General features: G+C 37.1%; 1 protein-coding gene across 2 annotated transcripts; it reads left to right on the top strand.

Moving 5' to 3' along the window:
• The first annotated feature begins 14,382 nt into the window (after positions 1-14,382).
• On the top strand, positions 14,383-55,222 carry LOC131166275 (uncharacterized). 2 transcript variants are annotated; one of them, XM_058124677.1, is made up of 13 exons: positions 14,383-14,802; positions 15,875-15,966; positions 16,080-16,099; positions 23,758-23,926; positions 24,054-24,149; positions 24,245-24,360; positions 24,458-24,538; positions 36,781-36,904; positions 38,480-38,529; positions 40,320-40,410; positions 53,685-53,720; positions 54,056-54,153; positions 54,858-55,222. In XM_058124677.1, exons 1-13 carry the CDS (start codon positions 14,480-14,482, stop codon positions 54,972-54,974), a joined length of 1,413 nt encoding a protein of 470 aa, XP_057980660.1. In that variant the 5' UTR covers positions 14,383-14,479; the 3' UTR covers positions 54,975-55,222. The 2 variants fall into 2 exon arrangements, with proteins under 2 accessions (XP_057980660.1, XP_057980658.1); XM_058124675.1 differs by having other exon boundaries at positions 23,686-23,926.
• Positions 55,223-72,089: the final 16,867 nt, after the last annotated feature.

The following is a 72,089-nucleotide window of genomic DNA, read 5'->3' as shown; positions in this document are numbered from 1 at the left end:
CTTGAATATAACCTCTAAATCCAAAACTCCTTGGATTATTGATTATGGTGCTTCTGACCACATTACTGATGTCAATCATCTTTTCTCATCATGCTCACCATATGCTAGAAATTTGAAAGTTAAAATTGCAGATGGATCATTCTTATCTGTCGCATGCAAAGGGAATATCCCACTCTCTCACTCCATCACACTAAAGTCCGTTCTTCATGTTCCTAATTTATCCTACAACTTACTATCAATTAGCCACTTGACTAAGAATTCTAATTGTTCTTCTAAATTTCTTCCCTTTCATTGTGTTTTTCAGGACCTATCATTGGGGAAGACGATTGGCAATGCTAAGGAGTGTAAGAGACTCTACTACTTCGAGGAGACAAATGTGAGTGAACAATGTAAAATTGTTATTTGTGATTCTGCATCTGTCTCTAGGGATAGTGGAATTTTGTTATGGCATTCTAAGATAGGCCATCTAAATTTTCAATTCCTAAAGGGACTTGCAGAATAGCCCTAAGATTCGGTTGTGGTGCATACGAATAACAAAAAAAATAATCAGATCATGCAATCCCTAATTACATAATTAGGATTATACCTGTGAGATCTGTCTGCTTGGATCCCGAATCTGCAAGTACGAAAACGAGCTCTTAAAGATGACTAGGAATCTTCTATTGTATTCCTTGAATACGCCTTGCTCTTGACATAGTGGGCTCGCAAACGGCTGCTAGGGTTTTCTTCTCTCACGAAAACATCTGCCTCTACGAGAGTTTTTTCGTCTCTCTTAGCTGCTAAATAGAGCGCGTGTATATGGCTACAGCAGGGACATTTGGGCAAATATGACTAGGGCTTCCCACGTAATTAAGAATTACGAATTCAACCTAAATTCATCCTTAATTACGTTAATTATAATTCATACCACTAAAGAATTATAATTGCACTCCTTGTCATATTCGAAATTAAATTTCGGGATCCTATTATTAAATGCTTATTTATCTCTCCACGTAAAGATTGCAGATACCTGTCTATTAAATTAAATTACTGACAATTTAATTAATTGACATATTAATTCCCTGAGACCTTCCACTTAACTTATTTGATGTGCTGGATTCAAAATCCACCTACAGCGCTTGACACAATCAAAACTTATAAGCTTCCTCAAGGGGGTATCATCAATCCCAATACCGGGACGTGGTTTCGATCAATAATTAATGTTCACCATACACATAATGTCATCACCCAATTTACTGAGTATTTTGACCCATAAAGAATCTCACTCTTCTATGAATCAAAGTAATAAACACTATATGCACGTGTCCGATAATCATATCAAGATTAAGAGCATAAGCATTCATAATAACCATGAGGTATTAATTGTTTTATATAGTTAGCATAAAAAAAATTACCTTAAGACAGTCGTGTTTAATACACACAAAGTGTACTAGCACAAGGAGTTGGAACTGTACCATTTCCAATAGTCAAGATAGACCTATTAAAATTTCGCGCTATAGTCCTACCAATGGTGTGTCCAATTTCGTTTAAGATTGTGAACAATAAACTTATATTCCATAAAAACTAATTGTTGACCTAATAGGTCACACCCAGTTTTGATTATGACAAATACTCTTGGTACTAATGATTGTACTGAGATTTGTATGCAGGTTCACCTTGTGCACACTTTAGGACTAAAAGACATATTATGATGGCGTGCGGTGTTCGTGCCAAAGAATGAAGATCTATGTGTTGTATTTTGTATTCAATGATTTATTTCTTCATTTTGCGATGTATTTTATTATGAACTGAGCATTCATATAACCTGTAATAATTTGCATGATGCATGGTAGGTAGGTATGCTCAAAACGACCATAGTTGGACTTTAGGTACCTACACTGAGAACACAAGTCCCATACATCACTTATCATAATCAGGGGAATCAAAGTAAAGCTAAAATGAACTTAATGGGGAAAGTTGAGAGGGTTCAGGCGACCGAACCTATGCCGTGTAAAGTGGCTCAGGCGACTGAATAAGTTAACATGTTGACTTGGTCTTCAGGCACCCGAACCGATTTTGAACGTATCTTCCTCGAGCACTCGAAAGCTTGTTAGAGCACTTTTCAACTACTCGGACGACCAACCATTTGCGTTCAAAAGAGGCGTCGGACGACCGAATTGCCTAGTTCGGTTAACCGAATTATGAGTCGGGCACCCGAACTATCAAACAATTACTACTGACTTTGTTTCGGCCAACCGACTCATCCTTCAGGTACCCGAACCCCTAAATGTTGAATTTTTGACTGTGTCTATTCAGGCACCAGAACCTCTGGCCGGGCACCCGAACATCGCGAGTTAAAATATTTTTTACCGAATTTTTAAATAGGGTAAAATGGGTTAATATTCTTAATGACCTTTTAAACAAACTTAAGTATGCACATTTTGTCCCCAACGGTAAAAAATTCCTCCTTGCTTATATATATACCCATTCATTTGTCATAATTAGCAAGGATTAGGAAACTTGATTAGGCAAAAAATTCTCTCAACACTCAAAATCCTTTATTAGCCAAATAATACTTCCAAACACTCACATATTCCTCATTCTTGTTTTCTCCAAGCATTGTGAGTATTTTCTAAGGCTATTGTGCTTAACCTATTTAGCTAGAACTCTTAGTTATATTGTTGCTTGATTAATTTTCTTTGAGAGTTCGACATTAAAGTCCTTCCACTGATTTTATTTGATAAATCTAGTGTGGAAAGACTTTGAGGGTTGAGATTCTTGCATTGTTGTTGCAAGTTACCTAAACCTAGATTTTGTGTGCAAAAATCCTTTTCAAAAGCTAGTACTTCAAACAACTCCATTGTGCCTTAAATATTAGAATACATAATTTAGTTTGTTTGTTTGAACTTGCTTAGCATATTTTATACCCTAATCTGATATTGTATTATTCACATAGTGTGTTTCAAATATTGCGTGGATATACACTCTAGATCTAAACTAAAAATCTATACATGATTGAGTGTTTAGCACACATTAGAGCACTGAGCATATTTACACATCATTCGTTCTTGTATTATTGATTGAGCTATATTGGTGCACACATCTGCTTGTCTAAAAGTGTATTTCCATGTACAAACATTTTATACACATTGGTTGTATTCCAGGAACGAGCCTGAAGAGGGAGACTAGCCCTGTGGAATAGTCCCGGATTGACTTTGACCCGGTTAGGAAAGTTAGGTGCGCTATCCTGTTAAGGCGTGTCGGTTGAGGTTAGCCCATTGAATTGACCTGGTTGTATTAGGTACCGCTGGTACCTCCACCCGTTTAAGTGAGCATTATAGTGGTAATCCTTGTGCTGGTGTGGCCAAGGCGGGGACGTAGACACAGTTGGCTGAACCCCGATAACATATCGTGCATGTTCTTTACATTTCCGCACTTTATCTTTATTGCACGTGTATGTTTATTTGTTGATTGTGTAGACTGACCCTAAGTTGGATTGTACTATTGACAAAACTAGTTAGCCTAGACATTAAATTTTAAATACCCAATTTACCGCCCTCTTAGGGTTGCACCAAATCTAACACTGATGATCTAATCTTCTGTGTATAAGTTGAACTCTACACACTAGATCACCTACTATATAAAATAAAAGACACACATGCATAATCATTAAATAAATAATGTCAGGCAAACATTGCTCACAAAGATTCTCATTAAAATGGAATAACTAAAGTTATTAATAAATACTAAAACTGATTATATAAAACATGTTTTTCAGTATAAATCCCTAACAATCTCCCACTTAGACTCAAAGCCATGTTGCCATACATCTCACTCTCATTCCCTCTACATGACTATCAAAAATCCTACTTGGTAAGATCTTTGTAAACGGGTCTACCAAGTTAATTGCCGATGCAATCTTGATCACCATTACATCACCTCTCTGCACGGTATCTTGTTTCAGGTGATACTTGCGCTCGACGTGTTTTGCCCTCTTGTGGCTCCTAGGTTTCTTTGAGTTAGCAACCGCCCCGCTATTATCACAGTAAAGTGTAATAGGTGATTGTACTGAAGGCACCACTCCTAGATCCAATAGAAAGTCCCCGAGCTATACGACCTCCTTGGCTGCCACATATTCAGCCTCTATAGTGGAATCAGCAACATATGATTGCTTGATACTCCTCTAACTAAAGGCTCCACCTCTTAGGGTAACCACATTTCCTGAGGTTGATTTTTTGGAATTCTTATCTGACTGAAAATTTGAGTCTGTGTACCCAATGGGTACTATACTATCTGTTTGATAAACCAACATATAATCCCTAGTACTTTTCAGGTACTTGATTATATGTTTTACCGTAGTCCAGTGTTCCCGCCTTGGGTTAAACTGATATCTGCTGACAATGCCTACGATAAAACAGATGTCAGGTCTAGTGCAAAGCATAGCATGCATGAGGCTTCCTACTTCTCTACCTCAATCAATGTTTTAGGACACTAGTCCTTAGATAGAGAGATTCCATGTCTGAAATGGAGTAACCCTTTCTTGGAATACTGCATGCTAAAATGGGTAAGAATCATATTGACATAAGTAGCTTGTGATAAGCCTAACATCCTTTGCTTGCGAGCTCGCAAAAACTTGATCCCAAGGATGTGACTGGCTTCTTTCAAGTCCTTCATGTCGAACTGTCCGAATAACCATACCTTGACCTGCAATGACCCAAAAATCTATACCATTTTTTTTAAATAAATAAACTTTACTATATACTTTATTTTACTCTGATACCCTTGAATTATCTACTATAACATCTCAGGCCCCAAATGAGCACTGAGGAAACTCTATTCATTTTGCACAGTTACGCAACGGAAAACATAAAACTGTACATCCATATTTACAATACCGAAATTCCATAATTTCTCAAAATATACATACACAAAAACACCTCTCCTAGTAACATCCACCAAAAACACTAGAAGACTACCCAAAAATACATCTCCTTGAAAACACTTACCCCACAACTAGGGTAGTGCAACAACCCCTCTACTGGCGAGCCTGATCTGCTCGTCTAGCTGGATCACCTGAAAAATGTTAAATCACTGCAACGAGACAACGCTTAGTAAGAGGAAATATGCTATTAGTAGTGTGAGGTGACTAAGTTTCATAAATACTATACTAATAATATCTGATACTGTAAAAGCTGGTAAAAAAATATACAGTACAACTTGCATTTATAGTTTAAAATACAACTATAATATCTGAATTCTCTACTTTTCATACTTCTAGTGTCATAATATATCAGCTGATAATCTGTAAATATGTATACGTATACATAACTGTGATATTTACCCTACAAAACTGTACGTCATGATTTAACCCCTCATGACAAGGTTGTGCGGCCCGTAGGCGGGACTTAACTCTGGTTGGCCTACCAGGATAAGTCAACTATAACTCTACTAATCCTCAGTCTGGACATCTGCAATTACTCTGAGGCATGGTACTGGTATCTACGTCGTCAAACTAGTCACCTAAACCTAGTCTTTTGGGGAGCCTGCAATCTCTCAAGGCACGGTTGACAGAAATCTTCCACACTTTATCTGAGATGTGTGGTTGCACTCTGATTTATAATAGCAATGGTACTATGCTCTACTGATATCTGAACTGATTCATTAGGGTCTGATACTGTATAATACTATTTTCTATATATATATATATATATATATTACTGTTTCATCATGATTCCAAAATAACCATAACATTGTAAACTATTTTGTAAATACTGTAATATCTTAACTGTAATAACTGATCTGTAATATATGAACTGTATAAACTGTATATCATAGTGTTATGACTTTAACATTTTGGAAATCATGGTAATATGTACATGTTATAAAATATCTGTCTGTAAAATGTATCTGTCTATATAATATATGTCCGTAAAATATATCAGTCAGTATAATATCTGTCTGTAAAATATATTTGTATATATAATATTTGTCTGTAAAATATGTCTGTCTGTATAATATATTTCAGGGCAGAGGGAAGCTGCTTGTATGAACGGGTAAACTTGGATTATAAATGAATGATTTTAGAAGTGGAAGTAAAAGCTTAAGAAAGCTTGTGTTGTATGTCTATATGATTATGATTATGGAAATAATATATTTTCTCAGAAGTTACTATCACTGATATGTTATATGCTATGAAACAATGAATCGTATTTTGCTACACACTGTAAATAATTAATTTTTTCTTACTAAGATGTGTCTCACCCAATCATTTAAATATTTCAGGAAACCGAGATCAAGCTGGTGATAGAGCTCCCAGATAGAGTGGAGATGGTACCCTAACATACAGGGTGAGTGTGTGAACTAGGGATGGATGATTCCTTTAGAGTTTTGTTATTTTGGGATGTATGTTGATGTATAAACTTCGGGAAGGTTGACACTCTAGTATGTGTATTCACTATGATGTATATATTTATTTTTTATGACTTCCGTTAATAGGAATACTGGTATGACCGTTTTATCTAGTACCCACCCCGGGTCGGGTCATGTTTAAATGGTATCAGGGTGGTGACGTGGCCAATATGTTATGTATGTTAATATGTGGAAAAAAATGGTATGAAAAATCAAGGCGTCACAGTTTGGTATCAGAGCCTAGGTTTGCTAGGTTTTGTAGACTTTAGTAAATAGCGGAATACAATACCAGAGTATAGAAATGGATATTGATGAGATATAAGCCACTTGTAGTTAAAGGATGAGATTAGATTTAGGGTTCTGTCTTGCAACCTGCAAGCAGGGGTTCCATGGTTGTTTATGTGTTTTTCTTAGGGTGACGATTCCAGGGAAACCATGGATACTATTGCTGGTTCTTGTTTTGGGTGGTAGGACTGAATTCCAAATGGGAACTGTGAATAATAAAATAGATGATTTTATAAGGATGTTATATAAGTTATAGTCTGATGAATATATTGATTGTGTGATAATGATGGAATTCTGAGATTGGTTATTTCCTTTTCAGGATGGACCCTAGGAACAGTGACACGAATACTGGGGGTGTGGAGTAGGACCTTCTAGTATAGGGGGCAGAGATTCCGATGTAGTATTGCATAGTGTCACTCAACAGGTAATGACTGAGATGGCCAGGAGTTCGAGGGAGCGAAGCTGCACGATCGAGTAGTTTATGCGTATGAGACCCCCATCCTTTGCTAGAGGAGCAGACCTGATAGTGGCTAAGAATTGGGTCCAGGACGTAGAGGACATGCTACCAGCACTCCCGTGTACAAATGAATAGATGGTGTCATTTGCAACATTCAAGCTAACCGGGGAAGTAAAACGTTGATGGAGATCAGCGAGGTTGATTGAGGAGCAAAGATCGGATCCTGCGGTGACATGGAGTTGGTTCAAGGAATTATTTTTTGAACCATATTTCCCCACTATCGTCCAAAGCGCGAAGGCAGTAGAGTTCTTGCACCTAACTCAGAGGCAGATGACGGTGCAGCAGTATGCAACCCGATTTATTGAGGTGACACGGTTTGCCTCACATTTGACACCAAATGAGGAAAAGAAGGCGAGAAAGTTTGAGGAGGGCCTCAGAAAAAATGTATTCGATCAGGTCATAAGTTTTCAGGTCTAGACATTTGCTGAGGTTGTGAATAGAGCTATAGTGATCGAGAGTGGTATGCATAGAGGCGTTGTAGCTCAAAGTCAAGGGAAGAGGCCGACACCTTTAGAGTTTCAGGTCGGGTCCAATCGAGGGCCTTGGAGAAGGCAGGATAATAGAGGAGGATGGAGACCGGGAGGAGGAGATCGAGCAGAACAGGGTAAACAGATGCCCCCTCATTGCCCCACATGTTATAGGAGGCACTCAGGAGAATGTTGGCTCAGGGAGACAATCTGCTATCGGTGTTATCAATCGGGACATATGGCGAGGGATTGTCATGCACCGCTGGTGACAGTGCCTACTCCGAGACCGTACAAAGGAGGTCATCAGGCACCTTGTGGTGGTCAGCAAAGGAATACTGCCTCGGCACGAGTTTATGCGTTGACACCCGGAGATGCAGAGGTGGCCGGAGACATCGTGATAGGTACCATTTCATTTCTGTCTTTTAAAGCTATTGCATTGTTTGATTCAAGGGGGACCCATTCCTTCATCGCCCAAGAATTCATAAAATTGTGTGGGTTTGAAACTCAGCGGTTGGGGGTTAGTTTATCAGTAGCTACGCCGACAAAGACTATGGGGACAAAGTACTTAGCAATTGTCCAATGCGTATTTAGGGGAGGATTTTAATGGCTGATCTAGTTGTCTTGGATATGCATGGATTCGAGGTGATACTAGGTATAAATTGGCTAGCCGCTCACTATGTTAGTATAGATTGTCATTAGAGGGAGGTAGTGTTCAGACCTCCAGGGGGACAGGAGTATCTGTTTGTGGGGTCTTGTGTGCGTACCCCACCACAGGTTTTATCCACCATTCAGGTGAGGCGATGGTTGTCAGGGTTTTGTGGCCTATATAAAGGCGGTACTAGAGGGTGAGTTAAGGATGGGGGATATCCCGATAGGGATTTTCCTGATGTTTTTTCCGAGGATTTGTCAGGACTACCCTCTGATTGTGAGGTAGAATTTTCTATTGATCTAGTACAGGGGACAACATCGATTTCGAAAGCGTCGTACAGAATGACACTGATAGAACTAAAAGAATTGAAGGATCAGTTGCGAGAACTATTGGACAAGGGATTTATTTGGCCCAACGTGTTGCCTTGGGGAGCGCTAATATTATTTGTGAAAAAGAAAGATGGGTCGATGAGAATGTACATCGACTACCGTGAAATTAATAAAGTGATTATCAAGAATAAGTACCCGCTTCCTCGCATCGATGATTTATTTGATCAGCTACAGGGGACATAAGTTTTCTTAAAAATAGATTTACGGTTTGGGTATCATCAAGTAAAAGTTAGAGCAGAGGATGTTTATAAGACAGCATTCAGGTTTCGGTATGGCCACTACGAATTTTTGGCTATACCATTTGGGTTGACAAATACTTCTGTAGTGTTTATGGATTTGATGAATAAAGTATTTCACCAGCATCTAGATCAGTTCATGGCGGTATTTATCGACGATATACTGGTGTATTCAAAGAGCCCAGAGGAGCACGAGGAACATCAAAGGATAGTACTTCAAATACTGAGGGAAAGGAAATTGTTTGCAAAATTTAAGAAGTGCAAATTTTGGCTAGAGTAGGTTACCTTACTTGGACATGTGATTTCCAAGGGTGGTATCTCAGTAGACCCGAGTAAGATTGAGGAGGTAGTAGATTGGGTTCGACCAAATAATGTGTAGGAAATTAGAAGTTTTTTGGGACTGGCTGGATACTACCGTAGATTCCTTGAGGGTATCTCTAAATTGTCGGGTCCATTGACGAGGTTAACTAGGAAATGGGTAAAATTTAAATGGTCAGATGAATGTGAGCAGAGTTTCTAGGAGCTGAAGCAGCAACTCATCACTACACCGGTGTTGACGACTCCTTCAGGTGAAGGGAGTTTCATGATTTACAGTGATGTATTGCATAAAGGGCTTGACTGTGTTCGGATGCAGTGGGGGAGAGTTATAGCATATGCCTCACCTTAGTTGAAAGAATATGAGAAGAATTACCCTACCATGATTTGGAGTTGGCAGCGGTAGTGTACGCACTAAAGATTTGGCGGCATTATCTTTATGGGGGTAGGTATGAAAATTTTATTGATCACAAGAGTTTGAAATATTTTTTCATGTATAAAGAATTGAACATGGGGCAGAGGAGATAGTTAAAGATGATAAAGGATTACGACTGCACCATTACTTACCACCTGGGAAAAGCTAATGTGGTGGCTGATGCCTTGAGCCGAAAATCCGTGGGTGCATCAGTATCTGTAGTGGAGATCCAACATTTGATTCAAATGAATCTTGAAAGAATGGGAAAAAAACTCGTAAAGGGTGATTATCAGACATTTATTGCCAATCTAGTGTTGCAACCAACTCTACAAGAAATAATTAAAGCGGCACAGAGGAGTGATGCAGAACTGGTAAAGCTGATAAAGAAAGTACATGATGGTCTGGAGGAGGATTTCAGTATCTCATATGATGGGGCCTTGAGGTTCCATACCAGGTTATATGTACCTGCCGATCCTGAGATTAAGAAAGTGATTTTGGAGGAAGCGCATCGATCCTTGTATACAATACATCCTGGTAGCACTAAAATGTACATGGATCTTTGGGATTTGTTTTGGTGGAGTAGAATGAAAAGAGAAATTACCAAGTTGGTAGCATAGTGTTTTACATGCCAGAAGGTGAAAACTGAGCATTAAAGACCGGCAGGTTTATTGCAGCCGCTGTATATTCCTGAGTGGAAGTGGGAGCATATAGTAATGGATTTTGTCACCGGGTTACCGTCGCAATGGATTTGGGTAGTGGTGGATCGACTTAGGAAGATTGCTCATTTTCTGCCTATTAGAGTTAACTACTCCTTAAACCGATTGACAAAGTTATATATTCAGGAGATAATGAGAATGCATGGTGTGTCTGTGCCCATAGTGTCAGATCGAGGCCCACGGTTCACATCCCATTTTTGGAGGAGTTTGCAAGAGGTCATGGGTTCTCAATTGTCATTCAGCACTACATTTCATCCTAAGAAATATGGATAGATGGAGAGGATGATACAAATATTGGAGGATACGCTACGTGCATGCGTACTAGACTTTGGAGGCAGTTGGTTACAGTTTATACCGTTATTCGAGTTTGCGTATAATAACAGCTATCATGCCAGCATTGAAAATAACACCATTTGAGGGATTATATGGCAGGAGGTGCCGATCCCCGTTATATTGGGATGATATTGGGGAGAGACAAATGTTGGGGACAGAGTTGATAAAGCAGACCTAGGATAAAGTTAAACTCATCAAAGATAAAATCAGTGCAGTGCAGGGCCGACAGAAGAGTTACGCTGATACTCGCTGGCGAGAGTTGGAGTTTGACACATCATGTGTTCTTAAAAGTGGCACCGTTGAAAGGTGTTATGAGCGGGAGGAAGGGTAAACTGAGCTCTCGGTATATTAAGCCATTTGAGATTTTGGAGAGAGTGAGTCCAGTTGCTTACAGGTTGACTCTACCGCCTATTTTGTCTAGAATTCATGATATATTTCATGTTTCGATGTTGAGGAAATACATCTCGAACCCCTCCCATGTGATCAGATATGAGGCACTGGAGCTCAATGATGCTTTGTCTTATGAAGAAGCACTAGTAGATTTTGGATTGGAAAGAACAAGAGCTGCGTACGAAAAGTATACCATTGGTAAAAGTTCTATGACGTTACCATGCAGTAGATGATGCTTCTTGGGAGTTAAAGGAGCAGATGCGCCAGAGATATTCATACCTGTTTGGTGGGAATCAGGATTAAGGTATGTAATTTAAATAGTATAATATAGGTTAGATAGTGTTTAGATTTTAATGGTTTTAGGGAGAATCTTATTTCAATGGTTGTAATCTCCTAGAACCCCTTTGTAACCACGGTATTCCTCCTCCATAAGTGAGGGTAAGTAATAAAATAAGTAGCCGATTTTTCCTCAAAGGATGGAGTTTAATATAGATAATAAATTTCGAGAATAAAAAATTTATAAGGAGGGGAGAATGTAGAGACCCGAAGAATTATAGAAATTAAATAAATAATAAAGGAAAAGAAAGAAAAAGGATTTTTCCTAAAGGGCTCGGCAAGTTCTGGTCAACGAACGCAAAATGCTCGTTGACGAGTAGCCTTCTTGAGCACGTTGACGAGGACATATATCATGTAAATGAAAGAAATACCGAGAGGGTGATTTCAGGGCCTGAAGCTCGTCAACGAACCTGCAGCCTTTGGCGACGAACTCCCTTATTGGACTCGCCGATGAGGGGTTGTGGCTCGTCGACAAGGCCACGTGGACAACACTCTATAAATAGGTTAAAACACATTTTTCAGCGAGGAACTTCGCATGCAAACCCTCTTTCTCTCTAAAATTCGTTCCTTCCACCTTATCTCTTCATTTTCGGCTTCAATTCTCGCTGGATTAACGATCGAAAGCTGCTACGCTACTCCTAGGAAGATTCTCTTTAAGTCTACTAAAATAGTTCATTAGTTAGGCCAACTTGGACATCATCCCAAAATTTGGGTAAGTTGGTTATTTTAAGTTTTATAAGGTATTTGATATTTATGGAGTGAGGAAAATGTAGTAGATGGAATAATACTGAAGTTTTGTTTGGGAAAATGTAAATTTCAAGGTGTTGAGCTAGGAACACCGTGGGTGTAGGTTTGGATTGAATTGCGAGCATCTCAATAAGTCAGGTAAGGGAAATAAATTATAGCAGGTATTTTTGTGAAATACTGGGGGAATTATATGTGAAATGAATTATTGTATTTTCCTTGAAATTATTATGATATGATTAATAAATGAAATTTGTGTGGCATATGATCATATGAAAATGATGAAATGTTAATTACGATTTCTGGATAATAATGAAATGGGATAAAAGGATTTATGGAATTGATTTTTATGAAAATAGTGAAAGTATGAAATATTGATATTTGTGTATATAGAGAAATGTGGAATTATGTGAAATATGGAAAGGATTTTATGAAGTGAGGTAAATATAAAAATATTGATATGTACATATTGGGAATGATGAAACATGTGATATGTAATATATTTTCATATATATATATATGCATATTGTTATGAAAGGAAACTGGTATTGAAATGCTGAGAATTTATCGAAAGACAAATGTGAATTTGCTGGAAATATTGAAATGTGAACATTACAACTAAAAACTGCAATGAATATTGAATTTGGAAATACTGATATGAGAAAAGCGAAATAGTGGAAAAGAAAACCCTGATGGAATGGATATGTAAACCCCAACGATGGGTTATGATATCGAGCACAGTATCGTTGCTAGCGGATGAAAAGTGCTGCCATACGGACTCGTGGAGCGTGTGGTGAGGCAGTACGAATGGACTAGAGAAGTGTTGTATATTGCCCCTTAGATTCCGGACCAGGGTATAGGGCAAACCATTCGTTACTACAGATAGATATATGGTATTATTTAATCTAACTGGGTCGGCCAATCGCGGTTAGATCTAGCATTTGGACCACACAACCCAGACCATAGGGGGAAGCAGGGCATGGAGAAAGATTCTCAGGGCAGTCATGGGTTACAGACATGGGTGTATAGGTTACTGAGGATACTCATGTGCTAGATATGAAAATGGAAATGGAAATTGGAAAAGAAATGGAAATGGAAATGAAATGAAAATGAGAAATGAAATTGCGTGAGTAAATAAATAATTAAAGTGAAGTAAGAGACACCGCCTGAGAGCTTACTGAGTAAGGTGAGTGCTCTGATAAGTATGAGTTGTAGTTGAACCCGGGTTAATCGGGCTAGTCTACAAATGATTTCAAGGCAGAGGGAAACTGCTTGTATGGGCGGGTAAGTTTCCCTATTATCAGGAACTTCGTGGGTAAACTTGGATTATAAATGAATGATTTTGGAAATGGAAGTAAAAGTTTATGAAAGCTCGTGTTGTATTTCTATATGATTATGATTATGGAAATGATATATTTTCTCAGAAGATATTATCACTGATATGTCATATGTTATGGAACAATGAATCTCATATTGTCACATACTGTAAATAATTTATTTTGTCTTACTGAGATGTGTCTCACCCAATCATTTATATATTTCAGGAAACCGAGATCGAGCTAGTGATAGAGCTCCTAGATAGAGTGGCGCTGGTACCCTGACATACAGGGTGAGTGTGTAAACTAGGGATGGATGATTCCCCTAGAGTTTTGTTATTTTGGGATGTATGTTGATGTATAAACTTCTGGAAGCTTGACACTCTGGTATGTGTATTCACTATGATGTATATATTTATTTTTTGTGACTTCCGCTGATAGGAATATTGGTATGATCGTTTTATTCGATAACCACTCCGGGTCGGGTCATGTTTAAATGGTATCAGGACGGTGACGTGACCGATATGTTATGTAGGTTAATATGTGGAAAAATATATGGTATGAAAATCGGGGTGTCACATTACATGGTTTAGATATGCCTACTCCACGGGCGAATGAGATCAAAACTTCATTATCACGGGTGAAATTACAAGATTATTTGGAACCAGTCTTATACAAAATATCATTTCTCTTCACTTTATCTTTTAACTTCTCTTATCCTTATTATATGTCTACTTATATGGAAGTATCAAATGTGTGTTTCAAATGAGAATGATAGGGTATACTTTTATAGGGTAATATGGATAATTAAAATTTAAAGGGTTGAAGATAGGATGTCATGTTTTATTAGTATAAACATACGGAATAGCAAATATATGAATATGTGTCTTGCAAGTCTCAAGGTGGCAACGACACGAAAATGAGAACCCTGTCTATGTTTCTATCTTCGTTTCCTTTGACTCGTCTTTCGACCAGGTTTCGGAGATGAGCTTCCTCAAAGGAGTCATAGACTCTTTAGGGGCTATTTTTTCCAATTCCAGTGCCGATTCCTCATACGAGTCTTCCTTGAACCCTAGCTTCTCTGATGATCGAAAGATGGATGGTGTCGTAGCTGGAACTTCAATTTCGAACGAACGAATTGCGTACAAGCTCAGAGGCTACTTTGATTTAGCTAAGATAGAGATCGACAAGGCGATTAGGGCCGAGGAATGGGGCTTGGTGGATGATGCCATCCTTCATTACAAGACCGCTCAGCGTATCTTGATGGAAGCTAGTTCTATCTCGGCCCCCTCCTTCGTCAGCTCTAGGTATTGACGAATTAGTGTTTGTTTACTTATGTTTGCGTAGATTGTTTTGTTTCTGATGAACTGAGTAAATTTCTGTCGTACGAATGAAAGAAGAATGAGTTGTTAATGTTAAGTGGTAGTGTGACGTGAATTTCAAATTTTCGAAACGCTGGTTTGTGTGTTAGTGAACTAGTGTGGCACGTGATTAATAATTATATTCAGAAATCATTTTCTTGCTCTGGGAAAAAAAAAAAAAAAAAACGAAGTCACACTGGCGTAGGAAGCTATTGAAAGAAGCAAAAGGTTTTTAGAAGGGAGAAAATGCTAGCCAAAGAGTGTTTAGCTATTGGTGATTTCCAACTGGTGGTTAACCATTGAAGCCAAACAGTTCCACAATCACTCAAAATCTGATGGCTGTCTAAAATCTGATCATGTTAGGTAGCTTAACTTATAAATATTCATTTTTTGAAGCCAAAGATGTGAGGTTTGACATTTTATTTGAATATATATATTATGGTTTTTCTTGTGCTGCGATAATAGTTGACCCCTAGGATTGGGAGAAGTGATGTTTCCTGGTTTCTACTTGAACCATAGATACATCTCTTGGACACAATTTCTAGTAAATGCTAATACCACAGTAAATCACAAACTATTTGAAAACTTTACAAAAGTGGTGCATTTTCTTTTCAAGACACTGAATCTATTGATCTGGAGTTATAATTCAATATTTTAGAAAGGTAATCTATTGATTTGGAGTTGTTAATCTCTGCATGTTTGTTTTTCGTTTTTACTTCTCTAACTATATCACTTTTACCTTTGTTTTTCCTTGTGCAACTAGACTTCTATGGGTTAAATCTGCATCATATTATTAACATTTATAACTCACCATTGTTAATGACTTTAATAGTTAGCATCTTAGATGAAAGAGTTTTGTTAAGTAGAAAATTGAGGATGATGAACCATTATTATGTTATTGTCATAAGATCCTTGGAAAAAACTCCTTGGCAAAATTGGTCTTGTTGCTCCATAAGTTTGGAGTTCAAAGGTTAATTTTTTTTCACTATTCCCATCTCATCCTGGTGTTGTATGACAGTGAAAGAGAGAAGGTGAAATCTTACAGTCAAAAGATATCAAAATGGCAAGATCATGTTTTAGAGAGATTACAAACACTAAGTCAGCGAGCAGGTTCATTTCTTATACTTATGTCTTACTTCTCCATAAAATGGTATGGATCCTAAGAAGTGATTATATTTCCCTTTTTTTTTTGGTTTTGCTTCCTCTCCCTATTTCCTTTCCAGTTGGAGCATCTACAAGTAAGGTATGGATTGGTCTAAGTGGATCTTTATTTTCTTTTTCTAAGTCAAAATTTTATATTTTTTGTATGTTTGGTAAGGTGCTTAGGGGTAATTGGTGTTATTTTATGGAATCATCATCATTTTATCATCAGGTCTATACATGAAATAGTGCTCATGTTAGTGTAGGTGGAACTGAGTATGTATTTGTTCAAACATACTCTAGGAAATATATGTATCCTCCCTGTAATATTGGTAACATAAGACATACTAGAATTGTTTCCATAGTTGGTGGTACAATTATCTTATAACTATGTTCTTTTATGTATTTCATTTATATCTTGAAATATCTATACATGGGAAAATCACAGGTCTATATTTCAGCATGTTGGGCCCTAAATTTCAATAAAACTTAGCCTTGACTTGGTCGACATGTTAACTGAATTGCCCTAATGTAGTGCACTGTATGCCATTTGAACATATATTGCTTGGGCAAAAGTTGTTAGAGTGAGTAGACAATTAATTTACGCCATTGGGAAACGACTGGACGGTTTCATGATGCTGGCTCCCTCCACTCTCCTAGATTGAAAGCATGGTGATATGTCTTCGCCCCTTCCTTCGAGAGCCCTATCTCTTCAAATATCTTCCTTGCGATACATCGCCGCACCCCCTTACCTCCATCAAGATTGTTTTCAACCTAGATTGCTTATTCATGACTGAAGTGTCGTAAAAAATGTTGGAACAAGCAATCTCTGACCAGCAGAATATCAATGCTAATGCCAGAAGCAAGCTCACAATGTCCTAAATAAGTCGCCTTTTATCTATAAACCTCTTCTTACTAGTAGAACTCAGTTGTACAATCTGGGATCTTCCTCGATCAGCAAAACCTGATAGAAAGAAGCAGGTTTGCGATCCAAAAGCATCTTGTCTCCTTCACCTAAACGAAAACCTAATTGCTCCCATCATCAGTCACATTCATAACCTTTCCTATTAACCCTTTTCTATCTAGCAACCTCTGAACACCATCAACATCTTTCGCCTCACCTAGAAAACCATTATCCTACTCTCTGAAACCTTTTTCCTATCTCTCTTCTACATTTCAGGATATCACCATGTCTTCTTAAGTCAAGATAGAAAGGTGTTCTCATTTGAATGGCTCCCTTCAACATGAGTTCTCAGAATTTTGGAGCAGGCCTAGAATAAGTTGTCATTGTGTTATGCTAGATGATGATATTCAATGGACCCAGGAAAAATTATCGGAATTTTGGATGCAAAATGTTGAATTTCCTTGGGTAAAGAAAAAGAATTTTTAATGAGGTTATTAGATTTGTGAAAAATTATTTCAGACAGATGATTGTTGTCGAGAAATTGTTATATTATGGGGGCAGATTTTCTTTGAGAATTTTAGAGGGTGAGGAAGCATCAGGCTGGTGGATCTTTTGTAACTTGTTGAAAGGGGATGAAGGTAATAGATAACAGAGAAATTAAAACACCTTGGGTTGGTCGTGCAAGAAGTGTGATTCTGTAGACATAGAGCAATGAGAAGGAAATAGTCTTATGTATAATGGGCTCCCTAATGAGCCTAGTTATGCAGAGATGGTGAAGAAAGGAGTTGCACTTGATTGTATGTGGGGATACTCCGAAGGGTGTAGTCGGAATATTTAGATAGGCAAATCCATGAATATGGAAAGAATAGAACTGTGGGAGAGTGATCCTCGGGCATTAATTAGGACTAATCCTCATTCAAACTTAAAAAAAACATGTCCACTATGGGAATGAAGCTTGGGCCCAAGATGGTGGAAGTGGACGAGAAGTTGTGTGTTGCTTGAATTGGGCCTGGAGACCTTGTTTTGAAGTCTACTTTTCCTATAGGCCCGAGAGATTTTAAATGGGCTGGATTAGTGAGTTGATCTTGGGTAGAAAAGGAGAAGTCCATTTCAACTAGACACTCAACACCAATGGGGGATTTGACTCAAGTGTGTGGGGGATTGGATGAGATGCATTTAGCCATTTTAGGTGGGATGGAAATAAAGAGCTAGATAAAGGTACTAGTTAAGGAGAATAGGGAAGTGGAGATGCCAGTGTTCTCTGAGGGGGAGGAAGATCTTGTGAAGATGGATAGGGGCAATCCTTCAACTAGTTTTGGAGAGCCACAGATAACACTGGAAGAAGGATATGAAAAATTGACACAACAAAAAAAATGATTGTTCTGATTCAAAAATTGGCTCCCAGTATTTAGCAGAAATTGAAGAGACTTGACAGGAAAAGATTAGTGAAGATGAGGTGAACTCAGATTTAGAAGACAGCCGAAGCAGCTTTTGCAATTCTGACAAGGTCTACTAGTTAACCAACTAATAGATGAGTTAGATATGGAAGAAGAAGGCAATAGGCAGAATCTTGAAGAGATTTTTGCTTATATGAAGGGGAGGGATAAATATTACATAGTGAGATTCCCTTACATGGAATTCAACATATAGGAGAAGAGAGCTCTCTAATGTATTTTGACACTGGGCAGGGTTTAGAAGCTTATGCTAATTACAACTCAGATCAAAATACAACTTTATTTAACGAGGGGATCTTTGCCCTTTGTTCTTGAGCCTATTCCTAATAAGATGGGCGTCGTTGCTATTCCTTTTGATATTGGGAAAGGTAATGATGAAGCGACGGCAATTTCCTTTGGATGATCTGAATTCTTAGAAAGCTGGAAAAGGTATTCTTCATCTTCCTGTTCAATACTTTTCTCCTTTTGGTGCTTTATGCCAGAAATAGGGTTTTTCTGGGGGTAGTGCCTTTGATTTTGTCTAGGGAATAGTGATAGGGACTATAAAGACCCAAATGAACTTTTGAATGACTTGGGTTTGAAATTAGTGAATCTCAGTGGAACTGAGGTTAAGTTGGGGATGAATCCTAAAACCTATGAGCGGATAAAAAAGTGCAAAAAGAGTTAAAGAATTTTGTTTCTTCCATCAATTATGGGAGTGTTAAGGTACTAGGAAAGGGGGCAAATGTGTTAGGTTATGAAGATTATAAGTTGGAACATTAGGGGCCTAGGGGATGTTAGAAGAGAAGTTCGGTTATGGAGGTTTTACTTAGGAATTCTCCCAATATTGTGTTAATCCAGGAGACTAAGCTTGACTTAATCGACGGGGAGGTTTTTAGAGGGATTTGTGAAGGACATTGTAAGGATTGGATTTATGTATCCTCCTAGGGGTTTGCACCGGAAGAGGGGGGGGGGGTGGGAATCGTGTTGTGGGATACTTTTTCTATCACTAGAGTGGATAGTCTAGTGGTATTTTTGCTCCTTTTGTCCTGCTAGAAGCTAGAGACAAGGGTCAATTGTGGGTTTCCTCTGTGTATGACACCATGACCTTCTAGATCAGCTCTTGGGGGTTCTTTTGGGGATGGGCTTTATTTTGTCTTCGACTTTGTTCACATAGGTAGATTATAGGTGATGATTTTAATGCGATGAAGTTCCTGCGGGAGAAGAAGGGAGGTGGAAGGGTTGCTGGCACTGTGCAGAAGTTTGATTTGGTTGTTAGGGAGTGTGGTTTAAAGGGATCTTTTGTTGGGCAATGCTAATTTTACAAGGTCAGTTGGGGGGGGGGGGGGGAGCTAGGGAGGTTGCTAGTAGAATTGACAGATTCTTGTTACAAATGAGTAGGAAAGAGGTGTGCCCAAATCTCTCCCAAGTTGTGCTATCTAGATCCATGTCTGATCATTTGCCTATCTTATTGGAATAAAGGAAGGCACCTTGGGGTCCCACTCCTTTTAGGATCCGATCCGCAAGGACCATGATTGAGAATTGTTTGATCGCCTTTCTCTGAGGAAGAGGCGAAACATAATCAACTTGAATTCGAGACAGCTATTTGAAATCTTAGTGAAAGACTGGATTTGTTATCTCATGTTTACTTTTCTAGAAAAAAATACCAATTGAAGTGAAGGGTTTCTTCAAACAACAAGGAGCTGGGTATTCAATCTTGAACGAAACTAGATCTTGTGGAATCATGTTGAATGTTTGACGATACATTTCGTACCTTGCTAAAAAACTGATCCTCTCAATTGTTTCCCTACCTTTAAAGAATCTCCTAAAATGAAAATTCCAAGAAGGTAAAGGACCATCCAAATCAACAAGGAAAAGAGGAAATGGGTCATTTTTTCCTAAGCTCAATCAAGATAGGTGAGAAAAAGAGGTGGGCAATACAATATTCCCCAACCAAAGGTCTTTCCAAAAATTAATGTTACCCCTTACACAACATAAATTTAGTATGGGGAATAAAAAGAGGGTAAATCTGAGAAATAGCTTTCCACGGACTTTCCTAAGAACATCTAGAACCCAAATTGGTATCCCACCCATTCCTGTCAAGTCCAAATGTGCTTTTAATAACTTTATAACACAAAGAAGAATCCTTTAAAGGGAACCGCCAAAGCCATTTGGCCAGGAGAGCCGTGTTTTAGACACCAAATTTCCAAGACCCAAACTGCCCTCCTATTTCGGCCTACAAATTACCTGCTAACTCACTAAATGATCCCTAAAAACTGCTACCCCTAACCAAAGAAAATCTCTCATAAATCTCTCGATCTTACTAGCAACACCCACTAGAATTTTAAAAATAGAAAAAAAATACAACTAGATACTAGAAAGACCAGCCTCGATTAGGGTTATCCTGCCTCCCAAGGAAAAAAGTGCTCCCCTCCACCCATCTAGACGCTTGGATACTCTCCCAACCACCAAGTCCCAAAAGCTAACTAACCTGAGATTACTCCCCAAAGGAATCCCTAAATAGGACAACGGGCACTCCAACTTGATACACCCTACCTCCAAAGATAATTCTCTAACACACTCTGTGGGCATAGTAATTGCCGCAATACCAAGCTTCCCTATATCAACCTTAAGCCCTGAAATCCTTTCAAAACTAAAGAGAAGCCCCAAAATATTCAAAAAAGAAGGCTTGTTATTCTCCAAGAAAAAGAAAGTATCATAGCAAACTAAAGGTGTGAAAATGCAATCTCCTCCCTCTCCACTTCCAAACCTTTCGCTAAACCTCTATCCACCACCCTATCAACAAGCCTACTCAAAATATCCACCACTAAAACAAACAAAAAATAGGGAAAGTGAATCCCATTGTCCAATCCCCCTCGTGGCCTTAAACCAAGATTTACTCTCACTAAACACATTAGGGAATGTTTGGAACCACTTATATAGAAGTGTTTTTCAGAAGAAATGCTGAATTTAGTAAGTGCTGATGGTTAGTGCTGAACTGGAAAAGTGCTGAAAGTTCTAAGTAGTATTTGGTTGTGTTTAAAATAAGTAATATTTGAATACTTACTTTTATTATAGGGTACTATGTGATTATTCTTAAACGTATTTTAAATTACAAATATTAAAATTTTTTATTGACAATTTTATTAATAATTATTTTAATTATTTATAATTAAATTTTAAATATTTTCTGCTAAAAAAATAATATAAGGTTATTATTTTTAATTGACAATAATCTTGCATTAATGTATATTTAATGTCAATTTAAATAAAATAGTTCTTGTTCAATCTAGAATTGCAATATATATAGTTATTTTTAAGTATATTTTAAATTAAAATATTAGTATTTTTATAATTAAAAATTTAAATGATAATTTTTATTAATTTTTTAAAAATTTTAAGTATTTTCTATTAGCTAAAATAATATAATATCATTATTTATTAATAAACAATAATCTTGTTATTAATGTATACTTATAACATATGATTATCACATTAATTTATGTTAAAAATAGTATTAATAACTAAATTAAAAATTTTAATTTATTTAATGTTAATTTAAATTTATGGATACTTGAAGGATGTGTTTTTAATTTTCCCCGGCATTTAGTGATAAAATTTCAACCATGAGTTCTCTCTTGTTTTTTGAAAACCTAAAGGGTGCTTTTAGTTAATGGAATCTTTCAATATTCTTGGGAATGTGATGTCTATTGCATATCATTCTCATGTTTGTTTTGAGTTCAGAATTTGATGTGACGGTAATGTCACATTCCTTGGGAATGAAGGATTCCTACAAAAGGAGGGAATTCTCCACCATGGGTTAGTTTGGGAAACCCATTTTTGGACTAAATTGCCTCCATTAATACCCTTGTAGTATAGTATTATTACATGCTATTATTATATTAGTATAGTAAATTGTTATAAAGACAAAAATAGAACAAGGAAAAATGAAAATAATGTCGTTATTATGTTATAATAATGCAATATAAAGGTTGAAATTTTGAGGCTATATTTCCCCCCGTTATTTAGATTAATTGGATCATTAATAGCTGTTGATTTTTTTTTTTTGAAATTATGGTTGAAATTTTTAGGACTCGAATTTAATTTGATGTATATTCTTATTTTATTTTCTATTCATTTTCCCCACATTCTTTGGTTTTATTTTCCTCCTGTTTGTATTGCAGCTTGAACTGTGTTCAACTGTTGAAGCAGCTTTTGCAGCCTCAAGCTGCGTCAGATCTAAATCCAGTTGCCACTGGATCTTAGCAATGTTTGACCAATAATTATTTCTTCATGTTCTTTTTGGTCAATCACTGACGATGACTGCTTGTTCTTTGTTGACTGTTAAGGGTGGGAGAGAGGGAGAGCTGAGGAGTGAGGTGGAAGCGAGGGAACTGAATTGTTCTCAGACCGAATAGCTGGAATGGGAATATCTGACCACTAAAAGGGATTCAAAGGTTTATAAGAATTGTAGATAAACGTAAACAGTTCACCTATTTTTTAACATTCACAGTTAAACCTCTGTTAAGAGGCTAAGGACGAACAAAAGGCTCTGGGTATATAGCATCTTACTCAACTTGAAGAATTTAGTAGATCCTTTTAGGAGGTCCCAATGACCATAGATTGAGTCTATCCAATTTTTACAGTGTGATGGTTGGCTGTTCATGGACTTGCTGTACATTGTCCTTAAACCAAATATCAATGAAGCTATGCTGCTAGCTATCCTGAACAAATTAACCATGGTGCTGGATCCAGCTTCTTTCAATTTCAGCATCACTAAGTTAAATATTTGCAAGCTCATATGCTTGTTAATCAATGTTTGATCAGTTCAGTCTTTTCCTCTTGCAGTAGTGTGTTCACAGTAAGAGCTGCTTCTGTTGCTTGTTAGTGTTGAATTTAAATATATGAGCTGATTTATTGTGAACTTGAAGATGCCATGTGGTTTGCCTCTAATGTAAGCATATGTTTGGAGAAGCAGTTGAATTTATTTTTTGGGTTGGGGATGGGTGTTAGAAAAAGCAACTGAAAAGTTGGTCCTGATTGAGGGGAGCCATGGTTAGCTGGGACATACAGGTGTATTATAACAGCTTTATCTCTTAAGATATAAGTTGAAATGGAGCTACAAGCAGCAGTTGCATCAGATAAATTTCTTTTCTCAAAAGAAAAACTTCTTACCTAGAACATCCATAATGTTTTTCTGTTATATTTATGTAACTTTGGACTGCATGCCCTGTTTTGAGCAAGCATATTTGTTTTCTGGGAGTTTCTGTTTTTGAAAAATCTTAAACAATGATGTTTTAGTTATTTGATGATTCTGTTCCTTCTATGATTTATATAAGTGTTTTCCTGCAGAAAACCTCAATAGGTGCACAGACTCTGGCAATTTCACCTACTGTTTCTAATCGTAGGAAAAATGCTTTACAGAAGTCTCCTGGTTCCGCTGGAAATATTCCAGCAGTGAGGAGTCAGGTGGATAAAGTTGTCAGTTCAAAACCTATTCAAGAGCCTGGTCTTGGTCTTGATGAAAAATTGGTTGAAATGATAAACACTGTGATCGTTGACAGAAGTCCTTCTGTTAAATGGGATGATATTGGTGAGAACTTTTTTTTTTTATACTTGTTTTCTTTTATTCTTTTTATTTAAAAAATATTAATTTCTTCCCCTTTAGTGCAACAATTTCCTTACATTGTTAAGATGAACTCATTTAAATTTTTTCTCAGCTGGCCTCGACAAGGCAAAACAAACATTATTGGAAATGGTTATCCTGCCAACTAAGAGGAAAGATTTGTTCACTGGCCTTCGAAGGCCACCCAGAGGTAATAACACCTCAGGATTTTTAACTATAAATGAACAATTGTTGCACACTGATGAGCACTGTTTTCCTGAGAAAATTTGCATTATTTTTTCTCAGGTTTACTTCTATTTGGTCCACCTGGTAATGGGAAGACGATGCTTGCAAAAGCCGTTGCTTCTGAGTCAGAGGCAACATTTTTTAATGTTTCTGCATCTTCCTTAACATCAAAGTGGGTATGTCTTTTTTTTTTTTTTCACTTTCCCCGTCCTTAAATGTATGATTTGCCCTTTGTAAGTGAAATTTAATTGCGTTTACATTACTTTGAAATAGGTGGGGGAGGGTGAGAAACTTGTCCGGACTCTTTTCATGGTTGCTATATCAAGACAGCCATCTGTGATTTTCTTTGATGAAGTATGCCACTCATTGTGTGAACTCCATTGTGATTTGTGAGGGTTATTTCTCTTGTCAACATATTTTTCTGTTGCCTGCATTCTTATTTATCAAGGAAAATTGGTATTGCTGGCTTTTATTAGTGAATCTTTTGTTTTGCTGGTAAAAAATGAATGTTTGATGTACACAATCGTTTTCTCTTATTGTGTCACAATGGTATTATTGTGAATATCTTGACAACTGCATTTAATTACTTTGCATTTTCAATTTCCTGGAAACCTGTAGGGGACATTCTGTTCTCGGAATCTTTTAGCTAGGGAATGTGATGTCCGTGACATCCCATTCCCACCTTTGTTTTGGGCCTGGAATCTGACATGATGGTAATCTCACATTTTCTGGGAATGTGGGATTCCTACAAAACATGAGGATCCATCCCTGCTTCCCCATGGGTAAGCCTCCTGGAATCCTTCCCATGCATACCTTATCTTTTGGGACTGAATTGCCATCAAAATTTTTGACTGGCCATACTTTAATGCCCCCATAATATAATATTATTAAATGTCATTATTATAGGGAAATGCTATCAGCATTCCAAAAAATACCATTGAACCCATTTTTTCTCACTTAATGAAGTGGCAAATTTGCCCCCTTTTTCTTTTCTTTTCACTTGCAAAGTGAAAAATCAAGGAATCGAAGGATAAAATTACCATTTAATACATTAAAAAATAAATGTGGAGTGATAAATGTTTTTTGGACTGCCGATAGTGGCTCCCTTATTATTATTTATAATAATAAATTATTGCGACAATAAAAATAAAATCAATAAAAAATGAAAGTAATAATATTAGTGCGTTATATTAATACAAAACAATGGTAGAAATGTTGAAACTATATTGCCTCTTTGTTTTCTGGTTAATTTGATTATTATGGGTTAGATTTCATTTTTGTTTATGATGATTGAAAATTTTAGGACATTGATTTAATTTGGTAAATATTCTTAGTAGGTTTTTCTAACTGAAAATATAATCATTCTTATGTATTGCTCATACACTGGCCAAGGTTATAATGGTAATCTTATTAAATTGCTCGATTCCTATGTTGAACCAAACAGGCATCCTATGTTTATTACTGGGAATCTAACAATGTGAACCAAACAAAAATACTCCCATGAGGTTGGCAACCCCATTCTTAGGAACTCCACCTTAATAACTGAAAATTTTTTGGCTGGCTCACACACGAGTGGACCAACTGGTGGGATGACAGAAAATTAATATTCATTGTTTCTACCTAATGATGTAGTAACCCCCCGTTTGGGAACACTTAAAAAAAAGGTGCTTATAGCACTTATCACTTAAAGTAAGCACTTTTATAAAAAAGTGGCGTTTGACTTGCACCACAACCGGCATTTGTTGCAATAAGTGCTTTTCCATAACCACTTTTTGGAGAACTATTTAAGTGAATTTTGAGACGCAATCCAAGATAGCTTTTGGCAACTTATAAGTGCACTATTCATAGGCGGGGTCAATTTTTTAAATATAAGAAAATTTAGTGACTATTTTATAATTTAAAAAATACATTGGAAGATAATCATATATTATTTTATTATGTATTATAATATATTAATTATCAGTGAAACATAATTCAATTTTGGAATAAAGAAGAAAAACCATCTATTAATTTAAATTAATATTAAAAATTAAAAATACTACTTTAGTTAATAAAATTATTTTAGCTTAAATTAATATGATAATCATATGTTATAAATATATATTAAGAACAAGATTATTATTAATAAAAAAAAAAATATTTTATTTTTGTAATTAATAAAAATATTTAAATGTTAATTAAAAATAATAGCTAAAATAATTATTAATTAAATTGTTAATTAAAAATTAATAATATATTGTTTTATTATACATTATAAGTTTATAACCTGTTAACTATTAATAAAATATAATTAAATTCTGGAATGAATAAAAAGAATCATCTATAAATTTGAATTAACATTAAAATTATATGAAAATTTTAATTTAGTTATTAATACTATTGTCAACATAAATTAATGTCATAATTATATATTATAAATATACATTAATAACATAATTATTGTTAACTAATAAATAATATTATATTAGTTTAGTTAATATAAAATATTTAAATTTTAATTACAAAATTAATATAATTATCATTTAAAATTTAAAATATAAAAATATTAATATTTTTATTTAAGATATATTTAAAAATGCATATTAGTAATTATTGTTCAGTTATGGATTGAACAAGAACTATTTATTAATTAAATAAATTAAAATTTTAAATTTAATTAATAATATTGTTTTTTATCATAATTTAATATGATAGCAGTGTGTTATATATATACAGTAATAACAAGATTATTATTAATTGAAATTAATAATCTTGTATTATTTTTTTAATAGAAATATTTAAATTTTATTATAAATAATTGAAATAATTATTAATGAAATTTTCGTTAAAAATGATAATATTTTTAATTTAAAATATGTTTAAAAATAATCATATACTTCCTATAATAAAAGTAACCAAATACCACTTATTTTAAACATAACTAAACACTACTTATAACTTTTAGCACCTTTTTAATTCAGAACTTATTATCATACTTATTAAATTCAGCACTTTTTCTAAAAAGCACTTCTACATAACTGGTTCTAAGCGATCCCTAAGTCAATTGTAACGGCATGCAATTTTGGGCTCTCTCTCTGTTTTGTGGGAAATCATCTTGTTAAAAAAAAAAACATATGCAGAAAATATTCTACTCTAAACGGTCAATTTCTGTTTAGTATATAATGTACTGGGAATGATGAGCATGTGAAAAGTATGATTGATGAGTCCTGAAAACAGCTTTGACTTTGCTAAAGTGTGAGTTGATATCCGCTCTACAAAGCCCTCTTATCCGCTTGTCTAGAAGTTGTTTTCCTTGATTGATATTTTCTGGAAGACAGACACAGGAAAATACATTTTCTGATATGCTGTTTTTCTTAAGACAAATGGGGCCTTAGTATCGCTTTCAGCATTAATGCGTCCGTCTCTTGGAAATAGATTACAGTGACAAGTAATAAAAATCCTAAGTCCAATTAGAAGTTGAGGATAAATTTGATTGATGTACAGAATCATACATTATAAAGTATTTAATATATATATATATATATATATATATATATATTTGAGGATGCATGCTATAAATTTTGACTGCAGTGTATGCTTTAAATTATTATTGCTGTTTTGATATTCTTCTTAGTAACCCTTAGCCTAAAACCAAGAAGTGCCATGACCCAGAATAGCATTTTATGGTGATTTATGGTTAGTTTCAAGACATTGAGCTTAATTTATGAAATGGATTTTTAAGCAATGTGTGGTCATTATTGGAAGGTGTGAAAATTGTTCAATGTTTTGGTGTTTTTCAGTAAGCTTTAGGGTTAGCAACCTCTAAAAACTGCAGTATTACACGGTTTTGGTTTGTAAATTTAAGTTTTTCCTGATGGATTCTTAGTTAAGATTTAAGAGTTCAGAAGTTTGATATGAAAATTTTAGTTTTAATTGGAAAAATAGTTCACTGTGCTTTAAATGTATGGGTCAGCAAAGTCACATGTTTCAGATAAAATTTGTAGAAAAAAAATTCCAAGGTTTGCAATGTTCCCAAATGCCAACTATGAGATTCATAAGGACTTCACCAAATTGTTGAAAACAGAAATATTGATAAAAAATGTTATCAGCCTAGTTTTTTGCTTATATTTTATTGTACAAAACTTAGAATTTTGTATGGCTGGTTAGCTAGTTTTAGCAATTAATTTGGTTGTCATTATCTGCAAAGAAAGTATTGGGAGGCCATTAAGTTGGGGAGATTTGGTTTGGACAATGTAAAAATCTTTTGTGTCCTTTGAATTAAATGCAGAAGCTTCATTAGTTTTGGCTTTACAATATGGAAAAGACAATCATGAGCTAAATTGCGTATCAAATTTGAGAATATCTATTTGAGACTTGAAGTATCTCCACTATCAATTGTTGCTGGCAGTCTGGGGTTGATAGTTTAAGACTTCCTGTGAAAAATGACTGGATCATGTAGGAGGGGAAGCTGGACATTTGGAACGATTTGACTCTCTTTGGATGCTGATTCAAAAAGGATTTCTAAGGTCAGAAGCCAAATAATGTTTAGTTTAATTAATTATTTAGGGCTATGTTTTATCTGGTAGTTTAGTATTGATTGTTGTGTCTTATCCGTGTTTTAATTTATTAGCAAGGGGTTGTTTGTAGTTTTCTAAGTTTTGTCTTTCCTATAGATTCCATGATCGTATAAATAGGCGGAAAAGGATTCATATAGCCGACCCCACCTAGTGGGACTTAAGGCTTGGTTTTTTTGTTGTTGTTTTCCTATAGATTGGCATGTTGTAGTATTGTGAAGTTAGGATGGTTATTTGGAATGATATGAATAGTTTTCTTAACCCACAAAGCCCTGTCTCTAGAGTTTATTCTGTCCTCTCATTTTTTTTTCTTGTTCTTCCTCTTTCTCTTTCTCATCTTTCTTCTGCATTTCACAAATTAATTCTCTTTTGAGCAGAAAAAATTGGACTCAGGTCTAGTTGAGGAAAGGACAAAGGGGACTGTTGCACCTCATAAGAAAAGAGGGTGCATTTCAACTTGGTAAATGATGGAAGGTGTGAACTTGTACTTCTTGTTGGAGGTATAAGCATTCTCATATTCATCATGCTTAGCTTTCCTATTGGATAACCATGAATGCCCGAAAAGAAATTGAAAAATCTTGAAAGGAAGGATGTTACACTGTATGAACAGCTTCCACAATCAAACAAAACTTGAACACAAGAAAACAAGTCATGGACCTTCAAGTTGGTACTCTTTACCCATGATATCTTTTATGGATTCAGATGTTGATCAAACTTCAAATTCATTTTGTTCGCCTTTTATTCTGATTGAGTCTTCCAAGGATTAGGAGCTTAAATATCTTTATGCAGCTGCTGCCTTCTGTCTCACAACTCTACTAGTCTTCTCAAACCGAACGAGGTAGCTTGAAGAGGATTATGCTGCATGTCCTCTATCTGAGTGGCATTCTAAACTGCATCTCCAACTCTAATAAGATGGCAACCACTGACGCCATTCCTATGCAATGTTGTTTCACATCTTCTTTCCATTTTATATCTAAATGGACGACCAAATAATAAATTCTGCTAGTGTAATTTTTTGTAGTTGTGTCTTCTTAGTTCTTGCTTCAAAGTGAAGAGGTATGGATGGACACACTGCTGGTGGTTAGCAATTAAAAAATGTTCCTGTATGGTTTGCTTCATGTCATCCCATGTGTGATCTCTCCGAAATCCATACTTTCTTCTCTTATCTTGATGCTCAAAAATAGATTTCCAAAGAGTGCGTCCAATCATCAAATCTCTAGATTATATAAAAAATTAGTGGGAAAAAAGTAACAAAAAAAATTGGAGCAGCACTAAGAAAAAATGACCAAATCCTCATACTTTGTTTTTTAAGCCCAAGAAAATGACTAAATCGTCAAGAAAATTGAACTAATGAATCAACAACATTGACTCTGAAGTATTCATGAGAATTGATTACACAATTGTAATTCATGGTAATTTTTAAGGATTTACTTGCTATGGGAATGTCATCAAAAACATTGCTGTGATAGAATCATAGAAAGATAGCTCTCATGAAGTTGATCGATTTCACATGTAGCATAGGCATGTTTGATGTGAACCTTGTTTCAGAGAGATGATGCCAAGCTAAGTTATTTTTTAGAATCAGCTGTCTTATACTCACTGTATAACAGCCATGAGAGTTGGAATTAGGTATGTTTCCCTGTGGAAAGATATCTGGTTCCAATTAAAAATATTGTTCACATAAAACTGAAGATGTCCTTGACCCATTGATAATGAGATATGCATGCAAATTCTTTCTAAAACTACCCATGGTTCTGATGCCTAATTAAAAATAGATTACGTTCTTTTTTTTTTTTTCTTTTGCTCTCTTTTTTGTTTTCCTTTTTTGGTAAAATACAGCTAATTTCCAATCTCCTTCAAATTCTCCCCCACGATTGTTGTCCTTCCCAGTCTAGGTGAAATAAAAGTGCACCCGCAGTGTGGGTGCCATTTACTAGTTGAATATTTGATTATAATTTGATGCGAACATTTTACTAAAATAGAGAATATATTTATGAATTGTGCTTTAAATTATTCCCACAAAACTAAATCATCAAGTAAACTAACATGCAATTTACATCAAAATTCTACATAGCCCATTCCAATCTGCCATGGCCATGTGAATCCAGGGGGCCCTTCCCTCTATCATGTTATAGAGTTCTCATCCCCACCTGCCTCTCATGAGCAGATCATTCGACCTTTTAAATCAGCAGAGGCCTCATATTGTACTCTGCCCCCATTCAGATTGTTTAAAAGGGCATAATGTATTCACTATTCAATATAAACAGTTAAACTAAAAATTAGTATTCAGAAAATGGGAGGAAAAAAAAATATTCATAGTTAGTCAGAATGCAACTGTGCAAGTGAACAGTAACATGAAATAACTACTAAAAATTATCAACAAAATTAATGAAATGTATTTTTGACATGACACTTTTGGAAAGATATCTTTTTGACATTAACTTATCGTGTAGAACTTTCCGTGTATCAAAATGATTGACTTCCTACAAATGTTCAAATTAAAAAAAAAAAAATCACAGTGAAGCTGCATGAAAGAGAATCAAATTACAATGTAAGGGAGGCTAACCAGTTCTTGCAGTTGACAATTCTAATAGTTCATATGCCTATTGAAGAAATGGGGATAAGGGTAGACTTTTGAGAACAAATATAATTAATGGTTAATTACTAGCAGATCTAAACAAATTGATTTATTAGCTGAACTGCTAGACAGGTTGACAAAAGTTTTTTTTAAATTTTCTTCTGGCTTGGTATAGAAAAATTTTCCATTGTGTAGTCACATTTTTTACTCAAAATTCCACTGGAAATTTTGACGTAGATTCACACCACTGCCATAGAGGAAGAAAAATAGAAATGTGCAGATTTTAACAATTAGAGCTAGTTGATTATAAGGAAATTAAATTGGACGATTACAAAGGCAAACCAGCAGAAACAATGTCCCAAACAAAAAATATACACCGACACTCAAAGTGCCTCATTTGGAAATAGAATTTGGAGGCCCTCACATGTTCATATGGGATCATACTGTAATTAATTTTTCTGGACCCATCACTAGCATTACAAAACCAAAATAGGACAAAGACCAAAGAAATCAAAAGAGAGCAAGAAACCATTAATCTGTGATTAGATTTAAAAATGAGAAATCATTCCTGAAAAGAGAAGAAATGTAGGGTTTGACTTTTTTTACACGCACAAATAAGGAAGTTTGAAATCAGGGGATGGGGGGACAATTGTTCCTTCCTATTAGAGGGGCTCCAGGCAAACAATTGGAAATTCCAGAGAGCTCAATCTTAAAAAAAAATTCAAATCAGAAAAAAGAAGAATCACAAACAAAATCTGTCAGTGAAAGACCTCATTCAGAAATAAAGAAAACAAATCTTACACTCAAAATTTTTAAATCATAAAATTTACATATATAATCTGGCCTTACTGAAGCAAAAAAGAAACAAATTTAGTTCCTGTTTTCTCTTTTTTTTTAATTAGGGAAAGAGGATTGCAACTGCAGGAAGATTATGAGCTCGCCTTGTGCTTACTGCTTGCCAATTCTGCAGACTTGCAGAGAAAGTGCAGGCAATATGACAATGAAAAAAGAGAGAAGTACAAAGTAACATACTGTTGCATTCACTTAAGTGTACCGGTGAGGGAAATTGATGTGGTGATAAATGTAAGGTCTGAGATTGTGTGTACCATCCAACAGCGGACACAATCAGGAACTGTTTGGAAGGTATATGGCTGCCTTCAGACCAATAGAGTCCATTGAGAGAGAGAGATACAAACTCGTGTAGGAGATAATATTCTAGATAACCTACCATGCAAGACTCATAAATTGGGCTGATAATATTTTAGATAAACTACCATGCAAGACTCATAAATTAGGCTGACTGCAAATGTAGCAAACAAACCCAGCCTTAAATGTTATATTGTGATCTAGAATAGAGCAGAAGGAAGCACCAAGTGGTGCACTAAGGTCAATCAAACTCAGTCTTCATAGAAGTCAGAAACTTCCAATTTAATCGCTAGTAGTAGTTGATCTCGTCTCAGTTCAAGGTAAAAATGGAGTGACACTAGTTGTGCTATTCTCTTGATTAAGATGGGAATGAACTGGATTTTTTCTGCAAGCACGCGCCGACTATTATTTTGTCTCTTCCAATGAAATCTCCATGTGTTGCGTCTTATGAGAGAAGGATTTCACTTCTGACGAAAAAAAATCTGCATTAATCACCATGTTGCTTGTTTCTTTGATTCTTCATTGCTGCCCTATTTTTGTTTTTTTTTCCCCACAGCTAACTTTATCTTTTCTGCTAGTTTTCCCTTTTCCCAATACTCTTTATTATGTTAGAGCTTGTATGAGTCTATGATTAAGAAGCAGGAACATTGGCTGAAATAGGAGCCCGAGATGAAGAAAAGAGAAGGAAAGTAACCTGAGAGGGTGCTGACCATAAAGGCCACAAACTTTGTCAGCTTGTGCGGGGTGTTGAATTTTCCAACGTCTCTTGGCATGAGCTTTCAGATCTGACAGAAGAGGATGGGGATTTTGATTGTGGTCTGAGTGATGCTGGAAAATCACAGCGAAGGACTGTTGCAGAGGTGGCATCAGTGGTTTGAAAAGCGGACGGCATGTGAAGGGGCATGGGTCGATGATGTTGGCTTTGAGCTTTTGTGTTCTGGCTTATTGGAAGGTTCTGATCTTGATGGCAACATGGGGTGTGGATTGCAGGCCTGGGAGTGGTGAAGTGAAAATGGGGCAGTGATGGTTTCAGATAATTTATCTTACTCTCTTGGGGGCCAAATCTACTTTATACAAGTGAAAATGTTTCAGGGAATCCACCTTGTGATGTCAGGGATTGGGGTTAAGGATTTAATAAGATTTTGTTGTCCTCCAAGAGGTCTCAACTCTGATGGGAACTGCTGCTCACAACTTCCTGCAATATTAATATTATTTTTTTCAATGCTGCAGTATCATGGTATGGATTGATGGGTGCTTTGATACCAATTTATGTGAGATGACGAAACGAGAGATGGATGTAGAAGAACGGGAGGAGACAATGAATTCGTGAGAGAGAGATTCAGGGGAAAAGACAAGAGTTTCTATTCATTCCAAATAACCAACCTACATCCTTTTCATAGTATTACAACATAGTAATTTATAGGGAGGACTAAAAATGGAGAAAATTATAAAACCCTTGCTTATGGAAACAAAACACCCATATCCATAAGGCATACCAATTAAAAATTAACCCCCACATAAAACATCAGCCTTAATTTTTTTTTCCAGATAAGAAAATACATATATTAAGAGAGAAGAAAAAGAACTACAAGCCAAAGTGGGACCAGAAGTCCTCAAGAAATAAGAAAGTTATATAAAAAAGTAAAACAGTAAAAAAAAAAAAAAAAAAAGAAGCAATTAAAAAACCTAATATTAAGATACCTCCTTTTTAAACCTTTGCGAATGTAACCAGTAGAAGATTTTAAATTAGCTTACTCACGCTTACCCTTACTCCCCTTGCTTTTACCAAGATCTAAATGAACTTTCCTTTCTAGATCATCAACCATAAACCCATCTTGTGCAACAATTTCTGAACTTCGATATCCTTTCTATTAACCTCCCCTCTAGGAGAAATAGGATTAGGCAAAATTCCATCCCCGACCTGCTAACACCTTCTAAGCCTTCAAGTGGACTCGCCTGCACAGGTGAAATGTAGGCAACTAAATCTGAGTCTGAAACACACTGATAGTGGTCATGAAATTCATTCAATAATGAGACACCATCGCACTCAAAGTCATCGCCTAGATTGCTTCCAGTATCAGTGTCAGCCCATTTCTTTTTATCTTTAATGTGACTACTCTTGCTCTCCTCACCTGATTTCAGCATCATTTCCTTCGAAGTTTCCACAACACGACCCCCAGGGCTTTTTCTACTGTGACAGAGAGTTCACAGTAACTCCCTCCAACAAGAATAGTTTTTAATTGACCCATCTGTATCAATCTCCCCACCACTTACTAGCTTATTCTCACCACTGTAACCCAGAGTCTCTTGGGTATCAATCTTTTTAATATTGCTCTGGCCCTCCTGAACCTTAACTAAACTCCTCCTACTGCCAATTCTGCATTATTAACCACTAAATTGTAGGATGACACCACAAGTCAAGCATTTTGATGTTCCAATTTTAATGCAGATAATTTTTTATACCGGGTCTATCAGCATTGAGTCTCTTGACAGATTGCTTGGCTCCTGCTCCCAATGCTTGATCATTCTGATCTGGAAAGAAACTTCTGGAAAAAGACCTGCCACATTAGAAAATTAAATAGCCAAATCACAATCTTCCATCTTCTCTGCTTGGGCAGCATCCATATTGTCAAAGCATGAAGGCCCCTTTATCCTGTAACCCATATCCCTGCCCTATAAGGCCCTATGGTCATACTTGGGACTCACCAATTGTCATTGCTGTCTTTTTATAATTCAGAGCCAACCAGCAGCCCGTCTGCCTGCTTTACCTCTAAGTTGCGTTCAACATAAGAGGCACAACAGTTCACCAACTGGGCCAGGTCTATTATGACTTCTAAAATAAGATGTTCTGTCTCTCAGCAGACGCATGATGCATTTCCAGTATTCATAGGCTGAATTATCGGAAGCCCATCATTCTATGGCCCTACAGCTTCATTAGACCTATTACTTATTGAACCTAGTGTAAATGGATTAGAATGCTAATTACTCAATGGCCCAAACATCACCATCTCCTTCATTGATGGTTCACTTGCTGAAAACTCTAGATCGACCTCTTGCCAAACCCCCACCACCGCCACCTTATCTTTTTGATCATACTGGACTGCAGCTGTCTAGTTGCCTTCCCAAGAAAATCCCTTCTTTATTCTGACAAACTGCACACCTCCACCCATGAACAAACATCTCCAAAGCAAATCGTCTCTTGACAACCTCATTTCACTGTCTCTTACCCTTTTACTCTTCTTCATACTAACCTTCTTAATATTGGAGCCATTCAATTCATTTCTCCCTACCAAATCATGTAACCCTCGCACAAAACCTCTCCAACTACCTCCTTCAACCCTCTAGGATAAAAAATTGGAAACTCCTAATAAGACTGGACTCTCAACTCAAGAAATCTATCAATCCAAGTAGACTTAATTGGCAGAATGCAATCAACAGAATTTCATTCTCCCAAAAAAATAAAAATAAAAAAACCCTGCTCAAATGAAGATCATACTGTGGTCAAACACTGCAAGACCTATTGTACCGACAATGCTAGTGCCCTTACCCATCTGTTTCTCATCACGTTCTTCTCTATCAAAATCAGAAAACCCCCTACTCTCATCCTCTCTAGTTTCAAATCAGCAGACTTCCTTTCAATTTGTACTAATTATTGTACATTCTTCTCCATCATGCCTTTGATAAATGAATGAAGAAAAAACCAAAGGTGAATATTATTGGGCTTATGACTCAACGCAAACCTTTGACCATATCTCAGCCTCCAAAGAGGGTCAAATTGAACATCACCGGGTTAACTGTATTTCTTCACCAAAATCACCTACAAAATTAAAGGTATTCAATTGTTTAGAAGGTTTTTTTAGCCCCTCACCACTGCCCCCAGTGCAAGAAGGGGAAAAAAAAGGTCACAGCGGCAGAATTGGCTTCTCTTGATACTATTCTGTATTACATTAGACTTGTCTTCTCTACAATTATTGTCATCTCAAACTTAATTATACTGTACAACTGTTGTGAACTTTAAAGTTGGTCTACATTTAGCCACTATTGGATCTTTCTTGCCACAGCTACCATTTCCATGGTCACCACTACTGCTGTGTAGATTACTTATATCTTGAGCCTTCAACTATGTCCTTCAATTTGTACATTTTTGTAGTGCCAGTATATACAAGTGCAATTTGACTAATTAAAATTCACTATTAGGAAAGATCTTACTAAAAGCAGATTTTTTTTTTGCCATTATTGAAGACTTAGCTGGTGCCTTTTATTCTAGCATTCTGTTGGATGCAATACTAAATGAAGTCTAAGTCTTCTTTTACCAACAGATGGACAGTATTATGTCAACAAGGTCGGCTAATGAGCATGATGCAAGTAGAAGATTGAAGTCAGAGTTCCTAGTGCAGTTTGATGGGGTTACCTCTGATCCTGATGATCTAGTAATTGTCATTGGTGAGCTTCATATTTTAACTCATAGTCGCATACCAACCTTCGGTGGTCAATTAAAGCCTTTTTCATTGCCTTGCTTTGTATCGTTCATATCTTTTGTCAAATTACAAACTTTGACCCTGTAATTTTGAGCTTTTGTCTTTCCTTTTAAATCTATTTACTCGAATCATAAAACTCCCAAGGGGTGCCATCACTGGTCTTCAATTCTAATATTTTGACCGTTTAATCAATGTTTTTGATGATGAAAGCAATCTTGACATCTTGCAAAATCTTATGGTACTTGGTAACATGTGGTCAGTGAATATGATTAATAAAATTTTGATGCAATAGAGGTCTTCTTGATCATAGACCCAAGATGGCCTATCTTTCTTCGGTTGTCTCTTTTTTTTTTTTGTCTTTTATGGCCTCTCATCTATTGCTTTTATTGTTGGCTTGGCAACAAGTAGGAAATTTCTTTCATGGCACAAAGTATTGCCCAACACACTTCAAGGAGAGAACCTTTTTTGCTGCATTTGGGAGCATGGATTTTAGGCCTTGGATTTGGATTTGAGTGGATTTGAACAAAAATTCAATTAATTTTTAGGACAAAAGACATTAACCTCCCATGAGGTTTGGCAAAAAGACAATGATCTCCCCTGACGTTTCAAAAATCCCAAGGACTTCCCCTGAGGTTTCAAAAATTCCAGTGACCTCCCTTGAGGTTTGCCAAAAAGATGCAAACCTCCCTTGTATTTTACAAAAGGACAAAAGACACTCATCTCCCTTGATATTTGAAAAAAAGACAGGAACCTCTCCTAAAATTTCAAAAATCCCAATGACCTCCTCCGAGGTTTCAAAAATGTCACAAACCTCCCCTGAGATTTGGCAAAAAGATACAAATCTCCCCTCAAAAGACTTGTTTTTTAGCAAAATAAAATGGAGCAAAATACAAGGGGAGGTTTGTGTCTTTTTTGCAAACCTCAAGAGAGATCCTTGGAATTCTTGAAACCTTATGGGATGTATCTAGGATTTTTGAAACCTTAGGGGTGGTTTCTGTCTTTTTGCCGAACCTCAGAGGAGGGTAGTGTCTTTTGCCGTTTACAAAAAGACAAGTTGTTTTTAGGGGAGACTTGTGTCTTTTGATAAACCTTAGGGGAGATTGGTGGCATTTTTGAAACTTTAGGGGAGGTCTGTAGTATTTTTGAAACCTCAGGGGATATCTTTGTCTTTTTGTCAAACCTTAGAAGAGGTGAGTGTCTTTTACCCTAAATTTTATATTATATTTTGTCTAAATCCAAGGTCCCAAACATAGGGTTAAAATTGTTTTATTGTTGTAGTCTAAAATGAGGAAATCGATTGTGAATGAGACGTAATTGATAGTACTTCTTTTAAAAAGAAAATTTCTCTTCTTTTGGAAAAGGAAAGAGGAAGGGCTGATATGGTCTCAGATTGAAATGAAAAACTCAAATCTTTTGTGGGATTTCAAAACTTTGCATATTTGTTTTGAAAGTCATTAATATACCAATGTATGATACATTGTTGACTTTTTTGAGTTCCTTTTCTTAAAAAAAAAAAAAAATCTTTCTTGTGGTACTGCAGGTGCAACTAATAAGCCACAAGAATTGGATGACGCAGTTCTAAGGAGATTGGTTAGTATAATATCTTGTGAATTTTCTGGTTTATTGCTTTAACTTTTGGAAACTCTTTTTGCTCCATATTTTGGGAACTTCAATTGTGAAGTGTTGATGCATTTATTTATTTATTTGTGTAATTTTATTTATTTATTTTGTGATAGCTTAAGAAGTGTTGGTAAAAATTATAGATTTTTCATACAAATCGTTTTTGTCATACACTGCTACATAAGTACCCATAAAAAAAATAATTAAATAAACTTTCTTATTTCTGGTCATACAGCACATTCCCATACCAACTGCTGCCTGTAGACTCGGAACTAAGGCTTGTTCTTTAGCCTTCAAGTTTACGTTGCTTTTGCTTTTTATAAATCTATAGTTCATGAAAGCCTGCCAAAATTTCCCTAGCAGAGGTTGCACCTTGGGGGGTTGGGGGTTTGTTGATCAATCATTGAGTGCATTACCTAATATTGCCTAGGGAGTAACTGAGTTTGAGGTGGATAATGGGAGAGCATATTATTATTCGGCTCATTGAATTTTGATCAAACCCCAATTATTGCTCACCTTATTTTTCTCAGTTTAGGCTTTTGAAGCAAGAACCTTTTATATTAGGTGCGGCTCCTATTGCTTTTGAAGCAAGAACCTTTTATGTTAGGTGCGGCTCCTATTCTAACTCTGACCTAGCACTTATTATTTAGAACTTTAATAGAACATTGGTCCTATCATGAAGAACATCTCTCCCATGACATCTCACTCCTACAATAAACAACAACAAAATCAAGCCTTAAGTCTGGCTCCGACAATGGTGAACCTAATGCTAAATTATTTTATCATGTAATGAAAAAAAAAGTATCCCTTGACACTTACCATGATAAGTTTTAAAAGATAATGTAAACTTAATTTCCTAATCGAATTTTTAATAAAAACTTGAAATAGTAAATATATGTCTAATAAAATGAAGTCATAAAACAAGCTATCTTTTTGCCATTTTAAAGAGTTAGATCATCCTAGTAACGTCTATGTCTAACAATTCAATGTAAAGGTAAAAATCATGGAACAAGGAATGGCTGTTTGGAGTGTTTTAACATCTGCACTAGGATGAAAACGAAATCCAAAGATTCTAAAGGAGATAAATAAAGAGGTGGTTAGAAAACACTCAATAAATGAAATGTCAAGTATTTTCTTAAGGCTTGAGAACTAATTAAAATGAAATGTTTGTTTATTCTTGTTTTTTTTTCCCTAGAAAAAACAGAAAAAAGAAACTTCGCACCAGAGTTTTTTTGCTTCCTCTCTACTTGTTTTTGTGTGTGGGTGGGACACTTCCTATCTTTTCAGACCCTTAAACATCCGAGGGCCAAGAATTTCCCATCACTTGGACCCAATCCTACTTCCGTCCCTACCAATTTTAGTGTGCAATTTGTGCTTTTGAAGGCTAGACAATGAACAAGAATTTAGACTATGCAGTATGTATGGATGTGTATTTCTGCAGAAAAAAGTTCTCTTATATCCCCTTTATTAGACTAGTTTTTGGTTGGATCAAAAATTGCCTAGCCTCTTATGATACTGCTGGGAACCTAATTGACTGTCCTGATTAATTATTATAGTTTATCCTAATGGTGGTTCATGTAGTCACACATTTTTAAAATTTTGGCGCAGAACCAAAAATTTAATATACAGATTTGAAATATTCTTGTCATTTTACTGTTTCAATTTCTAACATGTAGCTGATATCTGTTCAAGTAGTTTTTATTTAAATTCCTTTTTAGTTATTATTTGCAACACGTTTTACCTGCAAAACCCTGGAACAGGTGAAGAGAATATATGTGCCTTTGCCAGATGAAACTATAAGAAGACTTCTTCTGAAAAACAAACTGAAGGGCCAATCATTTTCCTTGCCTTGTAAGAATTTTTTCTTAGTTTATTATATATCTTAAACATGTCATTTGATTTGCTTTTCTATGGTTAGTTTGCATTGAAGTAGAGCAGGTTTTCCATATTTGTTGCACGTTCTTTCCATATTTGCGGCCTTTTTGGCTTATTGGGTTTCACACATTATTATATTATGAGTAATTATTGTTGAGATTTTGATTAAAATGAATGAGCTAACTTTAAGATAGGTTTCTCTCTCTATTTATAATACAAATCAAATACAATCTTATGACAATAAAACCCTTACTAACTCTCACTAATTAACTTACTATCACACTTAAATAATAATAATATTATTAAAAGACATAAATAACTTGTAACACTCTCCCTCAAGATGGAGCATAAGTGTCATATGCTCCTAGCTTGTTATAGATAAATTTAACATAAACCCACAAAGCTTTGGTAAACAAATCAGCAAACTGCGTATCAAACTTCACATAAGCAATAGTAATGAGCTTTTGCACAAGTTTCTCCCAAACAAAGTGGCAATCAACTTCAATGTGTTCTGTTCGCTCATGAAAGACCAGGTTGAAGGCAATATAAAGAGTAGCTTGATTATCACACATCAACTTCATGGGTTGAGAATGTGAAAAACCAAATTCTTCCAACATGTTCTTCAACCAGACAAGTTCATAAGTAGTGTGAGTCATAGCTTTATGTTTTGATTCGACACTTGACTTGGTCACCACAGTTTGTTTCTTACTCTTCCAAGAAACCAAATTACCACCAACCTAGATACAATACTTGGTTGTGGATCTCCTGTAGGAAGGCGATCCAACCCAATCTGCATCTATATATCCATGAATAAAAGAGTGATCCTCATCATGATATAAAAGACCTCTCCTCGAGGCACCTTTGAGATATCTCAAGATGCGAATGATCCTTGGGAATCTAGAAATTGACTCACAACACTTGTTGCAAAGGATATATCCGGCTGAGTGACTGTGAGATAATTCAACTTTCCAACAAGACTCTTGTATTGTCCAGGATTAGGCAACAAATCCACCCATATCTAGCATTAACTTGTTAGGATCCATGGGTGTATCAACTGGTTTGGATCCCAACAATCCCGTTTTATCCAACAAATCAAGAACATACTTCTTCTGTGACAAAACAGTTCTCATACGAGATCTAGATACTTCTATACCCAAGAAATATTTCAATGATCCCAAATCTTTAGTTTGAAGCTTAGTCTGTAGAAAAAAACTTGATACTTTGAATACCTTTATCATCACTACCTGTAATAACAATGTCATCCACATAGACAACAAGAAGGATCCTACCCGATCAAGTATGGTGATAAAACACAAAATGATTCATTGCACAATGTCGAAGACCAAACTCATGCACTACAACACTGAAATGACCAAAACATGATTTGCGAGACTAGTTTAAACCATATATTGCCTTCTTGAGCCGACAGACTAAGCCCGATTCCCCTTGAGCAACAAACCTAGGTGGTGCCTCATATAGACATCCTCCTTAAGATCACCATGCAAGAAGGCATTCTTCACATTTAACTAATGCAGAGGCCAACGACAAGTAGTAGCCAAGGAGATGAACAAATGTACTGATGTAAATTTGGGAACGGAGAAAAGGTGTTAGGATAATCCAAACCATACACCTAAGTATACCCCTTAGCAACAAGATGGGCCTTTAGACAAGCTACATAACCATTAGGGTTGACTTTCCAACCATAGGCTTGTCAGGATGAAGAGATACCAAGTCCCAAGTGCCATTACCCTATAAAGCACTCATTTTTCAACCATAGCATTCTTCCACCCGGAGTGGGCTAAAGCTTCAAGAACAGATTTAAGAAGGACAGTAGATGATAAAAGCAGTAACAAAACAATAATAGAAGGGTGATAAGAAGTCATAACACACATAGTTGGAAATGGGATGTTGGGTACGTGTGCATTTACCTTTCTGGACAGCAGTGGGAGGATCAACATTATGGGAAATATGATCATTAGACAAGGAAACCAAAGGTGTGGTAGTAGAAGCTAGAGGGGACTCTCTTCCTTGGATCTGTCGTTGTGAATATACCTGCAAATTAGGATGATTGAGATGATGAGAATGGCTTGAACTACATGGAGACTCAAATGGTTGTTTGGGAAAGGACAACGAAGTAGAATCTAGAAGATTAGGTAGAAGAAGAGACTCATTGAGCTCAGAAGCACTCAAGGATTGGGTGTATTGAGGTGTAAACTCAAAGAAGGTAATGTCTGCAAAAACAAAGAAGCGAGGCAGAATAGGATTATAACAACGATATCCCTTTTGAACAAAGGACACACATCCGACCATACGAGGATGGAGAGAGAATAAAGGTGAATTAGGAAAAAGAATGGAGTAGGGAATTTTACCACTAAGAACAAAGGATGACATCCTATTGATCAAATAGCAATTAGTAAGTATAGCATCACTCCAAAACACTTTAGGTACATGCATTTGATAAAGTAAGGTGCAAGTGATTTCAAGGATATGTCTATTTATCCTGTCTGCAAACCCATTTTGTTGAGGAGTGTGGGCACATGATGATTGATGGACAATACCAAATTAAGTCAAATAAGTAGCAAATTGTGAACTAAAATAGTCTTTAGCATTATCACTTCGAAGTATTCAAGCTGACAAACCAAATTGAGTTTTTATTTCAGAGTAAAAGGCACAAAATATATGAAATAACTCGGAACGATCTTTTATTAAATATAGCCAAGTCATTATTGAATAATCATCCACAAAGGTTACAAAGTACTGGAAACCCAACCCGAACACAACTCTACTAGGATGCCAAACATTAGAATAAACTAACATGAAAGGGCTTGCAGCGTTTATTGACTCGGAAAGCAAAAGGGACATGATGGTGCTTTCCCAATTGACAAGATTCACAATCAAGACTAGACACAGAAGTCAAATAAGAAACAAGACGTTTCAACTTGTCCAGTGAAGGATGACCAAGACAATGAATTTGGAAAGGTGTGGTAGCAGAAATGCAAGCAGTAGAAGGAGATTGCGACTCAAAGTGATAAAGTCCACCAGCTTCACGCCCTCCGCCAATTGTCTCATCTTCAAATCCTGAATAATCACAGAATTAGGGAAGAATGTTATTGAACAATTCATGGATTTAGTGATCTTTCTAATGAACACAAGATTGAAAGGAAACTTGGGAATATTCAAAACCGAAGGAAGAGAAATAGAAGAAGCGGAATTTCGAGTCCTAATTCCATTGATTGCTGTGGTGGATCCTCAGTAAGACAAGCATGATTTTAAATAACGGTCACGACCGTTACGTAACGATTTTTTGGGTTGCCAATACCGTTACACGTCGCGAAATTGGTGGGAAGAAAAAACACGGTTGTAGCGGCCATTACAGACCGCGACCGTTACGTAATGGCTGCTGCGGTCGTTACATAATCGCTACACATGACTGTTACGTAAGGGTTTTTTGGGTTATCGATACCGTTACACAACAAAATCGGTGGGATACGGTCGTTACGGACCGCGACTGTTACGTAAAAGCCGCTATTGCCGTTACATAACTGCTACACAGGACTATTACACCAAAATAATTATTTTATTTTTTTCTTCTAACTTTTTCCCTCTCTTTCATAAATCATTCTCAATGTACCATGTGGCAAGAGGGAGAAAAGATTATAATGAGGATGACAATGATACAAAATTTACTCTTTCTTTAAATACTCGCAAGAGATGCATTAGTTAACAATTTGGAAATACTAACTTGTTAAGAAAATATTTCATTTTGATAATATTAGTAATGTGATATTTATGTTCTATATTTTTCAACTTCAACCTTCTTTCTTTTCTAGCTAATTTATATTTGTATTATTCATATGTCTTACGTGTTTAATAGATTAATGGAGTGTATAATGTATTTTGTATTAATTAATTTAGCACACATAAGAATTTATTACAGATAAGAACAATGAGAAGTATAAATACGCGCACACACGTAATTTTTCTATCAATGGTGGTTTAAAACAAATGTAAATTTGTTGCCCTTACCAAATAACTTAGTTACTCGAATTAAAAGATCCAAAATACACTAAAACTCTTTCTAAGAAGAGCTAAAAGCTTAAAACATGCAAGTACGCTAATATGCACAAGGTTGTGCGTGCTTCAAAAAAATTCACAATCGTTACACCCGCTTCCTATTATGTAACATTTGTTACTCCCTCTTCTCGTTACACCCGTTACCGTTACGTTACCCTACCTGCTACCGCGATTTAAAACAGTGAAGACAAGTTAAATTTGCTAGAGATATTGAAGAGTAGAGAAGAAATTTGGTATACCTATAATTAGGTGCAGCGGAGTCTGTGACCCAAGGACTAAGATGAGAAGTACTAGATGATAGGCATACTGTGGGATTACCTATTTGGGAAAGAAATGCAATGGAAAGAGAAGCTTGTTGTGACGCTTGATATTGCTGGAACTTGGCATACTCTTCCTATGACATGAATATAGTATGTTGCCCCCCACTTGGCGTGGAGTTGGTGGTGGATGCATTGGTTGCCCCCAAAAGTGTGAAGTCGATGGTGGCTATGTTGGAAACTAGTGAATGTGTACCGGATGGATCCTAGCATTGCTCAATAGTATGATTACTCCTTCCACAATGAGTGCACTTGCGAGGAGTGCCTCTACCTCGTACATCTCTACCTCCAAGATCACTCAAACCACCTTAATAACTTTTGTAGTTGTTTGGTAAAGAACTAGAATCACCTTGTGTAGCAATGGCTGTCCTCCCAGAGCCAAATGCAAGAGTAGGAGAATGTGTGCTAAAGGAAGCACTAAGGACACCAGAATAAATATTGACAAATGATGGCAACTCAGCACTACTAAGTATCTAGGACCGAATTGCCTCAAACTTGGATCTCAAGCCCACCACAACCTGAAGGAATAATCGTTTGCTCCCTTTACTTCTGCACCTCACAAATGTCGGCAATTATAGATTGCATGACGTTAAGCTCCTCATGAAAATGTTTCATCTCTCCAAAATAATCTGCAATGCTCCTATCTCCTTGTTGTAACTGAAAGTACTCCTGGGATAAATCATACATATGGGTAATGTTACTAAAGTATAGAAGCTTGGCATAATCCTAAATCTCCTTGCACGTATCTAGATGCATACACATTTGTGCAATTTGTGGCTCCATTGAATTCTACAAGAGGGAAACAATCAAGGCATCTTTTTGAATTTACATTTATTTTATTTTCTTATCAAAGGGATCATATTGGAGCAAGTGGTTAGATTTTCCTAATCCTACTAAATAAACTCAAAAACAGCTTTAGATCATTGAACATAATTCTTTCCATCCAACTTTTGAGTCATGATTTGTGGTAATGATTTCGGAAACATATTTTTAGAATTCATAAACTCCATCCCAACACTTACCAACTTGCAACCATACCAATGTCAAACAAGAAGAACAACCCAACTAATCAAGACAGTCACAAATTATGTGAAGCATTGACACAACCATGGACGAGGTGAATGACTCACCTGCTAATATAGCACTGCTATTGCCTCACAACTTAACTTACGAACACAGCTACTACTCCAAGAAACTCATAAAGAAGCCTTTACAAACACTGAACAGAAATTAACGTATTACCTCGAGTGCATTCTCGAAAAAGGTTGGATTTTTGGGCAAAAAACATGCCAAACGGCTTGATAATATTGTCTAGAGAAGGAATTGGAACATGGCAAAGGAAAAAAAACAAAAAAGCAAAACAAAAAAAGGGTGGCTGTAAACTCTTTCACACGCCGACACATGGTGTCATGGGCTGAATATTTCATACCATTGTGAATGGACCGTGCTGCGCTAGTTAAAGCCCTTTTGTTTAACTAGGCAACCTATTGTTTACCACAACTCACCCACAAAACACTTTCATTGTCATTCAAGCAAATATAAGCATAAACAGTAAGCAATTTGTGAAAGTAGTGGCACTTAAGCAGTAAACATTAAAACAACGTAATTCATTAACAACACCTTTGTTAACATTGTGTGTCTAGCCAGGGAGGCAAGTAGCCTAAACACGTTGACAATAGCTAGTGATTTTTTCAAGTTGATGAACACACACCCTCCTTTAAAGAGTTTTCTATGCTATTCTCACTATGACACTAGGAAACATCAAAGTGACCAAGGACTCATAATGCCTTTTTTAGCATAGCGGAAAACTATTTTTAAAAAATAACCCTACACTAGTATTTGCATGAAGGAAACTCATCTCAAACGCACGAGACAAGCGGTCACAGGCAAGCATAATGCCTTGAACAAGCTTGGCTCATGACGCTCCTCCACTTATGCGGTCGATGTCCTCGTAGACTTTAAAGCGAGGTACACTTCAACTTTGTCCACAAATGGTTGCGTATCTTCCGCAAAAATCTAGCTGATTTCTTCATCGCCAAGGCCTTTCCACTTCACTAAGAATTCTCGCCGATTCTTCCTTGAGGATGTGAACTCTTTATTTGCAAGGATGTCTTCAACTTCACGTCTGTGTGGTTGCACTATCTTCAATTCTGCTCTGTTTGACTGACTTCTACTTGGATCTTCGGTGTCGGCATTGAACGGCTTGGGGCAGTTGACGTGAAACACAGGATGCACTTTCATCCAAGTCAGGGTTAATTCTATTAGAGGCCTTCATGACTTTGGGCAAGATGGGGACTGGTTCTTCATATTTACGAAATAGTCTCCTATCTCGTCCCCGTAGTGACCTAATCTGTTCAAGATTGAGCTTAACAAGCACCAAATCACCTACGTTGAAGCGTTGCAGTCTTCTCGCCTGATCTACCCACTTCTTCATCCTCTTAGAAGCTTTCTCCAGATAGGCTTGGACAATCTCTGCATTCTGTCTCCATTCTCTGATGAAGATGTACGCCCTGGGACTCTTTCCTTTGTACGACTCGTTCACTGTGTAAGGTAACAACAACTGCTGGCCTGTAACAAGCTCAAAAGGGCTCTTGTTGGTTTTTGAGCTCTTTTAGGCATTAAAATAGAACTGAGCCATATCAAGTAGTTGCACCCAATTCTTCTGGTTGGCGCTGATGAAATAGTGTAAGTACTCTTCTAATAGCCTATTGAATCTCTCCGTCTGTCTGCGGAAGGTAGCTTGAAGAGATGTCCAATGTGAATCGAGGATTCTAAAAAGTTTTGTCCAGAAGTTGCCGGTGAATCTTGAGTCTCAGTCACTAAAAATATCTTGGGGAACACCCCAATACTTCACAGTATTCTTAAAGAATAGTTTTGTCGTCTCCTCTTCTGAATAGTACTTTGGTGCGGGTATAAACGTACCATACTTCAAAAACCTGTCTATAACCCAAGTAGACCCTGCGTCTCCCACTCTGGACAGGTTGGTGATGAAGTCTAGTGAGACACTTTCCCATGGTTTGGATAGTACTAGTAGGGGCTCCAGCAGCCCTTCAATCTTCTTCCGTCCGACCTTGTCTTGTTGGCAGATGAGACAAGTACGGCTATAATCAACCACATCATCATGCATGTGTGACCAATAATACCTCTACTTTAGTAAGGCCAAAGTGCTTTGCCATCTTGAAAGTCCGGCCCACATGGTATTATGACACTCTTTCAAATGATGTCTTCCTCAGATCTCCCGCTCATGGCACAAAGAGTCAGCTACCATGGGTCATCAGCAATCCATCTTCCATCCATAATTGACATGCTTTCCCCTCTTCAGTCAGCTTCGTAAGGTTCTTCGCAATTGGATCTTTGGCTAAATTCTCTTTGATGCGCTCCCGCATCGTCGTGGTAACAGTTTCATAGTCAAGTGTGTTACCATATGCAAAGCCACCAATTCGGCCTTCCTACTCAGTGCATCAGCAACTTGGTTAAGGTGTACCGCCTTGTGCTCAAATGAGAAATCAAATTCTGCCAAGAATTCCTGCCACCAACCTTGCTTGGGTGTCAACTTTTGCTGTGTGAAGAAGTGGCTAACACCCGAGTTATCCCTTTTCACCACAAACCTTGACCCAAGTAAATAATGTCGCCACACGTGGACACAATATATCACCGCTAACATCTCTTTCTCTTAAGTTGTGTACTTCCGTTCCGCGTCACTGAGCTTACGGCTCTCGTACGCAATAGGATGTCCCTCCTATAACAAGACTCCTCCAAGGGCGAAGTTTGATGCATCTATTTGTACCTCAAAGGGTTTCATGACGTTCGGAAGAGCAAGTACCGGATGTCTCATCGTGGCATCCTTCAAGTCATCAAAGGCTCCTTGAAACTTCTTTGTCCAGTTCCACCCCTAACCCTTCTTCAATAGTTTTGTCATAGGAGCAATTCTACGCGAGTACCCCTCTACAAACTTCCTATAATAGTTGGTGAGACCAAGAAAGGAATGCAGCTCCTTCACTGTCGTGGGATCTTCTATTATTGAATCACTCTTACCTTCTCCATATCCATCTTGATATGACCTTGCTCAATCACATGACCAAGGAATTTGATGTTCCGCTAAGCGAAAGAGCACTTCTCTTTCTTCACATACAGATTGTTCCCCTTTAGCTTGTCAACCACCTTCCGTAGATGTTCTTTATGTTCCTCCAGAGTGGAACTGTTGACAACAATATCATCTAGGTACACCATGACAAACTTGTTAAGGTACTCACGAAATACCTGGTTCATCAAGGTACGAAATGTCACAGGCGCATTCGTCAACCCGAATGGCATCACCAAGAATTCATATGCCCCATATTGCTCACACAAGTTGTCTTCGGCTCATCCCCATCAGCAATTCTCACCTGATAGTAACTTGACCTCAAGTCAAGTTTAGTGAAGTACTTGGCATGACTCAGCTAATCCAATAGATCAGCAATCAACGATACTTGTTGCGCACTGTCACCTTGTTGAGCGTGTGGTAGTTTATACACATTCGCATGCTCCCATCATGTTTCCTCTGAAACAACATCGGTGCTCCGAATGGTGCTTTGGAAGGGCGAATATATCTCGCGTCCAACAAATCATCAAGTTGTTTTCTCAGCTCTGCTAGCTTTGGAGGCACCATCCGATATGCCCCTTGGCAGGTTGTTTCACTACTAGCAATAACTTGATCTCATGCTCCACACCCCGTCGTGGAGGCAAGTTATGAGGCAGCTTATCCGGCATCACCTCCTTGTACTCATCCAACACAGCTTGGATGGTCGTAGGCACCAACTCTTGGCCTACTTCTTCATCTACCACCACTGTGGCTAGATATGTCTACTCACCCCTTCTCAACCCCTTCTTGAGTTGCATGACTAAAAGGAACTTCTCATCGTCTCCTTTCTTTGCAACGGCTTGCACCATGCAAGGGTGATCTCCCATCAGACACAGGGAACTAGCAAAAGGCATCGGCACTGCCTTAGTCTCCCTCAGGAATTCCATTCCCAAAATGACTTGGAAGTCATCCAATGGCACCGCTGTGAAATTTGCATGACCTGCCCACTGTCCAAGCTTCATAGTCACTTGTTTGGCTACTCCTAGAGTAGGCTAGGCTACATAATTCATCGCTTTCACGCGTCCTGAATCGTTCTCCAAGGATAAGTTGAGTCTCCTTGCTTCTGCCTAATGAAACAAAATTATGGGTAGCCCGGTATTCACCATACACGGGTACTCTTCCCATTGATCCTAAAGTCCACAAACATCAGTTCTTTTGCTTGTGTAACTTTCATTGCTTTTTCCTGCTTTTCCAATGCGTTCACTAGTTGCATTGCACCCATCCACAGGGTATCCTCCTCTTCCCTAGCACTTTCCACTATCCGCTCCACAGTGGAAGCTTGTAAGTCATTGAATGATGCCTTGTGAGGGCACTTAACAACTCTGTGAGGGCCTCGACACAAGTAGCATGAAATTCTACTCTTTCCTATGGGTGTGTTGAACTCTCGAGACAATGAATCTTCTTTTGAAGTTGATGTCTTATAGTCGGCTCCCCCACTTTTGGGTTTACCCTTTTTGAGAGACTTTTAAGTTTTTTTTCGCTATGCCGAACTCTTTGGACGAAGTTGTATTATCACTAGCGTAATCAGTCAAGTGTTTCGCAGCAGCTTGTGCGGTAGACAAGTCTTGAACTTTTTGCCTATGAAGTTCTGTCCTTGCCCACGATTTCAACCCCTTAAGAAAGTAGAACAATTTGTCATTTTACGACATGTCCCTAATATTCAACATCAAAGCAGAAAATTGGTTTCACGGATTCCCTAATTGACCCAATATGCTTGAGGTCTCAACATTCTCAGGAAATAATTGGAACATGAGCTCTCTCTTCAAGTTTGCCCAACAATTCACTACACAGCGTCCATTTTCGATTTCAATGTACTTAGTACACCACCATAGTTTGGCGTCACCAACCAAGTATATAGTCGTAGTATCCACTTTCACCTGTTCTGAGTCCATCCTCAAAGTGCGAAAGTACTGCTCCATATCAAACAAGAAGTTCTCCAACTCCTTGGCATCATGGGCACCTCCATACATCCTAGGTTTTGCTACATTGGTCTTACTAAACCCCGGAGTGTTAAGAGTTTCCAATAGCAAGAACCATCACATTCATCTTTGCGGTCAGATCATTTATCTGAGCTTGCAAGGTTTCCAAAGTGTGGTGAAAGTCCTCTGACATTTCCACTATTGAATTCTATTGATGCTTTTGTGATGACTCCAATTCATCAACACATTCTATCAGTTGAGCCATCTCTATGGCCACATTGTTGGCTGCTGTCTCAGTTTGTGCTTCCAACACACTAATTCTCGGCGCATTGGTTGACATGGTCATTTACCAAAGTTATACCAATCCCGCAACGAAGGCAACTGAATTCATGTAGTAACTAACCGAGCTCTGATACCATGTGTCACAGGCCGAATATTTCACTCCTTTGTGAATGGACCATGCGACGCTAACTAAAGCCCTTTTATTTAACTAGCTAGCCCATCGTTTACCACAATTCACCCACAAAACACTTTCATTGTCATTCAAGCAAATATAAGTGGAAGCAGTAAGCAATTTATGAAAGCAGTGACACGTAAGCAGTAAACATTGAAGCAAAGTAATTCATTAACAACACCTCCGTTAACATTGTGTGTCTAGCGAAGGAGGCAAGTAGGCTAAACACGTTGACAATAGCTAGTGAGTTTTATAAGTTGATGAACACTCAACCCTCTCCTAGAGAGCTTTCTATGTTATTCTCACTCTGGCACTGGGAAATATCAAAGTGACCGAGGAGTCATACTGTCTTTTTTAGCATAGGGGAAAACTATTTCTGAAAAATAACCCTACACTAGTATTTACATGATGGAAACTCATCCCAAATGCACGAGACAAGCAAAGCATAATGCCCTGAAAAATCTCGGCTTGTGACGGTGGCGCATGGGGCTGTTTCCAGCAATGGGATTTTGTGGGGGTAGGCTTTGGAGGGTTTTGTTTTTGGTTATATGTTTGGTTTTGTGAAATAATGAAGGGTGGAGGTAGATCTAGGAAGGGCAGCGACAGAAATGTGTTTTCTGGCGACGGCTGGGTATGATATGGTTTAGGTTGAATATCTGATACCATGTTGAGATTTTGATTAAAATGAATGACCTAACTTGAAAATAGGTCTCTCCCTCTATTTATAATACAAATCGAATATATTCCAATGACAATAATACCCTTACTAACTCTCACACTTTATAATAATAATACCGAAAGACATAAATAACCTTAGCAATTGTTAAAAGAAATCTTAACTTGAATCCATCTATATTTTATATAGAAAACCAGTTGAAATATAAGTTGGGAAGAACATTGAGAAAGCGGACTTTCATGGGAGTTTTTATGCAAGGACTTAATATTGAACTGCAATGGGCTTCCGTTGCTTGTCAGTTTCTTTTTCCACTTTATAAAATGGGGTTTGTTTCTTTTTTTCCCTGTGTTTTTCCCATTTTATGTTTGTAGATGGACTTCATGCTACTAGATGTTATTGAGGATTGATTCCCACCAAGTAGTGGCAATTTTTAGGAGCTTCACATCTGAAAATGTACCAAAAATTATCGGTTCCGGGCAATTTCCCTTCTAAAGTCCAGTTCAAAGTATGTCAGAATTTGATATCTAGGTTGGTTATGGTTGACTAACTTGACAAACTGGTGTTCGTATTCTTGATAAAATGTGATACATACTAATCTTATGGTTAATATATAACTAAGGCTCTAATGGGGCCTGATGTTTAACTTTTTTTTTGTGTAATAGGTAAAAATGCGAGTATGAGGGGCTCTTAATATTTAGTTTTAATTTCATGCCTCATTGAAAGTGGAAATCCCAAACCCTAAAGAGAAATAATGTTTCTTTTATCTTTTTCCCCTTCATAAAAACAAAGTCCTTTCCCTCTCTCTCTCTCTCTCCATAAAAAGTAAGTCCTTTCTCTCTTTTTCTCATGACCTCTCACCCCCTATCCATTTTCTGAGAATTTTTTTTTCTTGTCAAAAAATGAGAAGTAACCCTCTTTTACCAAAAACTTGAGATCCATTGTGGTCAGCCCCTGCCCCGGACCCCGCATACGCGGGAGCTTTGTGCACCAGGCTGCCATTTTTTTTTTTTAATCTGAAAAAAGAAGAATATATCTATTGAAAGATGTTGCAAAGATATCTATTTTAAAGTAACCCTCATTTACGCATTTGAATGCATGTCTAGATGCAGCAAAATTCACAAAAAAATGTTGTGTTTTTTACTTGTTCTGTCAGATATACTTTCATTTATTCTTGGATCTCATAGTGCCAACCGTTTCTATCTCCCTCTCTCTCTCTCTCTCTCTCTCTCTCTTGATTGTATCATCATTGGAACTACAACTACCATTAAAAATAAGGAATTAAATTACCCAGCTGTATTGGCTCCATGATAAATTAAATGGACTTTTGGTTATTAAGGGCCCATTTAGTTGTGGAAAACAGTTCTCGTTTTCCGATCTTAGTTTTCCAAATATCTATAATGCAATTCTTTTTTCAATTTTCCAAGATCTATACTAAACAGATGTCTTCATTGGAAGAACCCTAAACTAATTCTGTGTCATCCCTATCCCATCTCTATCTCTGCATGCTTTGCATTTTTGGAAATTAACACCTGCAATTCATTCTTCTCACCACCTTTTACTTGACAACTAGTTGAATTGAGCAAGCACCTTTCCTCAGCATGATGTTTTTTGGACAAATCTGGAGTAGTATGAAAAATTTGACAGATTTACAATTTATTTTGCCTGTTTAATTTCTTGTTTTCTCTAACAGGGGGTGATTTGGAAAGACTAGTGAAAGAGACAGAAGGTGAGAAATTTTTTAGTTCTGAGGCTTTTGGAATAGGGAGCCTTGACTAGATTGCCATTGTTCCTTAAAAGTTCACTTGGTTGATGAGACTATGTGGGTTGAACCTGAGACGCACCTTTTTCATTCATAGCTTGATTAACTGGTTGTGGCCTCGTGCAGCAAAAAGGTCTATGCCAGTTGCAGAACCTATGTACTAGTCTTGAACCATTACTGGAAAATAAATAAATGTGTGTGCACACACATGGGCGTGTACATTACTTATTATTGGAAATTGTTGTACTTGTAGTCTTCTATAAAAATCTAAAAGTAGCTTGCTTTTATTTCTAAATGCGTAGGATATTCTGGGAGTGATTTACAAGCCTTGTGTGAAGAAGCGGCCATGATACCTATTAGAGAGCTTGGTGCAAATATTCTCACTGTCCAGGCAAATCAGGTAGTCTGCTATAACACAATTAATACGTGTGATTCACCACTGTTGTGTTAAGATTTTGTACAATTTTACCAGTTTCATGAGTTTTTACCTGGCCATGAACTGTTATTTCCCTGTTGCTTGCGCACTCAACTGGTGACTGGTTCCAATGTATTCCTAACTATAGCTTACAGAATCCAAAAGAAGCCTGTATTTTTCCCTTGAATGAGCAATGGAATTTTATTAAAGAGAAAAGGGCTTAGTGTTTGGGAGAAATAACCAGGGAATTATTCCAGCATTCTCCCATTTTTTTTTTAGCTAGAACATTCTTTTTTTCATCCTTGTTTGGGAACTTGCAAAGAGGCAGAAGTTACAGTGCTTGGAAGCATGAGTTTCGGGCTTTGAATTTGACTTTTTGTGGATTTGATAGAAACTCAATACAATTTTATTCTATGTTTTGTCAAAATCTAGATAAATCCAAACTTCAAGGTCTGAAATCTATGCTCCCAAATGTAAAGTATATGTTTTCTTGAGTAATGCTTGCATCCTGGTTTCTAAGGGGAAAGTCCTTTTCACTATGCATGGAAACAGTTGTTTTTTGTAATAGTTATTCCATTGCTCTATGGATTCATCCTAGCCTTCCACCTTGACAGGCATCCACTTTGGATATGTTTTATTTAGACATTTTAAGAATTTATCTTAGTGCATTGTAATAAATGTTCAACCAGGTAAGACCGCTGAGATACGGAGATTTTCAAGAGGCAATGACTGTTATCAGACCAAGCATAGTGAAAAGCAAGTGGGAAGAGCTTGAACACTGGAACAAAGAGTTTGGGTCTGGTTAAACCGCTTTTTGAAAGGTATACTGACTCAGCCTGTGAGGAGGGAAAAGAGAAAAAAAAAAAAATTCAAATAAATTATGTGAATTACATAGATTGTACTCAAATCACATTCTGTGAATTTCACTATGTAAGATGGCCTGGGAATAATTTTTGTAGGCTGTAGCATGTGGGAGAGCATTGCAGATGCATTTCCAATCTAATTATGCTCCATTCTTAACTGAAAGTAATGTCCTATTTGATTTTGTTTGATGGTAGGAGTTGTACATTGGTGGAATGATTGGATTAGAGTTGAATAAACTTAAACATTAGAAAATGAGATTAGGAGTACTGTGAATGTCTTGCATCACCAAAACTCTCTGCGAACAAGAGGGAAGCATAAATCAACTGGCTTTTACTTATACTTTAAATAGAAATTTCATTCAACGCTAAAAAATGAATGACATTTAAGAGACTAGTATCTTGTTCGCCCAAAAATTAGCACTTTTATACTTGTAACTTGTTTACTCAAAAATGATTGTAGAGACTCGATGAATTAAAAAGAAACTAATGCTTTCTGCCTATGTGAGATGAAAAAGATGCTCAAGTTATGACATGCTATTCTGTGACAGACTTGCAAGAGAAATGAAAGCTTTTGGGATTTCTAAAGGAAATAACAGTGTGGGATCTCAACTTCAGTTCTTGGGTGTTCTTTTTTGAGTCGCTCGATTAATTAATTAATGATCTTCAAATATTTCTCAAATACATGCATAGGAAATGCTCAAATAAACATTGAAATTTCTAACTACCTAAAACATTGAAAGACAAATTTAAATTTGAACTTGAAGCTTGGAAACTGAAGTGGTAATGCATGGAGCATGCTTATCTTGAACAATTTTTGTTTGAAGAAAGAAATTTTCATTTCCAAGGAAAGTGTTGAGCTTGAAGTCTCCATGAAATTACAGCTATCTTTTCTGGGTGAATCAATTAAAATAATAATCTTAAGCTAATAAGATTATTCAAATGTTAAAGAAAATTTATTATAACACAATGGCTCAATCAATTTCAAAATCATATTTATCTTTGAGCCTGGATAATCAAAAAATCATTGAAAATCATAGTTTTCAATATTAAGTTTAAAATTTGAATCTATAGAAACTAAATGCATCTATAACTAGGTATGATATGTCTAACGTTATACCCAAACTATGTATATTGAAAACATTATGCATTTGTAAGAAGATATGATGCATCACTAGAACATAGAAAAGATGCATAATGTCTGTTGGAACCATTATGCGTTTTTGGGCAGATTTGTTGATAGGCAAATGCCAAACTCACTTTCTGCACTTAATGAGTGGCTATGCATTTAATGAGTCTGTTAAATGCATTATATATGATTAATATTATTCGAAACAAATATTTATTTTTCATCTTGGGTGTTTTGAAAATTATTAAAATTTACTTATTTAATAAGTACACACACACTCTCTCTATATGTGCATGGAAGGTGTGGTTAAATGGCTTAGGAAGGAGGGGTAGAACTACTAGGAGCTAAAGTAGGTGCAGCATAAGGAACAAGGTTTTCTTCTGAAGGAAGAATTGATAGCTCTCTCCTCTCTCTAGGAGAGGCGCATGACCTAGGGCTGGTTCTTTGTTCAACCGTGAATTTCTTCCTTGATTCTGTGTTGTTGGTTGCTGAATTTGATCATTGGGAGTTGTTTGAGGGATCGTCTCTAACATTGGGAAGTGTTGGTGTGATTTCTCGTTCAGATTTCATATCCCGCCCATTTGCAGGTTTGAATTTTGAATCTCTAAGTGTGTATGGGTCGCAAAGCTGCAGCTAGGGCTCAATCCAAAGCTGCGATGGAGGCTGTTTTGAAGGGCAAAGTTGAAGATGCGTTGAAATTTATTGTGATAAAGGGAGGAAATAGAGATCTGTGGCTTAAGAAGAAACAACATGAAATCCTGGCGGAGTTTGATAGACTCTCGGCAGAGGTTATGGGAAAAACTCAAGAGTATCTTGAAGGAACAACAAACTCCTTTGGGGTCTCTTCATATGATTCAGAGCCAGGAAGGTGCCCAACTGAATCTAGCACCTAGCTGTTCGATGGTAGAGACCATCTGCTGTAATCAGCTGGGCATGATGAAAAAGGTGGCTCCAACGATAGCAAACAAAAGCTTGCTTGATGAAATGGGGCTACCAGATGGTAATGACTTGCAAAGTGATGGAGAAAGTAATGAGAAATTAGAAGGTATTAGGAAGTTGTGGGGAGATGAGGATCCTTTGGAACCAAAAACACTGGACGCAGATGATTTGAGTGATGTTGTTGCGTCGGTTAGGGACAAAGTTCAGCTAGAACTGAACACGGTTGAACTTGGTGAGAAGAATCTCTCGCACCCTAAAAATCAAGAAGTAAGAACTATTATGAGGAACAACAAGAGGGTTGTGTGGGCGGAATTGTTTGCAAACAATAGGAATCCTGAACATTGTGGATCTTTACCTGCTCTCTCTCCTAATGGGGATGGAGCTTGTATTTCAGCCTCAGAGTTGAGAGATTCAGTGAGTATTTCCAACAACCACCTGGTGGGTTATTTCACCGGGAAGTTTCTAGGCAAAGTGGCTTTTAACATCCTAATTCGATCTTGGAAAGTAAAGGTTGTCTCAATCCAACATGATAAGGGTTGGTTAATCTTCAAGTTTTAGAGAGAAGAAGACCTTAACTCAATCCTTCAAAATGGATTGTATTCTGTGTATGGTAGAACTTTTATCTTGAAGAAAATGCCCAGGTATTTTCAATTCAGTCATGAACATAGGACTATTGTGCCATTTTGGGTGCAATTGAAGGACCTCCCATTTGAGCTCTGGACGCCCATGGCCATTGCTAGGATCTTTTCTGAAATTGGAAGACCCCTGTGCATGGACAAGCTAACCACAAACCAGGATAGGGTCTCGTATGCTAGAGTCATGATCGAGGTTGATATAGCTAAGGAGATTAAGCATAGTGTAAAAGTATGGCTACCCGATGATATTTCTATAATGCAAGAAGTAGTGTATGAAGGCCTTCCAAGGTTTTGTAACAAATGCAAGACCATTGGACACTCTGAGGGCTTATGCTCTGTAGGAAGTTCAAATGCTAATCATAAAGTAAAAGTGCCTAAACAGGATGTAGGACCAGTACATGGTGCTGAAGCAAATTCTGATGAAGCATATGTTGATGGTGTGGAGGTTGATTGCAACAAATTGGAGTCTCTGAAGCTGATTAATGAGGAGAAGCCTGTGATCAGTTTGGAGGACATGAATACTGTTGCCTACTCCAGCTCTCCTGCAGATCATCCTGTGGGAGAGGGCTTGGATGAGGACAAAAATTATAACACAGAGTGTGCAGGAGAATCAGGTGACCTGCAAACCTAAGTGAATGACTCACTAAATAACCAGACCGATAAGCAGGCTGAGTTTCCAATTGAGGAAGTCACAGAGGGTAGGGCAAAGGAAGTTGGGGTTCATATAGCCATTTACAAAACCCCCCAAGTGGGAATTTCGAAGCAGAAAGATAAAGGGAAGGAGAAGGCTCAAGAGTTCATTCCAGTAAAGAAAAATAAGAAAGGAAAGGGTCCATAATTTAATCCTGGAATGTCAGGGGTTTTAATAAACCCCTGAAATAAAATAGGGTTTTGGGCCTCATTAAAGAGAAAAAAAATTGACATGCTTGGTATCCTAGAGACTAAGCGAATAATAGATCTTTGGAAATGTTAATGAAGAAGAGATTGGGCAATTGGAGTTTTGCTAACAAACTTTGACATTCATGAAGCTGGGAGGATCTTGATAGTTTGGAACCCACAAAAAGTTAGAGTTCAAGTGCTTGAAAAATCACCCCAAGTAATCCATTGTTTAGTTACCTGTTTGATTTCCTATAAATGCTTTTGTTAGCCTAGGTGGTTACACCATCATTGTTTAATGTGTTTTGATGATATTAACCTATATGTTGTTCCTAGTGTTTTCCTATATTTGCAGATCATGTTTAGTACAAGTACTTGTACATGAAGTGCTAGATCAAAGGCAAAGATCAGACCAAGTAGACGTCAAAAAGGAAAGATCAAATGGACACGTACTCGAAAGGACCCAAACATGACCAAAGGAAGCTTAATGTAGTCTTATATGTAATAGGGGAGTGTTTGAGGTAGTCTATTTTGTAACTCTTGCGGGTGTGTTTCTTGCATGATTTTTGAGTAAGAGTTGAGCATTGTATATGCATACTAGGACACTTGAGTTTATAGGATTGTATTAAAGTCACAAACTCACATTTATGGTTTTTAAAGTTAAATTCAAAGAGAAGGGACAAGTTTTTAACATCGTAGTTTTAAGAACATTTTTATACTTGGTCCTGGTTTGGTTAAAGCATGGTTAATGTCCTAAAACTTTAAGAAAGTTAAGTATATTTTTGTAAAAGGACATTTTAAGTATATAAGATATCAAATGATCTTTCAAATTGTGTTTTCATAAATCAAGATATCTTATATTTGAGGAAAAACTCACTTGGACAAGTTTTATTTTTTATTAGACTTTATATATTTTATATACTTTTGTCCAAAAATGTTTTAAGTGACTAAAAGGCTTTTTGGTTGAGTTTAAAACCTCAGTTATGCACCTATCAAATTTCTTGAACACTTTTTGGTATTTGGGACATAACTTTTGCTAGAAAAATCCAAAAAATGGCGATCTTGGTGTCTATGAAAAGTTAAGAAAAAATCCCACAACTTTCAAGTTGACGGCTTTGACGGTTTCTGGAAAATCGTCGACAGTTTTGGGAAAACTGTCAACGGTTTGTGTCTGGATTTCTCCCCCAACGGCTAGTTTGCATAGTTTTTTATTGTTTTAAATGTCCAACAGCCATAAAACGGCTAGTAGCTCACTTTGCTTATAAATGAAAGTCCTTAGACTTGTTTAACAAAGGTTTTGATTATTTATTACAAGCATTTGGTCAAAAATATCTTTGAATCCAAAACCAAGTACTTTGCACTTGCATTCTAGTAATTCATTCACAAAGTGCTCAATCTCTCTTGCTCATTCATCTTGTTTGAATCATTCCTTAAGAGAGTATTGTGAGGTCTGAATTGTATTTCATATTTGCTCATTTGGGGAGCATTGATTTGTAATCTTCCATCTCTTTGTAAGGTTTTTTGTGAATCGATTTAGTGAAGGTTCTTTGTGAATTGAAATGAAGGCTCTTTGTGAGCACGTAGGGATTTGTTCTGAAGTGTAGGGTTTTGTACCCAAGTTGTAAGGCTTACTCCGCTAGGGAAGGAGCGTCTATAATGGATTGTGGAATCCTTGGCTTAGTGCTAAGGCATGGATGTAGGCTTGGTGCCGAATCACGTTAAAACCCTTGTTAAGTTTTTCTCTCCCTACTCTTTATTATATTGTCTTGTGCTTGATTTGCATTTTCTATATATTGTGGTATAATTGCTTGCTTCTTGCCAAGTATTTTATTTTGTAGAGAAAATTTTAAATACACGAAAAGAGTCATTCACCCCCCTCTAACTCTATATTGTATATCTACTGCAAGGCACACGTATATACTCCCGGGCTACTACGACTAATAGCTTTCAGGTTAACTTTGTCTATGGATTTCATACTATGGTGTCTAGAAGGCCATTGTGGGAAAATATTAATTAGATAGGTGCTGGTTGCTTAGTCCCCTAGCTGCTGTAGGCTGACTTCAACTCTGTAATGCAAGCTAGTGAAAAGAGGAATGGTGAAGCTGTTACTACATATGAGACTAAGGATATAGTTGATTGTTTTTCAGTTAATGAGCTATCTGATTTAAGATCATTTGGATGTTTCCTCATATGGACAAATAGCATAGTATGGTGTAAGCTTGATCGAGCTATTATGAACAACGCTTGGAGTCGAATGGGGCTTACTGCTCATGTAGATTTTCAACTCCTAGGGCTTTTATCAGACCATGCCTCATGTGTTGTCTCTCTGCTTAAGGAGGACAACCTTGGAAGAAGACTGTTTAAATTTTTCAATATGTGGACACAACATGAAAAGTTTGAGGATGTGGTGAGATCTGCCTGGAGGGTCAGAATAGAAGGTTGCAAACTATTCAGGTTAGCAAAGAAACTCTAAGCTGTTAAAGAGCCCCTGAAAACTTTGAATGCAGTGCATTTTTCACATATATCATCGAGAGCTGAAAGGGCTTGCTCAGAACTGAAGTATGCCCAACAGACCCTACATGACAACCCTAAAAATGAAGAATTACAGAGGATCCTTATTGTGAACAGGGAGGATGCTGCAAAGCTGGAAGAAGCAAATAGGAGTTTTTTGCCCTAACAGACTAAATGTAAATACCTTCAAAATAGTGATAAGGGTACTACCTTTTTTCATTCCCTAATGAGAAGACACATGGCATGGAGTCACATTGCTGCTATTTGTAAAGAGAATGGTGAGTTTACTAGATCTCAACAGAGGGTAGCTAAAGAGTTTATGACATTCTACAAGCAGCTGCTGGGGACAGTAGAACAGTGTGAACCTGTTGATCCACAGGTGATTGCAAATGGTCCTGCCTTGGATGACAATCTGGCTAACAAGATGGTTGAAGATATCACTGATATTGAGATTAAAGAGGCTTTGTTCAAAATTGGAGATGACAAGTCTCTTGGACCTGATGGGTTCACTTCAGGGTTCTTCAAAAAAGCTTGGGACACCATGGGTAATGACTTATCTATTGCTGTTAAGGAGTTTTTTAGGAATGGGAAGCTCTTGAAACAGATTAACAGGACTACAATAGTATTGATCCCCAAAACACAACATGCCAACAATGTTCAAGACTACCGTCCCATATCGTGTTGCAATGTGGTGTACAAAATCATTGCTAAGATAATTTCCAACAGGATTAAGCCAGGGCTAGATGGAATAGTGAATAATGCTCAGTCAACTTTTGTAAAGCAAAGGTACATGGTGGAAAATATCTACCTTGTCCAAGAACTGGTTAGGAAATATGCTAGAAAAAGGATCTCCTGTCGATGCATGATAAAAGTAGACCTCAAAAAGGCCTATGACTCAGTTTCTTAGAATTTTTTGAAGAACATGTTAGAGCAACTTAAATTCCCTTCTATCTTGGTGGGGTGGATAATGGAATGTGTTACAACCACATCCTACTCCTTATCTATTAATGGGGGTTTATATGGATTCTTTGAGGGTAAGAAGGGTCTAAGACAAGGTGACCCTCTCTCACCTATCCTGTTTGTGTTGTGTATAGAATATCTATCAAGACTCTTAAAAAATCTGGAAAGAGACCCTGAGTTCAGATTTCACCCCAAATGTGGCAAAATCAAGATTTCACGTCTTGCTTTTGCAAATGGCATTATCCTATTTTCTAGAGGGGATTTTGCTTTAGTTAGAAGGATTATGGATTGTATGAAGGTTTTTTCTGATTGTTCGAGACTTAAAGCAAGCTTGCTTAAATCTAATCTGTATTGTGTAGGGATCTCAGGTAATACACTGGAAGAGTTAAGTAACTTAACATGATTTAATGTAGGGGAGTTTCCATTCAGGTATTTGGGAATTCCCTTGGCCTCCACAAGACTTAATTCTTCACATTACTCTCCTTTAAAAAGTAGGATTGTTGGAATTATTGGTTCTTGGTCAGGGCACACTCTCTCATATGCTGGGAAGCTTGAACTCATCAACTCAGTGGTATAGGGGGTGGACTATTTTTAGCTCTCTATATTTCCTATTCCATATAATGTCTTAGATCACATTGTTAAACTCTATAGAGCTTTCTTGTGGAGTGGTAGGAGGAAACCCTTGGTTGCATGGAAAGACATTTGTGTACCAAAAAAGGAGGGTGGACTGGGTGTGATGGACCTTAGATGTTGGAACAATGCTCTCCTCACCAAGACTTTATGCAACTTCCTAAATAAAAAGGGTAGCCTGTGGTCCAAATGGGTGAGTCATATTTACTTAAAGGGTGGGTGTATTTGGGAGGCTACTACTAAACATGATGACTCCCCTCTTTTCAAAAAGCTGATAAGAATTAAAGATAAGTTGTTGATTCAGTGTGGTGGCAGATCGTGTGCTGAAAACCAACTTAAGCAATGTGAGGTGGAGGGTCAGTTTATGTGCTCCGCAGCATACCAGTTCTGGAGGGTTAAAGGAAGGAAAATTGTATGGCATAAACTAATTTGGAAGAATTGCTGTGCTCCAAAGCAATCTTTCATCTTATGGCTGGCAGTTATGGGGAAAATACTTACATGTGACCAGTATAGTGGGGAAGGGGTAGATATAACTTGCGTTTTTTGTGGCACTGAACTTGAAACAATCGATCACATGTTCTTCAAATGTAAGACATCCTCTACTGTTTGGAAACATCTGAATGATTGGTTGGGAATCTTAAGATTGATGACAACTCTAAAAGCAAGTTTGAAATGGCTCCATAAAGAAGCTAGGGTATTGGAATCCAAGTGGTAGCAAAGAAGGCCTGCCTTGCCACAACAATTTATTGCTTATGACATTTTAGGAACAAAAGGAAATTTGAAGGGATCATCACTCAGCTAGCTGTTATTGTCAGAGTGATTCAGACTCACATATATCGTATTGTACATGAGAAGTTTCCATCTTTTTATACTAGTCTCTCCCCTAGGGAGGTGAGGTTCTAATGTGTGTTTGTGAAGGGCCTTTTTTAGTTGTAGTCATTCTGGCTAAATAGCCCGTGGGTATGCCTAGGTTTTGATGTATCTTAAAGTCTTTGGTGAAGGTCAATTTGCCTTTGAGTTGTGTATACTTTCTCTGGTTGTGTGTAAGCTTTAGGCCTCTCTCCTGGGTATGCCCAGAGTATTTTTACAAATCTTTTTTATCTATATAATTATAATTTTCAGATAAAAAAAAAAAGAAGATAGTCTTGGAAGTTGTGTTGTGATAATCCTTTTTTTTAGATAGTTTTGGAAGTTGTGTTGTGATAATCCTTTTTTTTTTTCCTTCGAGATTCAATTTTGATAAAAATGCATTGAGATCCAGCGTAGAGCTTTGTACACATGAAATTAGATATTTCCAATACAAGCTCATAATCCAAGTCTTCTTTCATGATCTTAAAAATTTTGGGAAGAAAATGACCATACGGAAGAGCTAGTTACTTGTGTTGTGATTGAAGAGAGGTGAGTAAGTTTTGGAAATTGACTGTAACGACCTGCTACTCATATCAAATTTTTTTCCTTAATATATATATATGACATATAACCAATCTGTCTGTAATACTACTGAAAACACTTCAGGCCCAAAAAAGCACTGAGGAAATTCTGTACACCATACATTCTGAAGCAGTGGTAACTGTAAAACTACAAACATCTATATACAATACCAAAAAACTATGATTCCCAAAATACATATATATACATCACAAAGGCCCAGTGACATCATCAAAAACCTAGGATCAACCCCAATCTACTGGTACCATAAAAACACCTAACCTTCCAGTAGGGTAGCGTAAGCAGTCCTTTACCCGCGAGCCTGATCCGCTCGCCTAGCTGGATCTCTTGAAAAATAGTAAGTCACTGGGATGAGACAATGCTCAGTAAGAGGAAATATGCTATCACTAGTGTGTGGCGGCTAAGTAACACATTTACTATACAAATATAATACTGATATTGTAAAACAAGTATGCTGGTATACAGTACAAAACACTTGTAATATAATTTAAAATACAACTGTGTATCTGAGTTTTCCAATCATACATACTTCTAATATTATAATATAACTGCTGCTGTGTGATATATCTATACATAGGAACTTCTGCTATACCCTGGGATCTATATGTAATGATTTAACCCCTCATGATCGGGTTGTGCGGCCCGTAGGCTGGACTTACTCTGGTTGGCCTACCAGGCAAGTCAATCTATGTCTCTAACATCTGCCAATCTAGTTCACTACAAGCTCTCCGGGCACGCTACTACTATACTCTACCTCGTCTAACCGGCCACCTCAACCCAGCTTGCTGAGGAGACTGCAATCTCTCCTGGCACGGTTAGATGGAATCCACATACTATCTGAGTTATGTGGTTGTACTCTATTTGAAATAGCAACGGTACCATGCTTTGCTGTATGTATCTGTCTGTACTTTTCTCAGGGATCTAATACTGTGTAATATTATATATACATACTTATCTTGTTGTTTTAACATGATTTCAAAATAACCATAACACTATAAATTTGAGTTGAAATATCTGTCTAAAATATCTATATTATCTGTTTGAAATATCTGTAATATCTTTCTGAAATATCTGTAATATCTATCTGAGATATCTGTAATATTTATTTGAAATATCATTAATATATGTCTGAAGTATCTGTTTGAGTGTTATGGTTCTGGAAATCATGTTATTCTGAATAATACTATAAATCTTACTTTCTGCTAATATACTGTATAACTGGATATCTGTAAAAATTCCATAATCAACATGCTAAACTATCATAAACTCAAGCCACACAAGTGAGTAATTAAAATCTCATGCTCAATTTCTGTGATTCCACTGTAACAATAATAATCATAATATTCTAGAAAAATAAACTGATCAACATGCTTATAAGTACATATACATAATCTTCTATTATACATTCTAAAAATTCGTAGCATTGCATATTTCCCTTACCTAATTTCTGAAAAGACCCTACTGTATTCTGGCCCTACACCCGTAGGGTTCCCCGCTCAAGACCTTGAAAACAATATCCCCCAGAACAAAACATCAGTATTTCTTCGTATACTACCTTTCTCATAACTGTGGGAAAGACAAATACTAAATAAAATGTCTTACTCTAGAATTGGGATGGAATTCAAACCAGCCCCACCCACGATCCGCTCCGGCAGACTTGAAGATAACTTTTCCAGGAGCGTTGTGGTGGCCTCGGATCGTCGAACTGGCGAGAATCTAGCTTGAAAACTTAGAGAGAAGGTGGGAGAGACGAATAGGAGAGAGATAGAGAGAGGAGTTTGTGCGTGATTTTCAGCTGGAAAAATGAGGTTTAGGCTATTTATACACTGGCCTTCGTCGACGAGCCACCTCACTTCGTCGACAAGGTCAAGAAAGATATTCGTCGACGAATGTCTACTTCTCGTCGACGAAATTCAGAACTGGAATATAGCCTCTTGGTATCTTCTCGTCGACAAGACATGTCCCTGTCGACGAGCCCCTCATGTGTGCTCGTCGATGAATCCCCTGTGTTCGTCAACGAGACCCTGTTTAATTTTCCAATTTTTAATTCCTTTTCTCTCCTTCTCCTTTTATTAAACTATGAAAATTATCCGGATCTCTACATTCTCCCCTTCTTATAAAATTTCATCTTCGAAATTTACTATCCATATGATTTATCATCCCTTAAAGGAAAAATGGTCTACTTATTTTATTACTTACCCTCACTTATGGCGGAGGAATACCCTGGCCTTACCCAATTCACTACTACTTCTATCTTACTCGAGTCAACTGATACACCTGCCTCAAAGATCACATGGTTAAGAAAAGAATCCACCTCAGCCAAAATTCAAATTTCTTGAACTTCACGTATAGCTTTCTCTCTCTCAATGTTTGTAATACCAGCCTCAAATGATGCTCGTGCTTCTCGAAATTCCTCGAGTAGACCAGTATATCATTAATGAATATAACCACAAACTGGTCCAAATACTGATGGAACACTCGATTCATTAAATCCATAAATACTGCTGGTGCATTAGTCAACCCAAATGGCATCACTAAGAACTCGTAATGCCCATATCTCGTTCGAAATGTTGTCTTTGAAATGTCTTCTATCCTAACTTTCACCTGATGATAACCCAACCGAAGGTCAATTTTAGAGTAAACTTGGGTTCCCTGGAGCTGATTAAACAAGTCGTTGATCCTGGGAAGAGGATATTTATTCTTAACTGTCAGTTTATTTATCTCTATATAATCTATACACATCCTTATAGTCCCATCTTTCTTCTTTACAAATAGAACAGGTGCTTCCCAGGGCGACACACTGGGTCTGATAAATCCTTTATCCAACAATTCCTGCAATTGATCTTTTAGTTCATTTAACTCGGCTAGAGCCATTCGGTAAGGTGTTTTAGATACTGGTGCTGACCCCGGTAGAAGATCTATAGTAAATTCAATTTCACGGTCTGATGGCAAACCAGGTAATTCTCTAGAAATACATCTAAAAATTCTTTGACCACAGGAATATCGGCTTGTTTGAGTTCTTTTTTGGCAACTCCCTTATGTAGGCAATAAATCCCTAGCAGCCTTCTTGAATCAATTTCTTCACCTAAATAGCTGACGCAAGCTGTGGTGAAGAATGTACACATGAATCAAGAAATATGTATTTTCACTCACCTGGAGGTCTAAAAATCATTTCTTTCAAATGACAATCGATACTAGCATGATTGACTGCCAACCAATCCATACCTAGAATTATATCAAACCTTTGTATGTCTAATATCACAAGATCAGCTGGCAGTACTTTTCCCTGAATAGTCATGGGAAAGTCCTTGAGTATTCTTCTACATCTCACCACTGTTCCAGTCGGCGCAGCTACAGCCAACCCAACATCCAACAACTGTGCCTCGTACCCCATTAACTTAGCATACACCGATGAAATAAAAGAATGGGTAGCACCTGTTTCAAATAAAACAACAGCTTTATATGAAAAAGTAAGAAAGGTACCTCTCACTATGTCTTCAGCTGCCTCAGCATCACTCGACGTCTAATGCATAGACTCTCACCTGTGTAGTGTTCCTCTGCTGGCCTCCACGGGGAGTCTGATAACCACCTCGAAATGGTCTGGGAGCTGGTGCCTGGGTCGGCAATCCCTGACATGACCAAGATTTGTGTCCGGGTCTCCCATAACGGTAGCAGACGTCCTCTCCCATTCTACATTCACCTGGATGTCTTCGGCCATATCTTGGACAGGTAAGAATAGCTCGTCCACCCTGAGGACCACCGCGGCCCGTCATTCGTCTCTGACTACCCTCATAACGATCTCCTCTCCATGGCCCTCGATTGGAACTCGCTTGAAAATCCTGAGATGCGGACCTCTTCCTTTAACTTTGAGCCGCGGCACCTCTCTGCATACCACTCTCAATAATAGCAGCTCTGTCCACCATCTCCACAAACGTCTGAGCCCGAAAGTCGATGACTTGCTGAAACAAATTCTGCGTCAGACCTTCTTCAAACTTCTTTGCTTTTTTTTTCCTCATTTAGTGCCAAGTGTGGGGCAAAACGGGACAACTCAATGAATCGTGTAGCATACTGAGACACTGTCATCTGCCCCTGAGCTAAATGCAGGAATTCCACTGCCTTCGCGCTCCAAACGATAGCAGGAAAATATCGCTCAAAGAATAGTTCCTTAAAATCGACTCTACGTCACTAGTACTAGATCATGCCTCTACTCTTCAATCAACTGCGCTGATCTCCACCAGAACTTTGCCTCTCCCGTCAGTTTAAACAACAAAAATGACACTTTCTGCTCGTCTGTACATTCCAGCACTGCCAAAATCTTCTCAACATCCTGAACCCAGTTTTCAACTATAATCGGGTCATCTCCTTAAGCAAAAGATGGAGGCTTTATCCGCGTAAATTGCTTGATCATGCACCCATGCTCTCCCCCGCTCCTAGCCATCTCAGTCATCACCTACTGGGTGACGCTGCGCAATACTACATCTGTATCTCCACCTCCCATACTGGAGGATCTTGGTCTATCACCTCCAGCATTTGTACCACTGCTCCCTTGATCCATCCTGAAAACACATAGAACACCATTTCAGAATCCTATTTCCCGTACAAATCTAATTTATTTCATTCAACTAAAACCCCAGATTCTCTATTGACTACCACCTCTGCTCCTAACCCAAAATCCAATCCTGCAACCTAAATACATAACTCGTTGACAGTTTACTATGACTTTCCTGAAATCGTCACTCCAGGAAAAACACAGAAACCACCATGAAAATCCTGTATGCAGACCACAGAACAAAACCTCAAATTCTTTTCCTATATCATGGTATTGTTCTCACTGCATTCTAGGGTCTACAGAACTTAGCAACCTAACCTCTGATACCAAACTGTAACAACCTGCTACTCATATCAATTTTTTTTCCTTAATATATATATATAACATATAACCAATCTGCTTATGATACTATTGAAAATATCTCAGGCCCAAAAGACCACTAAGGAAATTCTGTACACCATACATTCCTAAGCAGCGGTAACTGTAAAACTGTAAACATCTATATACAATACCAGAAAACTATGATTCCCTATATATATCACAAAGTGCCCAGTGACATCATCAAAAACCTGGGATCTACCCCAATCTACTGGTACCATAAAAACACCTATCCTTCTAGCAGAGCAACGTAAGCAGTCCTCTACCCGCAAGCCTGGTCCGCTTGCCTAGCTGGATCTCCTGAAAAATAGTAAGTCACTAGGATGAGTCAATGCTTAGTAAAAGAAAATATGCTATCACTAGTGTGTGGCGACTGAGTTACTCATTTACTATACAAATATAATATTGATACTATAAAACAAGTATGCTGGTATACAGTACAAAACACTCGTAATATAATTTAAAATACAGCTGTATATCTGAGTTTTCTAATCATACATACTTCTAATATTATAATATAACTACTGCTGTGTGATATATTTGTACGTAGGAACTTCTGCTATACCCTGGGATCTATATGTAATGATTTAACCCCTCATGACACGGTTGTGCGGCCCGTAAGCTAGACTTACTCTGGTCGGCCTACCAGGCAAGTCAATCTATATCTCTAACAACTGCCAATATGGCCCACTACTCTTCGGGCACGCTACTACTATACTCGACCTCATCTAACCGGCCACCTCAACCCAGCTTGCTGGGGAGACTGCAATCTCTCCTAGCACGGTTAGATGAAATCCACATACTATCTGAGTTATGTGGTTGCACTTTATCTGAAATAGCAACGGTACCGTGCTCTGTTGTATGTATCTGTCTGTAATTTCCTCAGGGATTTGATACTGGGTAATACTATATATATATACATACTTATCTTGTTGTTTTAACATGATTTAAAAATAACCATAACACTATAAATTTGAGTTGAAATATATGTCTGAAATATCGATATTATTTGTCTGAAATATATGTAATATCTTTCTGAAATATTTGTAATATCTGTCTGAGATATCTGTAATATTTATCTGAAATATTTGTAATATCTGTCTGAAGTATCTGTCTGAGTGTTATGGTTTTGGAAATCATGTTATTCTGAAAAATACTATAAATCTTACTTTCTGCTAATATACTGTATAACTGGATATCTGTAAAAATTGCATAATCAACATGCTAAACTATCATAAACTCAGGCCACACAAGTGAGTAATTAAAATCTCATGCTCAATTTATGTGATTCCACTATAATAATATTAATCATAATATTATGGAAAAATAAACTGATCAACAAGCTTATAAGTACATATACATAATCTTATGTTATACATTCTAAAAATCCCTAACATAATATATTTTCCTTACCTAATTTCTGAAAAGACCCTACTGTATTTTGGCCCTACACCTGCAGGATTCCCTGCTCAACACCCTGAAAACAATATCCCCCAGAACAAAACATCAGTATATCTTTGTATACTACATTTCTCATAACTGTGGGAAAGACAAATACTAAATAAAATGTCTTACCTTGGAATTGGGATGAAATTCAAACCAGCCCCACCCACGATCCACTCCAACAGACTTGAAGAGAACTTTTCCAGGAGCATCGTGGTGGCCTCGGATCGTCGAACTGGCAAGAATCCGGCTCGAAAACTTAAAGAGGAGGTGGCAGAGACGAACAGGAGAGAGAGAGAGAGAGAGAGAGAGAGAGAGAGAGAGAGAGAGAGAGAGAGAGAATTTTTTGCGTGATTTTCAGCTGGAAAATGAGTTTTAGGCTATTTATACACTAGCCTTCGTCGACGAGCCACCTCACTTCGTCGACGAAATACCTACTCCTCGTCGACGAAATTCAGAACTGGAATATAGCCTCTCGTTATCTTTTCGTCGACAAGACACGTCCTTGTTGATGAGCCCCTCATGCGTGCTCGTCGACAAATCCCCTGTGTTCGTCAACGAGACCCTGTTTAATTTTTCAATTTTTAATTCCTTTTTTCTCCTTCTCCTTTTATTAAATTATGAAAATTATCTGAGTGTCTACATTGACTATGGATGCATTGAAGTTCTTGAATTAAGGGAATCTTTGAAAATGATTCATATATGATGCTACGTTAAGAAATTGTTAAACCTATAGTCCACCAAAAATGTGAGGTTTTAATGGTTCATTTCTATCACTTTTGAGTATTGACAAATGACAAAAAATTATGTTTTATGTATCCAAAAGACTATCATGGGAGGTCACTTACTCTATGGGCCAATGGTTGATTGGAATTTTCTCAAAAAGCAATGAGTAAGAGTTACTCACTTATCAAGTATTAATATGACAGGAATCTATTACATGAGAAACATTAATAATTTGTTACAGCTCAATCCTGCACTAGAAATCTTTCCGACTATGATTTATGATACCATCTTAGGGAGTATGGAATTCATAAAATATAGTGGGAAGCACCATTTTTGACTTAAGACCTAAATCAAAATGAATATGGATAAACTAACTAAATCTCTTTGTTTGGTAGTCCGAAGTATGACAAACTTTAACCCACATTCCAAAATGTTGGACACCAATTAATTGACTGGATTCGATTTTAAGGATTAGTCAACAAAGTTCTTTTAAGCTTCAAAAAGATAACCTATGTTGTACATAGTCACATCTTAAGCCCTCACCTAATGAGGCCCAAAGAAGAAAGAATCACACTTTACCAAGTGAGAAGATGATGAGCCACCTACAAGTTAGATGCTATATTTTAGCATCTTATGTATAGTGAGCTCCAAAAGCAACTAGAGAATATGAAGAGCTTGTGTGATATGATCAAGTAACTAAGAAAGATATATGGTGATTCCACTAGGTTAGCTAGGTTTTATGTTGCCAGGACCTTTTTATGGCTAGAATAGTAGAAGGATCACCAATTCAAGAGCTTAAACTAAAAATGGTCGACCATGTTTAGTCGTTAGAAAGA

Source organism: Malania oleifera, chromosome 10 (genome assembly GCF_029873635.1).
Source record: "Malania oleifera isolate guangnan ecotype guangnan chromosome 10, ASM2987363v1, whole genome shotgun sequence".
Classification (NCBI taxonomy): domain Eukaryota; kingdom Viridiplantae; phylum Streptophyta; class Magnoliopsida; order Santalales; family Ximeniaceae; genus Malania; species Malania oleifera.
This window is presented reverse-complemented; position numbering and strand designations above follow the sequence as displayed.

Excerpts from the sequence above, each read along its gene's own strand:
- LOC131166275 (XM_058124675.1), top strand. The coding sequence starts at position 14,480 with ATGAGCTTCCTCAAAGGAGTCATAGACTCTTTAGGGGCTATTTTTTCC. Across the intron at positions 15,967-16,079 it reads AACACTAAGTCAGCGAGCAG|TTGGAGCATCTACAAGTAAG; the intron begins GTTCATTTCTTA and ends TTTCCTTTCCAG. Across the intron at positions 40,411-53,684 it reads CCAATCATTTTCCTTGCCTT|GGGGTGATTTGGAAAGACTA; the intron begins GTAAGAATTTTT and ends TTTCTCTAACAG.